General features: G+C 45.0%; 3 protein-coding genes across 7 annotated transcripts; 1 reads left to right on the forward strand and 2 right to left on the reverse strand.

The window, feature by feature from the left end:
- Positions 1–232: 232 nt before the first annotated feature.
- On the reverse strand, positions 233–24,721 carry EXOSC5 (exosome component 5). The gene is made up of 6 exons (XM_075836218.1): positions 24,582–24,721; positions 16,461–16,574; positions 15,377–15,498; positions 13,092–13,232; positions 10,025–10,114; positions 233–785 (listed from the first exon to the last, which is right to left on the reverse strand). The coding sequence occupies exons 1-6, from the start codon at positions 24,685–24,687 to the stop codon at positions 693–695; spliced, it is 666 nt and encodes a 221-aa protein (XP_075692333.1). The 5' UTR covers positions 24,688–24,721; the 3' UTR covers positions 233–692.
- A 6-nt stretch (positions 24,722–24,727) lies between these two features.
- On the forward strand, positions 24,728–37,271 carry BCKDHA (branched chain keto acid dehydrogenase E1 subunit alpha). Its single transcript, XM_075836216.1, has 9 exons — positions 24,728–24,962; positions 30,296–30,472; positions 31,058–31,144; positions 31,308–31,416; positions 31,494–31,655; positions 33,478–33,684; positions 34,201–34,342; positions 34,426–34,597; positions 36,736–37,271. Exons 1-9 carry the CDS (start codon positions 24,894–24,896, stop codon positions 36,904–36,906), a joined length of 1,296 nt encoding a protein of 431 aa, XP_075692331.1. The 5' UTR covers positions 24,728–24,893; the 3' UTR covers positions 36,907–37,271.
- A 2,311-nt stretch (positions 37,272–39,582) lies between these two features.
- LOC142659771 (distal membrane-arm assembly complex protein 2-like) lies at positions 39,583–61,976 on the reverse strand. 5 transcript variants are annotated; one of them, XM_075836225.1, is made up of 7 exons: positions 61,885–61,976; positions 59,176–59,351; positions 57,776–57,856; positions 56,700–56,833; positions 54,006–54,168; positions 52,648–52,843; positions 42,466–42,549 (listed from the first exon to the last, which is right to left on the reverse strand). In XM_075836225.1, the coding sequence occupies exons 1-6, from the start codon at positions 61,900–61,902 to the stop codon at positions 52,678–52,680; spliced, it is 738 nt and encodes a 245-aa protein (XP_075692340.1). In that variant the 5' UTR covers positions 61,903–61,976; the 3' UTR covers positions 42,466–42,549; positions 52,648–52,677. The 5 variants fall into 5 exon arrangements, with proteins under 5 accessions (XP_075692337.1, XP_075692338.1, XP_075692336.1 ...); XM_075836224.1 differs by lacking the exon at positions 42,466–42,549 and adding an exon at positions 42,603–42,691; XM_075836222.1 differs by lacking the exons at positions 54,006–54,168; positions 56,700–56,833; positions 57,776–57,856; positions 59,176–59,351; positions 61,885–61,976 and having other exon boundaries at positions 39,583–42,691; positions 52,648–52,764.
- Between the last annotated feature and the right edge of the window lie 4,338 nt (positions 61,977–66,314).

Genomic DNA, 66,314 nt, shown 5'->3' on the forward strand with positions numbered 1-66,314 from the left:
AATAACATTTTATTTGAGAATTATCCATGAGAAATGCATTGTGGTCAAACGCATGAAATTATTAATTTTTTTTTAATTTTTATGTGTAAAATTACCCGCGATGCAGTTAAAAAAACAAAACGCTACCTCTTTTTGCAATTTATAAAATACATCCACTAGGGGCGCTATTTTGTTAATTTTTGGATCACAAGTAAAACCTATAACTCAGCACAAAGGACACAAATACCGGAAATGATATAAAACAGCGGAAACATTTATTAAACGACAAAATAACGAAAAGTGTCACAATGTAAATGCCGGTAACGCAAGTTTACAAAATTACTATTTACGCTTTTATGCTATTGATTGATTTCAACTTTGTGTATGAACCTTTGGAGCAATTATTTTGTACGCGCTCAGCTAAGGATCGTGGGAAATAGCCAAAGATCTATATGGCGTCCTGGAGACTTCTCCTGAAAAGACCCTTCACAGAACCGGTTAGTGGTGGATTCTATTTGGCGAGCTTATCCGATATCCACATGACTGTCAATCAATTCACAATGCCCTGCTATGAGACACGTTGTGCCTCGCGCCTCATAAGAAAATGCTGGGAAGGGGAAAAAAAAGACACAAGAAATAGAAAAAAATTATTTTTAGTCTGATGTCTCGTCATCCACGGTGCACAATGATTAGATGGAGGTTCACGTCTTCTGTTAGGATTTGGAGTATCGCCTCTTGACAGAGTCCCTGTAGAAGTGGAAGATATTTTGGGCTGAGATCTGGGCGGCTGCTATACACTGCTGGAGCTGCGGAGAGAAGAGACAGCGGTGAGGAGGGAGCGCCAGATATACACGGAGAAGACACATTATTAAACCCCCAGGCGCCCCGCACCCACCACCTCCCCCTCCCATCCTCCATCCGCTCACTTTATGAACTGCCACAGGGAGCCGCAGCTATTTGTTCAATTTTAATGATTCTCTTAACATCATTTTATTAAATTGTCTCTCGCTCTGTCTGCCTGGGGGGCGACTTGTACTAAAAAAGAGAAAATAGACGGGAAATCTTAAGACACCGAAAGCGGAAAACAAGACTAAACGACTGTCCTTCCCACCGCAGGGTGACAAAGACACTGCACATGATAAATAGTGTCTGTCCCTCCCACCGCAGGGTGACAAAGACGCTGCAAATGATAAATAGGGTCTGTCCCTCCCACCGCAGGGTGACAAAGACGCTGCAAATGATAAATAGGGTCTGTCCCTCCCACCGCAGGGTGACACGGAAGGGGGAATAAGACACGAGGGGCCTTCCACCGCAGCGTACACAGAAGCCGTGCCCGCTGACAGGGATGTAAGCGGAGGTGCAGGGTCTGTCCTTTCACCCTATAGGGTAACGGGGATAAATGGGGGCTACAATATGTAACATGCAAGTCGTTCTTACCACTGCCCCTATTAGACAGAAAGAAGGTATGAGACATGAATGTCCCTCCACATATAGGGTAACATAGAGATATGAGATGTGGATGTCCCTCCTACTATAGGGTAACATAGGGATATGAGACGTGGATGCCCCTCCACATATAGGGTAACATAGGGATATAAGACGTGGATGTCCCGCCTACTATAGGGTAACATAGGGATATGAGACGTGGCTGTCCCTCCTAATATAGGGTAAGAAGGATATGAAACGTGGATGTCCTGCCTACTATAGGGTAACATAGGGATATAAGACGTGGATGTCCCTCCTATAGGGTAACATAGGGATATGAGACGTGGATGCCCCTCCACATATAGGGTAACATAGGGATATGAGACGTGGATGTCCCTCCTAATATAGGGTAAGAAGGATATGAGACGTGGATGTCCCGCCTACTATAGGGTAACATAGGGATATGAGACGTGGATGCCCCTCCACATATAGGGTAACATAGGAATATAAGACGTGGATGTCCCTCCTACTATAGGGTAACATAGGGATATGAGACGTGGATGTCCCTCCTAATATAGGGTAAGAAGGATATGAAACGTGGATGTCCTGCCTACTATAGGGTAACATAGGGATATAAGACGTGGATGTCCCTCCTATAGGGTAACATAGGGATATGAGACGTGGATGCCCCTCCACATATAGGGTAACATAGGGATATAAGACGTGGATGTCCCTCCTACTATAGGACCACATAGGGATATAAGACGTGGATGTCCGTCCTACTTTAGGGTCACATAAGGAAGATATGAGACACGGATATTCCACCTTCTCAGGGCCGGCTTTACCTTGGATGTTGCAGAATTTTCTGTTGGCATCACCCTACCCCATATGGTGTTTTGCCATACAGTATACATATAACCATAGTGCCTCATTAGAAGTGCCATATGTAGGACAAGTAACACTTCTATACAGTGCAGCCACCAGCATCGTATAAGGCAAAAAAAGAGACTATACATTGCCTCGCAGTAGTGCCGCACAATGCCACCATACAGTGCTCAAATACCAACATACAGTCACCAAATAACAGCGCCATGTGTAATGTATTATCAGTGCTGTACAATTAATAAGATTACTGATGGTCACAAATACCCCTGAGGTGCCCCTTTCAGCATCGGAGCCAGATGGGGTCTCACACCCATAAGGCCGGCCATGTGTAGGGTGAAATAAGGAAGGTGGGTGATATAGATGCTCCTCTCACTGTAGATCAGCATGAAGCAGCTTATATGGATGTCCCCCCCATTATAGGGCGACAGTAACATCAGTCAGATATCGGAGATAGCGTGCCCGCACCACAGGGTGACATTAATGAGAGCTATGGGACATGGGATGTGCAGTGACAGGCAGGAACACGCTCGTATCATCAGTATTCACCAGAGAGGTGCGATCAGACAAAATACCGGATCCTCTCCAGCTGGGAGAGATCTGTACAGGGAGGGAGCGCAACGGGAGAAAAGGAGAGGAAAAATAACCCACAGAAATAGGAGTTCTCTCCCCACCTGGGACCCGAATATCTGCAGAGGGGACCGGAATGTCATCACCCCAATTTCTGGCGCTGCAGGAGATCAAATCTGAGAAGAGAATTCACAAGGACAGGACGGAGGAGCAGAGTCAGACGTGTGCAGCCAGTACGAGGGTGTAGTGTAGACAGAAAGGAGGAGGCGAGAATGAGCAGGGTGTTCGGTATTGGGGCGATCGGTAGATGCAGGAGGTGTATGTAGAGTCATGACGAGTATATAGCGTATCTATATAGTGCTTGATTCCTCCGCATCGCCACAGGTGAGTGAAAAACTGGTGGGGTCCCTCGCTGACAGCGGTGCCTGTTGGTAGTCAGTCGTCAGGGACTATTCAGCCTACCAAAATGATACTAAGGAGGACCATAAAAGAGGACTCCCTTTGTTTCCCTTTAAAGAGGACTGCCCTCCTCTCCTGACATGTCTGTTTTAGTGTTTTCCTCATAAAATAACAACTCTAGAGCATCTTTTCTTAGAACTCTGTGGTGTACCATTCCTCTCTTATTCCTCCTGGAAATGTATGAATAAACCTACCATTGGACGATACCATTCTATTTGTCCATGGGATGTGTCCCTACACACCCTGCCACTGTCCAATCAGAGCGGTTAGTAGACTGGAAGGGGAATGGTAACTCCTAGCTGTCGATTTATTCATATATTTCCAGGAGGAAAAACAGAGGAATGGCACAATGCAGAGTTTTTAAAAAAAGATGCTCCAGAATTATTATTTTTTATGGGGAATACAAGAATTTATTAAAACACAGGATGAAAGCTGGTAATGATGTTTTATTTACTTAGAGAGATATTGTCGTTATTTCAGGTTGTTTTCTGTGGTCACCATTTTTGTAAAAGTGACAACAGGAAGTGCGGCCATATTTGTTGTCGCCTTTGAAAAATGGCCGCAGTCCTTACAGAGTAGCAGCGCAGGGCGTCATTGGTGTTGTAGTGCTTGTCCCCAGCGCAGGGCATTATTGGTCTTGTAGTGCTTGTCCCCAGTGCAGGGCGTCATTAGTCTTGTAGTGCTTGTCCCCAGCGCAGGGCATTATTGGTCTTGTAGTGCTTGTCCCCAGCGCAGGACATTATTGGTCTTGTAGTGCTTGTCCCCAGCGCAGGGCATTATTGGTCTTGTAGTGCTTGTCCCCAGTTCAGGGCATTATTGGTCTTGTAGTGCTTGTCCCCAGCGCAGGGCATTATTGGTCTTGTAGTGCTTGTCCCCAGCGCAGGACATTATTGGTCTTGTAGTGCTTGTCCCCAGCGCAGGGCATTATTGGTCTTGTAGTGCTTGTCCCCAGTTCAGGGCATTATTGGTCTTGTAGTGCTTGTCCCCAGCGCAGGGCATTATTGGTCTTGTAGTGCTTGTCCCCAGTTCAGGGCATTATTGGTCTTGTAGTGCTTGTCCCCAGCGCAGGGCATTATTGGTCTTGTAGTGCTTGTCCCCAGTTCAGGGCATTATTGGTCTTGTAGTGCTTGTCCCCAGCGCAGGGCATTATTGGTCTTGTAGTGCTTGTCCCCGGCGCAGGACATTATTGGTCTTGTAGTGCTTGTCCCCAGTTCAGGGCATTATTGGTCTTGTAGTGCTTGTCCCCAGTTCAGGGCATTATTGGTCTTGTAGTGCTTGTCCCCAGCGCAGGGCATTATTGGTCTTGTAGCGCTTGTCCCCGGCGCAGGGCATTATTGGTCTTGTAGCGCTTGTCCCCGGCGCAGGACATTATTGGTCTTGTAGCGCTTGTCCCCAGTTCAGGGCATTATTGGTCTTGTAGTGCTTGTCCCCAGTTCAGGGCATTATTGGTCTTGTAGTGCTTGTCCCCAGTTCAGGGCATTATTGGTCTTGTAGTGCTTGTCCCCAGCGCAGGGCATTATTGGTCTTGTAGCGCTTGTCCCCGGCACAGGGCATTATTGGTCTTGTAGTGCTTGTCCCCGGCGCAGGGCATTATTGGTCTTGTAGTGCTTGTCCCCGGCGCAGGACATTATTGGTCTTGTAGCGCTTGTCCCCAGCGCAGGGCATTATTGGTCTTGTAGCGCTTGTCCCCGGCACAGGGCATTATTGGTCTTGTAGTGCTTGTCCCCGGCGCAGGGCATTATTGGTCTTGTAGTGCTTGTCCCCGGCGCAGGACATTATTGGTCTTGTAGCGCTTGTCCCCAGCGCAGGGCATTATTGGTCTTGTAGCGCTTGTCCCCGGCACAGGGCATTATTGGTCTTGTAGTGCTTGTCCCCAGTGCAGGGCGTCATTAGTCTTGTAGTGCTTGTCCCCAGCGCAGGGCATTATTGGTCTTGTAGTGCTTGTCCCCACCGCATGGGATTATTGGTCTTGTAGTGCTTGTCCCCAGCGCAGGGCATTATTGGTCTTGTAGTGCTTGTCCCCAGCGCAGGGCATTATTGGTCTTGTAGCGCTTGTCCCCAGTTGAGGGCATTATTGGTCTTGTAGTGCTTGTCCCCAGCGCAGGGCATTATTGGTCTTGTAGCGCTTGTCCCCGGCGCAGGGCATTATTGGTCTTGTAGCGCTTGTCCCCGGCGCAGGACATTATTGGTCTTGTAGTGCTTGTCCCCAGCGCAGGGCATTATTGGTCATGTAGTGCTTGTCCCCGGCGCAGGGCATTATTGGTGTTGTAGTGCTTGTCCCCGGCGCAGGGCATTATTGGTGTTGTAGTGCTTGTCCCCGATGCAGGGCATTATTGGTCATGTAGTGCTTGTCCCCGGCGCAGGGCATTATGGGTGTTGTAGTTCTTGTCCCCAGCAAGGGGCATTATTGGTCTTGTAGTGCTTGTCCCCAGCGCAGGGCATTATTGGTCTTGTAGTGCTTGTCACCAGCGCAGGGCATTATTGGTCTTGTAGTGCTTGTCCCCAGCGCAGGATATTATTGGTCTTGTAGTGCTTGTCCCCAGCGCAGGACATTATTGGTCTTGTAGTGCTTGTCACCAGCGCAGGGCATTATTGGTCTTGTAGTGCTTGTCCCCAGCGCAGGGCATTATTGGTCTTATAGTGCTTGTCCCCAGCGCAGGTCTTGTACGGTGCAGCTTTCCTCACACCTCACTCACAAGTGCAGGCGGATAATTTAGATAATGGGGGGTGACAGCAGCTTTGATCGGTCTGTATAAACATTTAAGCAGTCAGGGTGGGGGGCAGCCTGCCATTCCCCGTCTCACTGCTCAGACACCTGGTCATTGAGCTGACATCAGGGAGAAGTGTCACATTTGGGGAATTAGATGAAGAGAAAGGCTGGCAGGCAGAGATGCTGCTCCACAGAACCGTGTGCAGCCTGAAAGTGACGAACGCTGAGACACGGGCCAGTCAATTACCCAGAGATGATCTGATGGCCACCTGGAGGGACGACTGCCTGGCAGCGGGTGAGGATTTATAATTAAGTCAGTGCACAGGTTGTCAGAAGAAGTACAAGCATGCTGGCAAAGAGATGAGGGATTATAACCACCATCAGCAACACTGCCCTGATACACCCGTCCTAGAGGTATGAGAGTCACTGCCCTAATACACCCGTCCTAGAGGTATGAGAGTCTCTGCCCTAATACACCAGTCCTAGAGGTATGCAAGTCACTGCCATAATACGCCCGTCCTAGAGGTCTGCGAGTCACTGCCCTAATACACCAGTCCTAGAGGTATGAGAGTCACTGCCATAATACACCAGTCCTAGAGGTATGAGAGTCACTGCCATAATACACCAGTCCTAGAGGTATGCGAGTCACTGCCCTAATACACCCGTCCTAGAGGTATGAGAGTCACTGCCCTAATACACCAGTCCTAGAGGTATGCGAGTCACTGCCGTAATACACCAGTCCTAGAGGTATGAGAGTCACTGCCCTAATACACCCGTCCTGGAGGTATGCGAGTCACTGCCATAATACACCCGTCCTATAGGTATGAGAGTCACTGCCGTAATACACCAGTCCTAGAGGTATGCGAGTCACTGCCATAATACACCCGTCCTATAGGTATGAGAGTCACTGCCGTAATACACCAGTCCTAGAGGTATGAGAGTCACTGCCTAATACACGAGTCCTAGAGGTATGAGAGTCACTGCCATAATACACCAGTCCTAGAGGTATGAGAGTCACTGCCGTAATACACCAGTCCTAGAAGTATGCGAGTCACTGCCATAATACACGAGTCCTAGAGGTATGCGAGTCACTGCCCTAATACACGAGTCCTAGAGGTATGCGAGTCACTGCCCTAATACACCAGTCCTAGAGGTATGCGAGTCACTGGCCTAATACACCAGTCCTAGAGGTATGAGAGTCACTGCCCTAATACACCAGTCCTAGAGGTATGAGAGTCACTGCCCTAATACACCAGTCCTAGAGGTATGAGAGTCACTTCCCTAATACACCAGTCCTAGAGGTTTGAGAGTCACTGCCCTAATACACCAGTCCTAGAGGTCTGCGAGTCACTGCCCTAATACACCAGTCCTAGAGGTATGAGAGTCACTGCCATAATACACCAGTCCTAGAGGTATGAGAGTCACTGCCATAATACACCAGTCCTAGAGGTAGGCGAGTCACTGCCCTAATACACCCGTCCTAGAGGTATGAGAGTCACTGCCGTAATACACCAGTCCTAGAGGTATGAGAGTCACTGCCCTAATACACCAGTCCTAGAGGTATGAGAGTCACTGCCGTAATACACCAGTCCTAGAGGTATGAGAGTCACTGCCCTAATACACCAGTCCTAGAGGTATGCGAGTCACTGCCCTAATACACCAGTCCTAGAGGTATGAGAGTCACTGCCCTAATACACCAGTCCTAGAGGTATGCGAGTCACTGCCCTAATACACCCGTCCTGGAGGTATGAGAGTCACTGCCCTAATACACCCGTCCTGGAGGTATGAGAGTCACTGCCCTAATACACCCGTCCTGGAGGTATGAGAGTCACTGCCCTAATACACCAGTCCTAGAGGTATGAGAGTCACTGCCATAATACACCAGTCCTAGAGGTATGCGAGTCACTGCCCTAATACACCCGTCCTGGAGGTATGCGAGTCACTGCCCTAATACACCAGTCCTAGAGGTATGAGAGTCACTGCCGTAATACACCAGTCCTAGAGGTATGAGAGTCACTGCCCTAATACACCAGTCCTAGAGGTATGCGAGTCACTGCCCTAATACACCAGTCCTAGAGGTATGCGAGTCACTGCCCTAATACACCCGTCCTGGAGGTATGAGAGTCACTGCCCTAATACACCAGTCCTAGAGGTATGAGAGTCACTGCCCTAATGCACCAGTCCTAGAGGTATGAGAGTCACTGCCCTAATACACCAGTCCTAGAGGTATGAGAGTCACTGCCCTAATACACCCGTCCTAGAGGTATGAGAGTCACTGCCCTAATACACCAGTCCTAGAGGTATGAGAGTCACTGCCCTAATACACCAGTCCTAGAGGTATGCGAGTCACTGCCCTAATACACCCGTCCTAGAGGTATGCGAGTCACTGCCCTAATACACCAGTCCTAGAGGTATGAGAGTCACTGCCCTAATACACCCGTCCTAGAGGTATGCGAGTCACTGCCCTAATACACCAGTCCTAGAGGTATGAGAGTCACTGCCGTAATACACCAGTCCTAGAGGTATGAGAGTCACTGCCCTAATACACCAGTCCTAGAGGTATGCGAGTCACTGCCGTAATACACCCGTCCTGGAGGTATGAGAGTCACTGCCGTAATACACCAGTCCTAGAGGTATGAGAGTCACTGCCCTAATACACCCGTCCTAGAGGTATGCGAGTCACTGCCCTAATACACCAGTCCTAGAGGTATGCGAGTCACTGCCCTAATACACCCGTCCTGGAGGTGTCCCTTTTAATCTTCAGTATTTCTGCCCCTTGCAGGGTGTCTACATCTCTTCCCTTACACATTGGTCTTAGTGCAGAGGCAGAAACCTCTAAGTTGTACAGTTGTCTGCGTTCCTCCAGTCCTAGAGGTGTCTTCATTGTCACAGGTTTTCAAGACAGAAAACCACCGAACCTTGCCGTCTCCAAATTGCGTCCCCTTCCCATTGGTCAGTGACAGACGTAGTCTCAGTAGGATGTTTACTCCGAGCCCGAGGACTGTGGCAGACGGCATTACTGTGCAGTCACCGAGCCTGCCAGACCGTCATCACTCACTGGGCCTGGACGCTGCTCAAGACTGCCCAAAAATATTGATATTAACATAATGCAGCAACAGCCCGAGAGCAATCCCACAGTCTCCAAGGATCACACAGTAATGCAGACACCAGCAAAACCCTACAGGTTCAGCCCTACGCAGCATCCCGAGCTACAAAATCTGCAATATCCTAAGTGCAGCAATCTGTAATATCTAGTATATAGCATAACCTATAGAAATCTACATATAATAAACTGCACATATACAACGCAGATAACACAGTCCAGTCCCAGCACTCTAATAGAAATATATACGGGAACCAATCCGGCATATAAGAGCCTGCAGTGCATGTAAAGTGTGCCGGATTATCACACAATCCTGATTATAATAGTATAATTCCCACTGACAACTCTGTAAATAATATTTGTATCAACATTCTGATGTCAGAACCTGACGATTATACAGATATGAGCAGCGTTACAATGGCGCTGCTTATCTCGTCTTGCAGAAAAGACGGATCCTTTTCACAGATCGCTTTTGTAGAAAGTTCCTTCTCCTGTGACATATAGAGCATCCCATGCTTGGAACAAGAGGTTTTTGAGCAGGTGCAGTGAGTATTATACAGTACTGGTTTGTGTCTCAGCTGCTGCAGAACATCTTCATGAAAAGGATGAGGGAGTTTCATATGAATCAAAAAATATATGGTGGACAGTAATCTCCTTCTTTCTTTTCACAAAGAGGTTCTGTAACAGCTGCAGGACCAAAAAATACAGCTGCTGCAGATCTTCTTTATGAAACTTTTTCAAACTGTATGATAAAATACCTGCATGACTATGCGCGCTGTAGGATTGTGATGAAAGTCCTGCGTATGATTGGAGGGGAGCGTGGTCTATACCTGCGAGGTGACCGGAGAAGGCAGTGCCTGGAGGCATGTGTAGAAATGGACAGGACTGACACTTACCTCTGCAGGGGAGTAGACGCCTCGAGTGGAAACGGTTAATATTTTCTTTTCTGTACTCTCAATGGCGAACGTCAAAACAGCGCGGCTCTCCTGACAACATGATACAAAGTGTGATTAGTCATACCAATCCCATGATGACTTTCGGTTGCGCTGCAATATACTCGTCCTTCCCAATGAATTAGAATATCATCAAAAAGTTAATTTATTTCAGAAGTTCAATTCAAAAAGTGTCTCTCATCTAATATATATTTTTGGAATGTTTGTTTGAAGCCCGATTTTTCGTTGGTTTAAAAGCAGTCCATGTGACCGCTGCAGCCTGTGATTGGCTGCAGCGGTCACATGGGATGAAACGTCATCTCGGGAGGCCGGACTGGAGGAAGAAGCAGGAGTTCTAGGTAAGTTAACTTTTAATATTTTTTGAACTCCAGCGGTAGTCACTGTCCCGGGTGCTGAAAGAGTTACTACCGATGAGTTATCTCTTTCAGCACCCTGGACAGTGACTATCCCCTGACGTCGCCTAGCAACACTCCCGTAATTACGGGTGCACACACCTAGCCACCCGTAATTATGGGAGCCCCATAGACTTAGGCCTCATGCACACTTCCATCACCGTTTTCACCGTAGTCAGCGCATGGGGAACCTGCTAGATCACTATGTGCTGTCTTATACAGACACATTAATGTTACTGAAGTGTTTAGACAGTGAATAGACATTCCTTCCAGCCAGGACAGGATGTCTATTCACAATCCCGACACTTCGGTAACGTGTGTGACTTACAGCAGAGCAAGCGTAACCTCGCGAGATTGCGCAGTAAGTGACAGGTTGCAGCGAGATTACGAAGAAATGTTAACGAAGTGCCGGGATTGTGAATAGACATCCCGTCCTGGCTGGAAGGAATGTCTATTCACTGTCTAAATACTTCAGTAACATTAATGTCTCAGTATAAGTCAGCACATAGTGAATAAGGCAGTGTCACTATGCGCTGACTAAATAAATGGAGAGAAGTGCATGACGCCGATTGGTCACTGATTGGTCAGCGTCATACACTCCTCTGTACAATGCCCACTTGGTCTAAAGTAAAAACACGCCCAGCTGGGCATTAAGAAACTAATTTGCATAAAGCAAAAATCGCTCCTAACGTGGTAAAAATAGATCGTTTTTCTAAATAAAAAGCATTACTGTGACCTACATTACAGCGCCGATCTCCATATGTAGGAGACAGGGCACTTATAATGTGGTGACAGAGTCTCTTTAAAGAGGCTCTGTCACCAGATTTTGCAACCCCTATCTGCTATTGCAGCAGATAGGCGCTGCAATGTAGATTACAGTAACGTTTATATTTTAAAAAAACGAGCATTTTTGGCCAAGTTATGACCATTTTTGTATTTATGCAAATGAGGCTTGCAAAAGTCCAAGTGGGCGTGTTTAAAAGTAAAAGTCCAAGTGGGCGTGTATTATGTGCGTACATCGGGGCGTGTTTAATACTTTTACTAGCTGGGCGCTCTGACGAGAAGTATCATCCACTTCTCTTCACAACGCCCAGCTTCTGGCAGTGCAGACACACAGCGTGTTCTCGAGAGATCACGCTGTGTCTGCACTGCCAGAAGCTGGGCGTTCTGAGGAGAAGTGGATGATACTTCTCATCAGAGCGCCCAGCTAGTAAAAGTAGTAAAAACGCCCCGATGTACGCACATAATACACGCCCAGTTGGACTTTTACTTTTAAACACACCCACTTGGACTTTTGCAAGCCTCATTTGCATAACTACAAAAATGGTCATAACTTGGCCAAAAATGCTCATTTTTTAAAAATAAAAACGTTACTGTAATCTACATTGCAGCGCCTATCTGCTGCAATAGCAGATAGGGGTTGCAAAATCTGGTGACAGAGCCTCTTTAACTGATCGGCAGTAACTCTTTCAGCACCCGGGACAGTGACTACCGCTGGAGTTTAAAGTATTAAAAGTTAACTTACCCAGAACTCCTGCTTCTTCCAGTTCTGGCCTCCCGGGATGACGTTTCATCCCATGTGAATGCTGCAGCCAATCACAGGCTGCAGCGGTCACATGGACTGCTTTTAAACCAATGAAAAATCGGGCTTCAAACAAACGTTACAAAATATCTGCTAGAATATGAGTGTTTCACTTTTTGACTTAAATTACTGAAATAAATAAACTTTTTGATGATATTCTAATTCCTTGAGAAGGACGAGTATATTAGAGGTCAGTGAATACAACCTACCAGAAGACTCCAGTGTACATTAAAAAAAAAAAAAAAAAATAAAAGCTTCAGGCCAAAATCCTGTAATGGAGACCTGGTGTGGATCCAAAATCAGAACCAACATCAAGATCTACATCCATCCTGGTTTGATAGTGGTGAATCTCTCAGTAGTGCAACCTCAGGTGTGGGGACTGTAACTTCAAGCGATCATACGTCAGCATAGAAGTGATTAAAAAAGGGTTTGCACATTTTTATCACACATCAAGGATATAAAAATAAAGTCACAGGATTGCTGTGATTAACCGATTGAGCGAGGGCTTAAAAAGAGAGACAACATATGTGCTCAGGGCAGTTGCCAGTCATCAGGTGACAGTCGGAAAGCAACATGCTGCTGAAAAACACCATGCACCGAAATTTTAGGGCCACCAAGTATACTTTTAAAGGGAAATAAAGAAAAACAGGAAGTAGCTATCTGACAACTACCACTGTCAGCCATATTAGCTTTCATGGGTGTACTGTATCTGTCAAATGGTCTTCTCCATCAAACCAGCTTGAATATACATATACCTGTAGTTCGTGAAACAGGATATGGTTTCAGTAAACAACTATTTGTCAATAAGGAACAATGCATGTTGGGAAATTAAGTTAAACGATGATATCAGTGAGAGAGGAAGTAGCTAGCATTACTTTTCCTTTGCATCAGTTTTAATAAATCTCCCCATAGACCTATGTGTCCATGTTGTATGGTGACGCTACATTGTGATACTTGGGGAAGTGCTAAGAGTTTTTACAATGGCAGTGGTGGTAGCACAAAGGGCACTAAAACAATATCTGGGTGAATTACTGACCTTTTGATCTTTAGTAGTAGGGTCAATGGTTAATTGGCCATCATTGTCCAGTGCACAGGTGACACCACAGAACATAGCGCGCATTGGAAGTCCGGCATCCATCATGCCCATACAGGCTGCATTCAGGCAGCAGGCAAGCAACTAGGAGAAGGGTGGTTAAGGCTTAAAACAACAAAACTGATGCAGGAGATAACATATATTATTGTGTGAAAAATAATGTATGAGATAGACCAGCGCCCCCAAACACAAGGGATGTTGCGAAGTGCCGTTTACCGATGATGTCAGTGAGAGAGGAAGTAGCTAACTTCTCCTCCTACTTAGGTTTCAATATAGAAATCTGTATAGCAGGAAGGCAGTGACATAACTTTAAGAGAATAAAGCTAGTTTTACTGTAAACCCTGAGGCACCGGCTCTGAACAGCTTTCTGTGTAAATCTTTGGAAATATACTATAAAGGACAACGTCACCCATGATGTTCTCTAACAACCAGACAAGGAGATGATGAGAGCCGACGCAAGAATCAGCCGGATCCTATTTTAAGCCCTTTTCCCGGCAGTGCAGACATCTTGCTTTCAGGAGTACGACATCTTAATTCCAGCGCTACCTGTACAGCTTTAATTAACGTGATCATTTCTGACAAATTAAAGGGGAAGTGAAGCGCGCTTTACAGTACGAGCGCATTTCTTGTATCCGCAGACACAGCACGTACTCAGGATACAGACTGAAAACTCACAGGCAAAATTGTTCCTTCCCGTTCCCGATAATAACAAAACTGGGGCAATTCTTCTAATGACTCTTATTTGTACACTGCCCTCTGGAGGTCAGAGAAAATAGTGACCGGCTGACGTGAAAATACAAACTCAAGCCCCATGCACACCACCGTATTCTTCATTCGTAATCACGGACCCATTAATTTCTATGGGCTACGGACACCTTTCCGTATTTTTAAGGATGGGTGTCCGTGCCGTAGAGATGATAAAACATGCCATTTTTTTGTCCATAATTACGGCACGGACTCCCCATAGAAGTCTATGAACGCTTCCGTAATTATGGATGGCTACCGATGTGCATCCGTAGCCATCCACAATATACGGAAACGCTGCTACGCGACGGCAGGGATTCTTCCGTTTTTTTGCGGATACGTAAATACGGATGCAATACGGTTCCGTATATGCGGATGTTTTACGGATGACTATAAAAGGCCTACGGATCCGTATTTACGGATGGATGAAATTTCTGGACATGTGCATGGGTCCTTAACCCCTTAACGACCGGGCCTAAAAAGGTCTTAATGACCAGCTACATTTTTCAGTTTTTACCTCTCTGCATTTCAGCAGCCATAACTTTTTTATTTGTTCCTTGACGTGGCCGTATGAGGCCTTGTTTTATGCGGGAGAAAACGGCAGTTTTTCACATCCGAGCTTCACCCTTGCAGGACCCGTTATCTCGGATCCTCCATAGACTAGAGTCTATGGAGGGATGTGTGAAAACGCAGGAAAATAGTACATGTCCTATTTTTTCACAGACCCTTCACACGCTCCGTTGAAGCAACGGCCGTTTGAACGGCTCCATTGAAATACATGAGTCCGTGTGACGGCCGTTGTTTTAACGGCCATCATACGGACGAGTTACACGCTTGCCTGAATGAGCCCTGATGGTTGCCGCTTGAGCCGGTCGGCTCCGGGACTGCTGGTCCATAGTTTGTCTATTGCACCTGTTAATGGGCTGTTGAGAAGCGACATGAACTCGAGGTTGCCCTCTTCTATCTGCAGATCGTTTCTGCTGCAAGCAACTAATGGAAGTAAGCAATTCCCTAATATATTACCCTCTATACCTCCACTCAAATTTCCATCAGCAGCGATTATCCAGCAAATCGAAGCGTGCTCTGATTGGGCGTAAAACAAAAAGTGACATTTCAGTCTATACAGCTCTTTATGGAAGTCCAAATCTGTCCTAGAATTTAATCTCCCTGTTACGCTGCTATCAGGCTGAGCCGACTGTGGCATCAAATCAAACGGCTCTGCACAACGCCTGGCATTCTATCAATGAAAGATAAAGACAAGATAAAACAAGAAAGTAACGGGCAGCAGAAAGAAAACCGTGTACCGATAGCTGAAAACATAAAAAGGAATAAAACATTTGCAGGATTACATTGAGAGGCAGACTGATAAGTAATTGAAAGAATTGCAGGAATTCTCATTTGGAATACTGCCCTCCAGTGGTCAGACATAGGAAGTACAAGTGCGATAAAGTAAAAGACAAAGCTGGTGCATGGGATAAGGATACAGAACCCGCATCATTGATGGCCTGAAGAACAATGGTGATCGATGTGCGTGGGTGCAGAGTGCCCAGGATAACAGACTCACAGGTCTCCCGAATCAACTGTTCTTGGTACTTTTCTTGTATGGCTGATTGGGAGAGAGTATAAAAGAAGGATAGGAGTTAAATACAATTCAGCTCTGCTATATCAGTATGTTAAATGCAGAAATAAGGCTGGGTTCACACTGCCATAAATATCTGATAGATGTGGGTCCCTCCTTTAGGTCCCACACCTATATCCAAACGGGGATCAACCGACCCCATTCCGCCTAGTGAGGCAGCCACTTCCAGGTGGAGAATCCGGGGAGTGATGGATGGGAATTATGTAAATCGCCAAGCTCGCTGTGCTCTGCTGTTTCCGTAATTCCCACCCAGCTCTCCACTAATTTTTTTTTTTTAGAACTCTACATTGTGCCGTTCCTCTGTTAGTCCTCTTGGAAATGTATGAATAAATTGACAAGTCGGTGTTATGATTCCTCTTGTCAGAGGCGTGTCCCTATACAATCTCACTTTCTCAGCACTGATTGGACAATGTCAGTCTGTGTAGGGACAGCCCCCCAACTGATAACACCCAGTTATCAAATTATTCATGCATTTCTAGGAGGAATAACAGAGGAACAGCACAATGTATAGTTCTAAGAAAAGATGTTTTAGAAATTTTATTTCATGGGGAATACAAGTATCTACTAAAACAGACATGTCAGGAGAGGTGACCGGTCCCTGAAATGTTCCAGATCAGCCAGACATAGTTTGCAAAGTTGCTGTTAGCTGAAATTTCTGAGTCCCAGGGGACACTATGGCACCTGCGGGTGATGTGTCGGACAGCCCTGGTCTTGCTGATTTTGACACTTAGCAGAATCCACATTGGCGCCAGTCTGCTTTATTAGATGTATATAATGGATGCAGTATACGGTATAGAAGACTCCGAACACAGATATGCTAATTACAATATGAATAATTCTTTACAGCACGTCCATTGAAAAGCGTGGGGATATGTCAAAGATGTAATATCCACACCCACATATCGACAACCTGGGATCAGGGCACTCACCCGGTAACCCTACTTTGGGTCGGACCATCACTTCAATAGTGGACTTGTCATGCATCTCTCTGCTGAATTTAATCTCCGCTGGGCCGTACACTCCGGCCAGAACTGATGTGTCCCCTGCAGAAACAGTAAGAAGAACAAACGTAACCACGGTCAATGTCTCCTGTGATTTGTCTTAATCATTACACAGTAAAATGTTTTAAATCTGATAATCCAGAAATTCTGAAGGCACATAAACGTAATATAATCTGGAATGTCATAAGAGCAGAAGACGGGGCAGAGATTATGAGATGTATCTACCCTTTAGGCCTCGTTCACACAACAGAATTTGCACACTGAGAATTACGTTGGTAACAAGACTCTTATTAATGTCAATGGGAAACCACCACGTTGTTCAGACAGAGCGGGATTTTCAGCGGACGGAATAGAAAACCGCCCTCCTGGAAAAAAAAAAAGTGACATGTCACTTCCTGGCGCGGTTTCTGTGACGTTTACCCGCCTCAAACAACTACAGAAGCCACAAGCAGATGCTGCCACAGTGCCCTCTGCAGATGCTGCCACACACACCCCAAGTAGATAGCTCCATTGGGGCTCCCTCTAGGAGTGGAATCCCCAGCCAGAGCGTTGCCGATCCTTTGGCTGGGGATTCCTCTACTGTTGGAGCCCCTGATGTCACTGTCCATACACTGTGACGTCAGGGGATCCTCCTGGACGAGAATGTGATATCAGGGGCAACCCCAGAGCCGGTGTCCCGGAGCAGAGCACTAGTATAGGCTCTGCGCTGGAACTCTGGGAAAGCCACTGACATAAGTGTCCATATATGGACAGTGACGTCAGGGGCTTGCCCAGAGCTGGGGTCCCGGAGCAGAGCCACTTCTAGCACTCTGCCTGGGTTTCCAGCTCTGATCCTGACATCACTGTCCATATATGGACATGGATGCCAGGGGCAACTCCAGAGTTGGAGACCCGGGCAGAGCACAAGTAGCACTCTTCCTGGGACTCCAGCTGTGCTCCTGACATCACTGGCTCTCCTGCTCTGGGGAAGCCCGTGACATCACTGTCGATGTATGGACAGCGATGTCAGAGGCTTCTACAGAGTCCAGGAGCAGAGCCTATACTAGCGCTCTGCCCGGGACTCCAGCTCTGGGGAAGCCCCAGACATCGCTGTCCATATGTGGACAGCGATGTCAGGGAATTCCAGAGTCCCGGAGCAGAGCCTGTATTAGCGGCTCTGTGTCCCGCGGGCCGCAGATGACTGCCCCAGGGGCCGCATGCGGCCCGCGTACTTGAGACCCCTGCTATAGATTGACCTGGGATCCACAATACTGAGCCCTGGCAGTACTTTTTAAAAAACGAAACAAAAAAAACCAAAACATACTCCCCCCGCATAGCGACGCGTTCCTGCTCCCCAGATTGGTCTGTGTTGATCCGGCCTCCTGTGATTGATTTCTCATGGGACAATAGTCATCCCAGATGGTCTTGTTTGTTTTTTTTTTTAAACCCCCCCCCCCCCCTGTGCTCCTCTTTCCTGCGGCACATCCGGGCCAAATTCTGAACCAAATTAAATATGATTTGGAGCGATCTTTCTACCGGAATTTCCTGTGAAATCTTAGTCTGAGTTTTTTCTTGCGGAAATGCAGCTATACCGCAGCAAAAACCACATTTGGCAATTGTTGCAGATTTTTAATTCCCCACTGAACTCAATCTGCAACAAATGCGCAGCCATAATGTCAATATATGCTGCGGGTTGAAATATCTGCACCACAGGGCAATTTCTGCACAGAAACTTTACGCAGTGCGTGGATGAGATTTGTTTAGTGCTACTAGAATATGCTGACGATTTTCCGTCCGCAAAACTTAGCTACGTGTTAACTTAGCCGAATGCATCATGAACACGACCGTGTGCGCCGGCCGAGTCCCGTCAGTGATCCGTGGAAAGATAGGACATGTCCTATCTTTCCACGGATCGGAGAATCGGGTCAGTTTTCACAGACTCGATTCACCCGCTAAAGTGAATAGGTCAGTGATGACTACCGGGTGCCACTCGGATTCCATTAAAAAACAAAAAAAAAGTTAATCCTTTAACCCGTTAGTGACCGCCAATACGCCTTTTAACGGCGGCCACTAACGGGCTTTATTCTGATGCATATGCCTTTTTACGGCGCTGCATCAGGATAAAGTAAACAGAGCAGGGAGCGTCAAATCTCCCTGCTCTCAGCTGCTAGTGGCAGCTGAGGGCTGGGAGCGTCCCTGCTCTGCCGGGTGAGATCGATATTAGTATCGATCTCACCTGTTTAACCCTTCAGATGCGGTGCGCAATAGCGAGCACCGCATCTGAGAGGTTTTGGAGAGAGGGAGGGAGCTCCCTCTCTCTCCCACCGACACCCGGCGATACGATCGCCGAGTGTCTGTGTCTCTAATGGCAGCCGGGGGCCTAATAAAGGCCCCCAGGTCTGCCAGTAATGAATGCCTGCTAGATCATGCCGTGGGCATGACCTAGTAGATGCATGTCCGTTTTAAACGGACAGGCAGTAATACACTGCAATACAAAAGTATTGCAGTGTATTATAATAGCGATCGGAGAATCGCATATTATAGTCCCCTAGTGGGACTAGTAAAAAAGTGAAAAAAAAGTTTAATAAAGTTAAAAAAAAAAATGTGAAAAAAATGAAAAACCCAGCTTTTCCCCTTACAAAATGCTTTACTATTAAAAAAAACTAAATAAAGTAAAAAAAGTTACACATATTTGGTATCGCCGCGTCCGTAACGAACCCGACTATAAATCTATTGCATTATTTAACCCGCACGGTGAACGCCGTAAAAAAAATAATAAAAAAACTATGGAAAAATTGCTGCTTTCTGTGAATCCTGACTTAAAAGAAATGTGATAAAAAGTGATCAAAAAGTCGCATCTTCTCCAAAATGGTACCAATAAAAACTACAAGTCTTCCCGCAAAAAAAAAGCCCTCTTACGACCGCATCGGCGAAAAAATAAAAACGTTACGGCTCTTCAAATATGGAGACACAAAAACAAGTCATTTTGAAAAAAAAGCGTTTTCACTGTGTAAAAGTAGTAAAACATACAAAAACTATACAAATTTGATATCGTTGCAATCGTAACAACCCGCTGAATAAACTTATTGTGTTATTTATATCACACGGTAAACGCCGTTGATTTAAGACGCGGAAAAGAGTGGCGAAATTTAAGGTTTTTCTATCCCCCCCCCCCCAAAAAAAAGTTAATAAAAGTTAATCAATAAATAATATGTCCCCCAAAATGGTGCTATTAAAAAGTACAATTTGTCCCGCAAAAAACAAGACCTTATACAGCTATGTCGACGCAAAAATAAAAAAGGTTATAGCTCTTGGAATGCGACGACGGAAAAATGGCTTGGTCATTAAGGTCTAAAATGGGCTGGTCATTAAGGGGTTAACAAAAAACTAAACAAATACAGATGGAAAACTAACAACTTATAAAAAAAAATAACAGAACGATACAGAAACAAAAAAGAAACAAATCGAAAACAAAAAACACCATTACATACAGGTCCTTCTCAATGAATTAGAAGATCATCAAAAGGTTAATTTATTTCAGTTATTCAATTCAAAAAGTGAAACTCCTATCATAAAGATTCATTACACACAGGGGGATCTATCGCCAGCATTTTTTTCTTTTAATGGTGGGATGAAACGTTATGCCAGGAGGCCGGACTGGAGGAAGAAGCAGAGAGTTCTGGGTAAGTATTAACTTTTTTTTTGTTGCAGGTTTTTGATGGAAACATTAGAAATCTATATTGTGATCGCCGCTCATGGTACTCACTGTCCAGCGGTAGTCACTGTCCAGGGTGCTGAAAGAGTTACTGCCGATCAGTGCAGCCCCTTCTCTCTATCCAGCACTGTAATTACGGGCGTTTTTACGTTCGTGTGCATGGGGCATGACATATTGACATGTTTTTTGCTTGTCGCCTCTGCAGATTGAACCTTTTTTTCTCCAGACGGAGGGAGTGCCCCCTTGTTTTTGAGGGGGTTTTACATGGAACAGGATTTCACCATATTTTTTGTATGTGCCATTAATATATTTATATAAATTAATCATGTCCCCCCTTAGTCGTCTGTTTTCAAGTCTAAATAAGTTTAAAGGGAACGTGTCGCTAGAAAATGTATTTATTTATTTTTTTAGTTAAACAGTTAGTATATAAATGATTACACATTGTTCTAATTTTTTCACAAGTCAGGAAATATTATAAATTAGATTCTAATTTATAACATTTCTATGTGCTGGTCACTAGAGGGAGCAATTCCCAAAATTGCAGCATTGGCATGTGGTAAAGCAACCTCATTGCTTTATGCTGCAAAATTGGAGAAGACACACTCGCTCTAGTGTCCTCACACAATCCCCCCTCCTTTATCTTGGCTAGTGCCAGGAGAAAGGAGGGGGTTGAATGTTCAAACCTCCTACACTTACATTTTTTTGAGCGAATGCACAGTGTAGGAGGATTAGATACAGTGGTAATCAGACAGTATAACACGAACATAATACACACATCACATACACGAACATAACTTACCTGCTCCTGCCGCTGTCTCCGCTCCTAGTCCTTGCGTCTGAACATATGGCCGGAAGCCGCGACCGGAAGTAGTCATCTTACTGTCCGGCTGCGGCTTCCGGTCCACATGAAAATGGCGCCGGATGTCCGAAGACCTTCCTTTTGGACTGTGTGGGAGCGGCGCATGCGCCGTTCCCACACAGACAGCGTACGCTATAGTGAATGGAACGGCTCCCGTTCGCATTCTCTATGGGGATGTATGTGCCGTATTCCATCTCTGTATGTGTCGTTAATCGACACATACAGAGATAAAAAAAAAAATGGCAGCCCCCATAGAGAAGTAAAAGTAAGAAAAAAGTACAACACAAATAAATAAAATTTATTTTAATGACATACTAAAAGCAATAACATATATATAAAAAAAAATATTTGTGACACCTTCCCTTTAATTCTTTTAATCTTTCCTCATAACTTAGATTCTCCATGCCCCTTATTAGCTTTGTTGCTCTTCTTTGTATTTTTTCATCCTTTCTATGAACTGGAGCCCAGAACTGAACTGCATATTCTAGATGAGGCCTCACTAATGCTTTGTAAAGTGGCAATATTACATCCCTGTCCCGTGAGTCCATGCCTCTTTTAATACACGACAATATCTTGCTGGCCTTTGAAGCAGCTGATTGACATTGCATGCTGTTATTTAGTTTATGATTTACAAGTACACCCAGATCCTTCTCAACAAGTGAATCCGCCAGTGTAGCGCCCCCTAGGACATATGATGCATGCAGGTTGTTGGTACCCAGATGCATAACTTTACATTTATCTACATTAAACTTCATCTGCCAAGTGGACGCCCAAACACTTAGTTTGTTTAAATCTGCCTGTAATTCATGAACATCTTCCATAGTCTGAACTATATTGCATAGCTTGGTGCCATCTGCAAAAATAGAAATAGTGCTATTAATCCCATCTTCTATATCATTAATAAATAAGTTGAATAATAGGGGTCCCAGCACTGAACCCTGGGGTACACCACTTATTACCGGGGACCATTCAGAGTAGGAATCATTGACCACAACTCTCTGGATACGGTCCTTGAGCCAATTCTCAATCCAATTACAAGCTATACTTTCTAAACCTATAGTCCTTAATTTACCCATTAGATGTCTATGAGGGACAGTGTCAAATGCCTTTGCAAAGTCCAAAAACACTAAATCCACAGCGGCCCCTTTGTCTAGGCTTCTGCTCACCTCTTCATAAAAACAAATCAGGTTGGTTTGACAACTTCTGTCCTTCGTAAAACCATGCTGGCTGTCACTTATAATACTATTTATTGTCACATAATCCTGTATATAGTCCCTCAAACCCCCCCCCCTAAATTTTCTTCCGGGTATATGACGCGCCACTAGTGACGTACAGCAGGGACCGCGCACGCGCATTACCGGCTATACAACAGAACAGCCCATGCCCGGCACGTCAATAGTGACGCATCGTATACTCGGAAGAAAATTGAAGATCAACACAGCGGCCAGAGAGTGACGTCACCCGTCATGTACCCCACGGCAGCATCTGGAAACGGGGCCAATTTGGAAAACGTAAGTACATTACAAATGTATTTACATTCAGAATTTACAAGCATTAACACATACACATTTTAACTCAGAAAACCCCTTTAAGGGGGTTTTATTTTACACTGGGCGATTATCGTGCAGACGAGCGTCCATATAACGCTCGTTGCCCTCTGTCAACAAGGCAGCGATCAGCAGAAGAACGAGCAAACGCGATAATCTGCTGATCGTATAGTTTTAACTCGTTAGTGACCGGCCCATCGTGTTTCTACGTCGGTCACTAACGGGCCTTATTCCGTTGCCATAGACTTTTTACGTCGCGGCATCGGAATAAGTAAACAGAGCAGGGAGCTGTCAAATCTCCCTGCTCTCAGCTGCCAGAGGCAGCTAAGGGCTGGGAGCGTCCCTGCTCTGCCGGGTGAGATCGATATTAGTATCGATCTCACCCGTTTAACCCCTCAGATGCGGTGCACAATAGCGAGCACCGCATCGGAGTGGTTTTGGAGAGAGGGACGGAGCTCCCTCTCTCTCCCACCGACACCCAGCGATACGATCGCCGAGTGTCTGTGTCTCTAATGGCAGCCGGGGGTCTAATAAAGGCCCCCAGGTCTGCCCGGAGTGAATGCCTGCTAGATCATGCCGCAGGCATGACCTAGCAGATGCCTGTTCGTGTTAAACGGACAGGCAGTAATACACTGCAATACAAAAGTATTGCAGTGTATTATAAATGCGATCGCAGAATCGCATATTATAGTCCCCTAGTGGGACTAGTAAAAAAGTGAAAAAAAAGTTTAATAAAGTTAATTTTAAAAAAAATGTGAAAAAAAATGAAAAACCCAGCTTTTCCCCTTACAAACTGCTTTACTATTAAAAAAAACTAAATAAAGTTAAAAAATGACACATATTTGGTATCGCCGCGTCCGTAACGACCCCGACTATAAATCTATTACATTATTTAACCCGCACGGTGAACGCCGTAAAAAAATAAATAAAACAACTATGGAAAAATTGCTGTTTTCTGTGAATCCTGACTTTAAAAAAATGTAATAAAAAGTGATCAAAAAGTCGCATCTACTCCAAAATGGTACCAATAAAAACTACAAGTCATCCCGCAAAAAAAAAGCGCTCATACAACCGCATCGGCGAAAAAATAAAAACGTTACGGCTCTTCAAATATGGAGACACAAAAACAAATAATTTGGAAAAAAAAGCGTTTTTACTGTGTAAAAGTAGTAAAACATACAAAAACGATACAAACTTGGTATCGTTGCAATCATAACAACCCGCTGAATAAAGTTGTTGTGTTATTTATACCACACGGTAAACGGCGTAGATTTAGGACGCAAAAAAGAGTGGCAAAATTTCAGATTTTTTTCTATTCCCCCCCAAAAAAAAGTTAATAAAAGTTAACCAATAAATAATGTCCCCCAAAATGGTGCTATTAAAAAATACAACTTATCCCGCAAAAAACAAGACCTTATACAGCTATGTCGACGCAAAAATAAAAAGGTTATAGCTCTTGGAATGCGACGATTGAAAAACGTAAAAAATAGCTTGGTCATTAGGGTCCAAAATAGGCTGGTCATTAAGGGGTTAAAAAAGTAAACTATTATTGTTGTCGGCAGCGCATCTCCCTGTGTAAACATGGAGATGCGCTGCCGACATGATAATGTATGTGGAGGAGGTAACGAGCAAAAAAATAAAACACAGCATGCACTGCTTTCATCCATTAAAGTCTATGGAGAGTGATTAAAATACATATGTGATGCATATTAGATCCGTACTGCTCCGTTTTTTAAAGAGAAGCAGTTGCCCGTGGCAACCAATCAGATCCCCGCTTTTATTTTCTAACCCGCGCTGCAGAGATGACAGCTGGAACCTGATTGGTTGTTCTGGGCCACGCCCTCACTATGTCTCCGTATTGGTTACACATACATGACGGTCTACAGATGTCAGTTATTCAGAGACGTCATTATTAATAACATATAATCTTTAGTAAATGACCCAATTACCCTGCACGAACGTAGCGGAGCCATCCGGCCTGCTCAGCAGGCTCTGCTCACAGGCGATCTCTCTCAGGCCCGGTTCTAGCGCCTCCATCATTCTCCAAAACAGCATGTGCAAGATACTTCCACTTCCGGGGTCCTGCGCTGGCCTGCACACTGCCGGTCACTATTGTGTCCGGGAGTGAAGGTGTTCTGTGTTCTCTACAGGAAGGAGGTTAAGTGCTAAGATGTTTGCAGAGGCCAGAAGCGAACACGGATCTCGAGTACTGACGGGGACCTGACGTGAAAACAGGCGAGAACCGGGCAGTCCGAGGAAAGATGGCGGCGCTGAGGACGTTGTTGAGGGTCCGAGCTGCAGCTGGATGGAGAGTAACCGGGGGGAGACAGGTGAGAAGATCCTCCGGCCCACCTCCTGTCACCATGATTAGGGGACAGCTGTACAGAAGCTCTGACAGGAGTTACTATTTATTGTATAGAGAGTGCGGCTGGTGTCATATACAGGTAGAGCATGTGCTGTATATAATATATATCATCTCCACACACTTTTTTTTGCAGAGAAAAATGTAAGAAAACGTATAAATCATTCGCTAAGTGCGACGTAAAACCCACGCACGCAATTTCAGAGGAGCCTTGATAAATATGGCGCTGCCATTCTTTAAACCAAAGAGTTAGGATAGGGCTACACAGTGACTTTAACCGCGACAAAGGTGGTGCGTCCAAAGATTGCAGCGTCGCACTGCGGACATCGCAGTAATGTAAGGGAACGTGGCCACGTCGTGACCCGCAAGTTGCTGCGACCATCACAAGAAATCCAAGTTTGTAAGTCCCAATGCGGCCACATTCACTTATGTACGTAGCGCAGCCATCTTTAAACGCAATGTCTGAGTTGCGGCCAACGTCACCGTGTAGCCCTTGCTTAAAACTGGCTTTTTCGTCCATAGCAACCAATCAGAGATCAGCTTACATATTTTTAACTGGTCTGGAAAAATTAAAGTAGCGCTGTGATTGGTTGTTAGGAATAGCAATGCCAGTTTTACTTTTAGGCCAGGACTCCAGCTAGACTTTTTGTAGCGCTACTGGTTGATTTTTAACTCTTGAGTGACAGCTGCAGTCCACAAGATTACCTGCAACTCAATGTATTCACGTGGACTGCAGCTGTAGCTCAATGTCAATCAGTAGCGCTACAAAAAATCTAAGGGTATGTGCGCACACACTAATTACGTCCGTAATTGACGGACGTATTTCGGCTGCAAGTCCCGGACCGAACACACTGCAGGGAGCCGGGCTCCTAGCATCATACTTATATACGATGCTAGGAGTCCCTGCCTCTCTGCAGGACAACTGTCCCGTACTGTAATCATGTTTTCAGTACGGGACAGTAGTTCCACGGAGAGGCAGGGACTCCTAGCGTCGTACATAAGTATGATGCTAGGAGCCCGGCTCCCTGCAGTGTGTTCGGTCCAGGACTTGCGGCCGAAATACGTCCGTCAATTACGGACGTAATTAGTGTGTGTGCACATACCCTAAGTGTAGCCCTGGCCTAAGAGAGTTTTGCTAAATCTGCCCCTTGTACTGAAGGGAAGCCTGTGCAGCTGGTCTAGGCTTTACTACCCCCCCCCCCTCTATTATCCAGACTTTACTACCCCCCCCCTCTATTTTCCAGACTTTACTACCCCCCCTCCCTCTATTTTCCAGACTTTACTACCCCCCCCCCTCCCTCTATTATCCAGACTTTACTACCCCCCCTCCCTCTATTATCCAGACTTTACTACCCCCCCTCTCCTTCTATTATCCAGACTTTACTACCCCCCCTCCCTCTATTATCCAGACTTTACTACCCCCCCCTCTATTATCCAGACTTTACTACCCCCCCTCCCTCTATTATCCAGACTTTACTACTCCCCCTCTATTATCCAGACTTTACTACCCCCCCCCCCTCTCTATTATCCAGACTTTACTACCCCCCCCTCTCTATTATCCAGACTTTACTACCCTCCCCTCTATAATCACCTTCTTTTTTTTTTTCAACCAAGGATCAGTTCACACGTGTAAATACTGCGGATTTTCCGCAACGGAATTCGTTGCGAAAAATCCGCAGCATAATAAAGTAGCAGCAAAGTAGATGAGATAGAACCAATCTCCTCCACACGCTGAGTAAATAATGAGCCAAAAAACGCTAAGAAATTGACCTGCGGTGCAGAATTTTAGTCCGCAGCCTGTCAATTGTATTTGTGTAAACTTTGCTTATTTGTTGCAGGTTTTCCCCATTGAGTCCACTGTGCAGTAAACCCCGCAACAAATAGCAGATGTCACGTTTATTGTGGTGGAATCGCAGCGATTCCGCCACAAAAAAACGCAATTCAGAAGAAAAAAAAATCTTATACTTACCCAGGTGTCTGTTTCTTTCTCCAGGCCGTTCTCCTGGGATGACGCTTCATCCCATGTGATCGCCGCTGCAGCGGTCTCCTGGGATAAAATGTCATGAATGCTCAGCAGTTTTATGCAGCGGACATTCCGGGCGAAAAACTGCACCAAAATTTGGTGCGGTTTTTCACCCAGAATTCCCTGCGGATACCAGATACCGTGGCCCGGTATTGGTCCGCAGCACGGTGGTTGGCGATCACTGCCCTATAATCATCTTCAAACTTGTAACTCTCTAGCTGTTGCAAAACTACAACTCCCAGCATGTCCTGATTAGTCTGCGGATGGAACTTGTAGTTTTGCAACAGCCGGAGAGCCCCAGATTTGGAGACCTCCGTATATCACACGGTCTTCAATTTATTTGCTGCCTGCAGGGACATGTATGGCTCTCCACAAATAAATATACAGTTTTCATACAGACCAGCACTACAAACCTGTACACAAAGTAGTGCAGGACGATGGCGGATACAGGGACAGATATACCATATGTGTAAATAATGTAACGCAGCCCGCTGCCATCTCGAAGGGGGTGTACAGGATTAGAAAAACATGGCCGCCTTCTTCTAGAAACAGCGCCACACTTGTCCATGGGTTGTATCTGGAACAATGTAAGTAAATGAGGCTGAGCTGCAATACCACACACAACCTGTAGAGGTGTGGCGCTGTTTTTGGAAGAAAGCAGCCATGTTTTTCTAATCCTGTATAACCCCTATAAGGAGATGTCTATGAGAGGGCATGCCATCGACTGCGCTAATGATTCCCATCCAGGGCTCGCTATGTGGCTGCCACGTTTGTATGGGCAGTGGTGTAGTAGTAACTACTCCATGGGCACTGCAGTGTGATTGGAACTCTTCTATGGCTACTACTTGCGATTGGCGCACTATTATATGTGATTCTTTGTGGCGGGCACATTGGTATGGGTAGTCCTATGTTTGTGTTATTTCCCTGATGGAACTACCATTTGCCCTTTAGGGTATGTTCACACGGCCAAATTACGGACGAAATTCGGGCGTTTTACGCCTGGAATTACGTCCGAAATTACGGCTTGAAAGCGTTGACAAACATCTGCCCATTGAAAGCAATGGGCTGACGTTTGTCTGTTCACACGAGGCGTATATTTACACGTCGCTGTCAAAAGACGGCGCGTAAATAGACACCCGCGTCAAAGAAGTGTCATGTCACTTCTTCAGACGTAAATGGAGCCGTTTTCCATGGACTCCATGGAAAACCAGCTCCAGTTACGTCCGTAATGGACGCGGCGTTCAAGCGCCTGCACATGCCGTTACGGCTGAAATGACGGGGCTGTTTTCTCCTGGAAACAGCCCCGTCATTTCGGCCGTTACGGACGCTGCCGTGTGAACATACACTTACTTCATGGGCCGGACAGTGGGGAAAGGCTACAAGGTGAGGGGCATTTGTTGCAGCATTTGCTCCACCGCTTGACTCTCCTATACTAACACATATATTGATCAGTTACACCCAGAGGTGGCAGTAAGGCTATGTTCACACCGTGAAAAATACCAGGCTGATTTCAAAAGAAAACATCCTCTGAATCCAGGACCTTTTGCAGCGTATTTACCAAGTGTTTTTTGAATTTCCTGGACCGAACACAGTTCAAGGAGCCGGGCCCCTAGCATCATAGTTATGTACGACGCTAGGGGCCACTGCCTCGCTGCGGGACTAACTGTCCTGACAGGAAGGATGCTCACCCCCACTCTCCCACATCTTACACCATTTTCTCACAAGCTCAGGAGTAGTGATGATGATGAGAGTCGTAGTGATTTGCCGCAGTAAAGGAATGTTAGTCGGACTGCGGGTGAGGATGGTTGTAATGAATTTGCCATGTTGTGGTGCGGCATATCTGCAGGGTGACATTGTGTACATACAGCTGCCGGCCTCCCGATCTCTACAAGGTCAGTGACTATAAGGAGGCTCGTCTGCAGAGCTCAGTCCTGATTGGCTGCTCACAGGGAGGTGTGGAGGCTGGAATTTCTTGATACCCCCTCCCCCGACCTCTATATACAATAACACCGCACATTGTCTGCGTGTCCCAGGAGCGATCACACGACACAACTGTGAGGTTTATTTACACCACCTATTGTGTTCATTTACATTTAGTTATAAGATTTCACTGATTAAATCATAAGACTGAGGGGGGGGGGGGGGGTAAGCGGCGACTTTTGTCAGTGGGCTGTTGGGGCGAGCATGGTGTCGTCTTATAGCCCATTGCAATGCGTTACATTTAGGGCTTATTTAGACGAACGGGATATACGTCCGTGCAACGCGCGTGATTTTCACACGCGTCGCACGGACCTATATTAGTCTATGGGGCCGTGCAGACATGTGTGTGATTTTTACGCAGCGTGAGTCCGCTGAAAAAAAGTCACGACATGTCCATTCTGTGTGCGTATTTCGCGCATCACGCACCCATTGAAGTCAATGGGTGAGTGAAAATCACGCGCACCACACGGAAGCACTTCCGTGGGACTAGTGTGATTCGCGCAACAGCTGTAAAACGATGAATGAAAACAGAAAAGCACCACGCGCTTTTCTGTTTACAAACATCCAAACGGAGTGTCATAATGATGGCGGTTGCGCGAAAATCACACGGAGCTGTTAAGTGCCTTTTGCGCGCGCAAAACGCAGCGTTTTTTGCGTGCGCAAAACGCACATGCTCGTGTGAATCCGGCCTTACGTGAGGGGTTGATCTTATACCGCTGCTGATGTGAGGAAGTGGACGGTGGAAATTTATCAGAAGGAAAGAGCCGCAGCCTTCAGCAGAGCGCTCTGCCCCTCCGTTATAGCAATTGGAGGGGGTCTCGTCACCTGGACCAATGTAAAGTTATGTCAAGGTTTTTAAGAAGTAAATGTAGCCTAAAGTGGTGCCCTAAAAAATACAGACGACTCATCCTGCAAAACAGACCTGGTGAAAAAAATAAAAAAAATATGGCTCCGGATTGCCGGGATTATCAGACGGTCACACTATAAGGGAACCTACTATAAGTGGTAAAGATCTTCAGGAGAAAAGTCCAAAAAATCCTAGACCTGTAGATCGATATGCGCCACTCCGACCCAGTTCTGTATGAGGAATGACCTCACCGCCATGTACAAATGAAGGGATTGGCTGCTGTGGGTGATATGACGAGTATTTCTATTAGACGGATTTGATCAGTAAGGACATGCACATATTCATATAGGACTCGGCCGTGTAGCTGCGCTATATATGTTATCCACTGACTGCGGGGTATGTCATGGTTGACACTTGTGATTGTGACTTTACCTCTGTTTCCATCTGGCAGGCGACCCGCGCCCGCAGCGAGTTCACGTCACTGGAGGAAAAGCCTCAGTTCCCTGGAGCCTCCGCCAACTTTGTGGATTCACTGGAGTTCATCGAGCCCAATGTCCTCTCCGGGATCCCCATCTACAGGGTGATGGACCGTCAGGGGCAGATTATCAACCCCAGTGAAGACCCCAATGTAAGGCCCATCATTTTTTTTTGCCCTGTTTGTAAGGTTTGTATAACTTCCAGTTATGTCCTGCGTGTTCTGACCTTTTATTATAAGATGTCTTATATTATAGTCATTTTACCTCTGGAGACATTTATTTTTTTTCTTTCTTGATTCAATGCAACAATATAAATCATCTTAAATAGTCTTGATCAAAAATCTCCTACCATTTCTATGCGTCTCCACGGTTACAGACCATAAACAAACCCGGAGTAGTCTGATCCTGCAGTCCTGTTATTCCCTCCTATCTGCCCCTACATACAGTCGGTATGTAGGATATAAACAAGATTTTACTTACTGACAGCAAACTGAGATCTTGAAAATGAAGAAGCATTGAGACAAAGCAGATTAGAAGGTTGCATAACTTTTATTATATAATTTTAAAAGGGCTTAACCCACAAATAGCCATAGGATAGGTCGTCATTGTTAACTTTTGGGATCTGACTGCTGGGACTCCAAATTCCTCTTCTTCCTCCAGCGGTGACTTGGTTTGGGCATAGAATATCGATCATATTTTTTTTTTTAGATTTATAGTATTTCTTTTTTTTCTTGCAGATCCCTAAGGTGGAAGTCCTAAAGTTTTACCACACGATGACGCTACTGAACACCATGGATAGAATCCTGTACGAGTCTCAGAGACAAGTAGGTGCATTAGTGTCTGCTCTTGTGTCGGGAGCGCGGCCAGTGTATCTCTTCTTGTGGTGGGGACAAACTACACCCAATGGCCTGCGCCCCCTGCAGTGGGTGTAGCAGACTCCACAAACCCACGGTGGTCTCAGAACTGATCGTTACGCTCCTCTCACAGGGAAGAATATCTTTCTACATGACAAATTACGGAGAGGAGGGGACACATGTGGGCAGCGCCGCCGCCCTTAAAGACACAGACCTTGTATTTGGGCAGTATCGGGAGGCAGGTAAGAGGCTGGGTATAAAAGGATTGTATAATATGTGGATGCTGTATGTGAGCGCCTAATGGCCTATGTTTTTTTAGGAGTCCTGATGTACAGGGGATATCCTCTTGATCTGTTCATGTCGCAGTGCTATGGTAATGCCTCAGATCCTGGCAAAGGACGACAGATGCCCGTACACTATGGCTGTAAAGATCTGAACTTCGTGACTATTTCCTCACCATTAGCAACACAGATACCACAAGGTGAATGTCGGTACAGTGCGACCATAAAACCCTTCCTCCAATCTCCCTTCTAGGTCTCGGTTATGATGTTGTGTTCCACATCACATCCACCTCTACTACACACAGCTTTGTCTCTACACGTCCGTTATCTTCTGCTTTACGGCTCTTTCTGTCATTTCTCTGGTGATCCCCCTGCGTTGGCTTTTGTCACACACGTGATGCATTTTGTCCTCTTGCTGCTATTCCTTTCTTTTTATATTGGGCCTTGTTCAGACAGGTTTATTGTCTCCGTATTTAAAGTGTAACTAAACTTTAATAATGACATGTCAGAAGTTTTGATTGGTGGGGGTCCGTGCATATTGACCCCTACCGATCGTTAAAACGAAGCGGCAGAAGCGCGCGGGTGAGCACTGTGCGGCTTAGTTGCTGATAGGCTTTCCTCGGAAAGCCGAGCGAGAGGTGTGCAGGTTCATAAACTTTCAATTGAGCCTGTACACTGCTACGAGGAAAGCCGATCAGAAACTAAGCGGCACAGCGCTCACCTGAGTTCTGCCGCTTCGTTTTAGCCATCGGTGGGGGTCTCTGTGCTTGGACCCCATCGATTATGAAATGATAAAAGTTTTTACATTTTGTTACATTTAACTGTCCATGTTCTGAATCGAATTTACAGCACTGTATCGATCAATCACCGAGAAACCTGCTCACAGAAACGAGCCATATTTACAAGGGGTTAAAAACCAGTTCCCAGCAGGATGCAACAACCCACAATGCTATATAAGGGGGGTTGCATAGGTGCAAAATACTGATGAGCAGCCACTCACACACCTATCATCCATGAGGCAGGGGCTGCTTAGTATTCGAATTGCACACAGAAGGCTTCTATAAGGTGCCAGTCACACAGTTACATGTAGTGCACCATATTCGTTATGCCCGTACTATAGGATCAGACGGGCTGCCCAGCACCTTCTAAGTGTACCACACACAGTACGGACTCCTCATTCTCCCCAACCTCAGGCCACAGTGTAACCTACAAAAATGATAAACATGAGATATTAGTTGATATTTTGGCCAAAATACTCAAGATGCCAACCCGCCTCATGGACCAGTCCCTACACTAACATTACAAGCAAATCTCAGACAATGGGATCAAATACAGGAGATGTGAGACAATGAGGACCCATTACGTGGGTTGTGAGCTCGTGTATTGTGTGGCCTTGTGATGTTGGAGTGAATGGGGTGTCAGTACTGTGTGTGGTACACTTAGAAGGTGCTCAGCAGCCCACCCAATCTAATCGTATGGCTGTCTAGCCAGCAGGGGGCACTACATGTAACCGTGTGACTGGCGCCCTATCTGTGTGTAATTGTAATACTAAGCAGCCACCCGCTCATGGATGATAGGAGTGTAAGTGGAGGCTTATCAGTATTTTGCATCTGTGTTACCTCCCCCATATAGCATTGTGGCTTGTCTGCATCCTGCTGGGAACTGGTTTTTAACCTAACACTTGTATCAGTAAGGGTCCATTCACATGATGCAGTTGAAGTGTGGCTAGAACCGCCTTGAAAAACCGCATCCGTTTTTACTGCGATATGGTGCGTTTTTTTTTTTTAATGCGGTTGCGTTTTTTAATCAAAAAACGCTCCAGATCTTGGTAAAAAAAAATACTTTTTCCTGTGATTTTTCACTAATGATCTAGTAGAATAGTGGGGGTCCCGTTGTTACATCTGGAATATGGGCAGTTGGACTGGCATTATAATAAGGTTCCTGTTACTCCTGTGCTGGCTGCAGCATATTGGGCTGAACTTCATTGTTTATTATATAATAACCACCATCTTGTTTTCTTAGCGGTTGGTGCGGCCTATGCCATGAAACGAGAAAATGCGGACCGTGCCGTCATCTGCTATTTTGGTGAAGGCGCTGCAAGTGAAGGAGATGCCCACGCTGCTTTTAACTTTTCCGCCACATTGGAGTGTCCGGTGCTTTTCTTCTGCAGGAACAACGGATACGCCATATCTACCCCTACCTCTGAGCAGTACCGTGGGGATGGCATTGGTGAGTGTGACATAACGTTGCATGGTAATGTTAAGGAGATTCTGTCACCAGTTCATCACTTCCCGATCTCCTACCTAATCTAATAGGCGCTTTAACGCTGATAACTCCTGTGATTTTTGTTTAAAAATTATTTTATTATTTCTGAAGTTATGTTCTTTTTTTTATAGTTCTGCTGATTTTCTCTTAATGGCCAATCGGGCGTTTTTGTTTTTTTTTCTCTTTTCACCATGTGGGCGTTGTATAGAAAACTGTGTGACGCCGACCAATCAGCGTCATACACTTCTCTTCAATCCAGCCCAGCGTGATCTCTGCTAGAATCGCGAGATCACGCGGTGACATCACTTACTCCCGCAGGTACTTCACCAGAGGGACAGACCAGGCATCGCCTCCAGCCGTGCCAGGACGATTCTCCTCCTCTGCTTGATAATTGTGTCTTCGCTTTGGTGCTTTAAAATGACATGTAATGGACAAGACCACGATAAAGTTGTAAAAGTTCTGGTTTCTCTGTTCTTACAGCTGCCCGGGGCCCTGGATACGGAATAATGTCAATCCGAGTTGATGGTAATGACGTCTTTGCCGTGTATAATGCTGTCAAAGAGGCAAGACGAAGAGCAGTGGCAGAGAACCAGCCTTTCCTCATAGAAGCCATGACATACAGGTAACCTAGTGCTATAGTCAATGTATGGGGAGCTCTTGTCTACTTTACATAAAGCTTAATAAGTATCAATATGATTATTGTAGGATCGGACACCACAGCACCAGCGATGACAGCTCTGCCTATCGCTCTGTAGATGAGGTCAATTACTGGGACAAACAGGACCATCCTATTTCTCGACTTCGTCACTACATGTTGCATAAAGGCTGGTGGGACGAGGAGCAGGAGAAAATATGGAGGAAGAAGTCACGGAAAATGGTGAGACTTAATACCTTTGCTACGATTTAGTGCTGCACAGCTCTTTCCCAGTTATTCCTTGTGGTTTCAGGATCCATTTACCTGATCCATACTGAACACCTGGAGATGCTTATAGCAAAGTTCATGGGTTTGTACTTCCCAAAATAATACCCATCCCCATTATGTCACTTGACTGTTTGGTACAGACGTCCCATGTGCATGAAAATGCATTGTGGATGGAAAAACTCTGCTGACGAAAGTGAGTGCTCATCTGTGTGTACATTAATACACCTGGGAATATCCTATTTTATGTTCGGACACATTCCGTACCCCATCGAGGTGCGGTACCCATCACTATCAGATACTTATGCCATAACCCGTGAATATGCCATAAATGTCTGAGATGAGAATAACCCTTTAATGAACACTGGACAAAACTGAAACTCTGTTATTCCTGGGTGCAGAGGATTCAAAGCAGAAGAGAATCCTTTGTCATGTATCACTGCTCAGTCCTTGTATTAAAGAGAACCTTTCACCTGCCCATGCGTGAGCCGCTGAGTGCAGCATGTAATGGGCAGGGCTGCACAAACCCTGGGGCACTTTACATATTTTCCCTACCCTCCTTGCCATTCTATTTGGCGCCCGATATTTAAATAACCCCCGTAACGGTCAAATGGGGCGTGTAATGGCAAGGGGGTGTGTTACTATGTGACACTATCCAATCAGCTACAGGCAGAGCTGGAGAGAGGAGAGTGTGTGCACGCGCAGCTCGGAGCTATGTGTGCGGACGCTCTCACTCACTCTTCAGCTCTCGGCAGACCAGGACAAGAGAGATCGCAGTCTTGTCCTTGTCTGCCGAGAGCTGAAGAGTGAGAGCGTCCGCGCACATAGCTCCGAGCTGCGCACGCACACGCTCTCCTCTCTCCAGCGCTTGTGGCACTGTCCGTAGCTGATTGGACTGTGTCACAGCCATAGTAACATGCCCCCATGCCATTCAGGGGGTTATTTAAATATCGGGCGCCAAATAGAACGGCACTGATATCTAAGCAACAGAGGAGGGTAGGGAAAAATGTAAAGTGTCCCAGGGTTTGTGCAGTCCTGCCCATTACATGCTGCACATGTATGGGCAGGTGAAAGGTTCTCTTTCATTTTGGCCAGTGCGTTGCTATAAAGGAGACCAAGTGTGCCTGCTGGGTCAGCACTCCAAGGAGCCATTTCACCTAGTTTTTCTGTAACTTAGAGGGGTTGTACAGGATTAGAAAACACATGGCTGCTTTCCTCAGGTTGTGTGGTATTGCAGCTCTGTCACGCTCACTTTAATGTAGAGAAACTGCAATACCACACACAGCCCATTGATAAGTGTGGCGCTGTTTCTGGAAGAAAGCAGCCATGTTTTTTGTAGTCCAGTAATTGTTTTAAAGCTGTTGTTAATTACTTCTGCAGCAGCTGCTACTGATAAAGGGTCCGTCAGCTTGTAAAACCCCCCTGTAGTCAAAAGTGTATTTGGGTGTTCAGAAAAAATTTCAATCAGGGACACCTACTGGTGCAAGCGATTCCACGCCGTCGCCGTTCAGCTGAATGTCAGCTACATTAAAAGCAATGTACACCTTTTGAATAAATAAATATAATATATTTTTTAAATGAAAGTGCATCAATGTGTTTGGTGCAACGTTGTAAGTACTTTTTATTAAAAATTATTTTTACTTTTTGAGATGCAGCTGCTTTGTATCCTGTATACAGAGCAGCTGTATAGTGCACTGAGACCTAAATCTATCAGGTCAGCGGGACGGACGGACTCCGTGTCGGCAGGATTCACCTGTTATCGATCACTCGATCCACGCAGGACACACAGACACTGAACCAATCGCTGCCGCTGACCTGATGGATTTAGATCTCAGCGCAAGATACAGCTGCTCTGTATACAGGATACTAAGCAGCTGTATCTCAATCATTTTCAAAGGTGTACGTAGCCATTAATGTGACACAGAGTGAAGCTGGACTGCTGACTTATCAATGTTTCTAAGCACTAATAGACCCTCTTTGAAGAGGTCCGGCAAGGTGTCGGATTCCCTTTTAAGAAATGAGAGCGGGAAGAATAAGGACTCTGGGCTTATGGCAGGAGCTGTGAATGTGGGTGACGGGGTCTGTTTCTTCCGCAGGTTATGGAAGCCTTTGAAGAGGCAGAGCGTAAACGCAAGCCCAGTATCAAACACATGTTCACAGATGTCTACTCGGAGATGCCACCACATCTGAAGAAGCAGGAGGAGTCTCTGCAGAAACATCTAAAAGTTTACGGGGAACATTACCCCATGGACAACTTTGAACAATGACCTCAGCCCTGTGCGGCCGATCCATGGCTGTAAAAACGCTGTTACCCCAGGATTCCTGTTACAGGCAGCGCCACACTCCAGCGGTGAATCCTCCTCAGGCTGCTCATTCCGCCTTTTTATTTTTAGGGAATACATTTCTGATTTCTGCGGGGTCTGTAAATAATAGGGAGAGGGAAGTTTTAAAACGAGGAAAGATCTGGAGCTCCTGGACGGTGCCTGAGAGCGGTTTGTGTCTGTGGCATAGTAAGAAATAACAAGTCGCATTATGTAACTTATTCTAGAAGACGAGAACACTAGCTCGAACGAACGGTGGAGGAACTGTACGACATTGCAGTGAATAAAGGTCTCATGGTTTTGGGCATCAACTTGTCTTTTGGTGTATTCTTGGTGTGTGTCAACACAAGAGCCTTCTCCAAAGATGGGGGGCACTAACTTCTTGTGCTCTGCGTAGCCCTATTTGACATGTGTCATGATCTCCTACAACAGTAATGCCGTAACTTCACGTTACATAATGTTGGGCTTTCCATTCGTGCTATTAGGCCGGGTTCCCACGTAGCGTACGGAATTGTGTGCGGGAATTCTGCAGGATTTACTGTAGCAGCAAAGTAAAGGAGATTTGAAGAAATGTAATGCCCACGCTGTATCTGCAGCAAAAACGTTCATAAATTGACCTGCGGTGTGGATTTTAAATCTGCAACGTGTCAATTTATGCTGCAAATTTGTAGCTTTTCTGTTACAGGTTTTCCCCGTTGAATTCAATGGGGATGAAAACCCACAAGAAACAGCCAAGTGATGCGACTTTTGCGGAGGGAACGCTGCGATTCCGCCGCAAAAAACTCAAATATGGGAAAAAATAATTATTATTTTTGTGTAAAATTAATTTAAAAAAAAGACTCATCTGGGCCATTGTCATCGCAACGCTTTCTTCTATTGTCCATCCAGGCTGGCCTCCTGGGATGACGTTTCATCCCATGTGACTGCTGCAGCCAATCACAGGCTGCAGCAGTCACGTGGGATCCAGCATTATCCCAGGAGGCTGGTTTCCACATTAGAGATTCCGCCTGAAAAATTGCTCTACAATGTGGTGGTTTTTCAGACGGAATTTGCTTCAGGTTCTTTTTGTTTTCTGCAATTTTTCAAATCCTATGGGAAAAATACCAGAACGCGACGTTTTTAAAAGGAAAATTGCGATGACCCAAAAAATGCCACAAATTCAAATTCTTTAGACTTCTAATTAATAATTTCTTATAGGCTACAAAAGGGGTTACCCGGGGTTTTAAAATTGATGGCCTATTTTTAGGATAGACCATTAATATTAGATTGGTGGGGGTCTGACTCTCGCCACCCCTGCCAACCAGTTGTATGAAGGGGATAGTGGTACAATACCTTGCACAGCCACTACAAATGTAACAGCGCGTGCAAGTTACAAACGAGAAGGAAACCATGAAGAGGCTGGAATCGCTGCGGACCCTTCATACAATTGCGCGGCGGGGGTGCCGACAGTGAGACCCCCACTGATCTAATATTGATGGTCTATTCTAAGGATATGCCATCAATTTTAAAAACCCAGATAACCCCTTTAAAGTAACATCTGCCCGCAGCGTTTTGACCTAAAAAAAACGCTACACATTGTTGTGTGTGAATCCAGCCAAAGGGCATAAAATACCAATTTACGTGGGTAATATCTGTGGTGTTTTTCTGCTTCAGCGGCTGAATGTGACCGACCGTATGAGTGAATGGGAATTTATATGCACACGCCATAGTGCGCTCTTTAACTCCTGGCAATTCTAGAGTTTTGTCTCCCTCCTGATGATGGGGGGGATGTTTTACAGTCAGATTAAAGTCCTATTACACGGCCTGATATGGGCCATGAAAATGAGCGCCGAACAACATGACAGCTCGTTAACCGGCGCTCGTTTGCTCCTATCACACGGAGCAATGATTGGATATGTATGGGGACGAGCGCTGGTTACTGCGATCGCTCGTCCCTATACATTCTCATCATGTCCGCAGCGTCTCCCTGATTACACAGAGATGCGCTGCCGACAATGATGATTTTTAATTCTGCATAAAAGAGCAGATCAGCTTGTTGATCGGCTGATCCTTGCCCTGATTATACAGAGCAATGATCGGCTACGAGATTTTACATGAATGCTCGTCTGCCTGAATATTGGCCCATGTAATAGGGCCCATAAACTCTGTCTCCAATCTGACTTTCCAGCTGTTGTGGAACTACAACTCCCAGTATGCCCTGGCAGGCTTGTTGTAGCAGCTGGAGAGCTCTTCCATTACTACTCACTCCTTCATTGTTTCAGAGTTATTTGAGCTAAATAATGAGACCATGTGATACAACCTGCACTTACTAGGGGCACACATTGTTCAAAATGAAATTTAAATTTTGGGTGCTAAAGCTCTTTCTCATCAGTGTGCTGTGTGTTTTAACAATGGACAGCACACTGACCCATGCAATTACATAGGGCTATACACGCATCCATTTTTTTTTTTTGTGTAAGAAACTCATAGCATGCCCTATTCCGGTCTGTTTTCGCAGGCCAGGCTTGTCCATCGACCACTATGGGTGCATGAAAAAAAAATTGCTTGCAGAGGAGAAATAAACGGATGACACGTGGATGCAACCCATGGATGAATGTGGTTTTTGAAGATTCTAATGTGCCAATCCTCTGTTATTCCTCCTAGAAATGTATTAATAAACTGACAACTGGGTGTAACCCTTCCTCTTGTAGATGGGGCGCTCATCGCCATCAATCCTCCGCACAGTACTGCAGCATTTTGTGCTTCTCATTCTGTCGTCCCTGCCTATAACAATTTAACCCTCTACTGTTCATAACCATAAAATGAGGCAGACTTTCAGTTGCGTGACTTAAATAATGCAAGCTGCCATTACTTGCGGTATATAATTGCCGTTTTTGATGTATCTTTGAATACGTCAGTTAAAGAGCCGGCTTCCAGTCAATTATCACTCTCCGCTTGTCTTACCATAATTACCCCCAATATTTCCCTATAATTGCTTTCTAATGACTGAGCGCCACATGAGTTAATGGTGCCGAGTACCTGCTAAGGGGCCTGGAGTTCTCTCCGCACTGCTGGGAGTTGAAATGCTTTTAACCCATTATTTCTATACTATACTCATGAATTTTCTTATGTACAATGGTGGCTTAGATATTGGATACTGTAATAGGAAAAAGTGCATCAGTAATGAGAGGATTAGAAGCAACTTTAAAAGGAGAAAATGTGAAGCTGTTATTGATCTGCACTTCTCTTCCCGAACATGTTGTGGTTTTACAATTATAAGTCACTTCCTTCTGCGCTTTACTTTCTCCAGTTTTGGTTGCTTTTCAGGTCATCTCCATTAGCGCACGGCTCTGGTCAGTGACTCCAGCGTAAAGTGCACCTACACTAGTGATCTGCCGCCTGATCTGACATTGGATGCGGAGAGACGGTCCCACACGCTGGGCGGTACCATTTGCCATGTTCCCTGTTTAGTATTGTGCACGGGTCTAATTCTAATAGGACCTGTGCACGATATTCCTTTGGCCACGGCAACTGTACCCCCCAGCGTACAGGAGCGTTTCTCCCCACCCGATGTCCCGTCAGCAGATCACAAGTGCAGGTACACATTAAAGAGATTCCCATCACACAAAGTGATGGCAGATCCTAGCGGTGCGAGTCTGACGACCTGGGACCCAGCACTATTTCAGCGCTGCGTCCCCTTCACTGGTTTTCCCTGCACAGCAGCGCCACAGGCTGTGCAGGGTACTGCAGCACGGCCCCATTCAGATTCCAGGCCCTATAGGAGTTAATTTTCTCTTCCATGAGCAGTACCTTATTCTTGTCCATGTGAAATAAGGTGAGGGCTCCATGTCGATGCCCACGATTCTTGCTAAAATTACGGTATTACTACAACCCGCAGGCGACCTCAATGTTTGCCTATGGGGAAAAGGTTGCAAGGCACGACCACGAGTCAGATTTTTTAGGATTTTTTTTTTTACAAGAAAGCTTGCAAATGTCCTTTCCGTAAGGAACCAATGAAGTTGCCCGCAAATCACAGTAACGTCACAATTATACCACGACGTGGAGTCTTAACCTTTGGGTTTGTTCACGTTTCAACCCTTCCGTCCACAAAGTCTAATGTAAAGTAAGTCTCCGTAGGATATGTCTGGGCATTACACACATCTGGACATATCCTAAAGAAACCCGTTCATTTACCATGTGGGTGAACCACTCCTTTAAATTTACTCTAAAAGCTCCACAAGCTGCATTTATAAAAGGCAAATATTCGGATAATTCAGGATAATGGATCTTTATCCATCTATTTCGGTGAACAGTTACAATAGACAAAACCCTTATAAATAACGTATTGTTTTCCTGACAGTTAAAGCTGGGGATCTTGCATCGAACCATGGCCCAAAATCACATCACATTTACCACGTGCCAAGCCACGGCCATTGCATTTACTTCATACTCCATAACATTTTTGCAGGAACGGGGCAGTAGGGTGGAGGCACAGAAATAACAGGGGTAGTGTTCGGTGTAAAATAAGGCACCGGTATCAGCACTGCTGCGTTGGTGTCTCCTTAAACTCTTCCCCCCACATCTTCAATATCTCTTGGGGGCTTTTTTGATGTACTAAAAGGAGATTTTTCTCAGAGCAGCTTGATGATTTCTCTTTTTTTGGCGCATTGAATGTCTTAAATCCCGGGTGTCCAACTGGTTTCACCCCCAGAACCATAAAACACATTCCAGTATAGACATCATCAATTGGATAGGGGAACACAAAATGGGACACCAAGTAAAGCCATGGGGTGAGAGATCCAGAAAACACATAGCCCCCTCCTCCAGCATAGGGTGGATACATCCCCATATAGAAAGATGCAGGAATATAGTATTTACTGCGAGGGTCTCTGTAAGGTTTGGCTAACTTTACAACATGTCCCATATAGAGTGAGTGACGCCTTTGGCTGCTCAGTAGTGATAAAACGCGGACTATGTTGTGCGTCCGGACAAAGACATCATCATCTCCTTTTAGTATGTAAGAGGCTTTAGCACAATATGTCCTCGCCCACCCCAAAAACAGCTGGTCCTTCAGCGTCAAGTTGAAGAAGGTGTCTGCAAAGTCCCACTGAAGAAGGTCATGTGAACGGCTGTTCTCATACTCCAAGAGGGGAGATAGGTCGAGCACGGTCACTGTGCCCAGAAGGAAGACTAATCTTACATACTTGCCACCATAGTTTTTCTCTGCCCCCCACGTGTCCCTTACCGCCTGTCGTTGTGCAAAGTTCTGTGGAGAAGACTTGATGGCCAGAAGAAGAAAAGTCCTATTGAATGGACATTTGTCCGGCTGATTTATGATCATTCTATGGTTTCGACATTGGTCCTGAGTTAGAAAGGTCAATAAGAGGTCTGGATATGGCTCCGGTGGTTTTACCTGTGCCGTGGATTTGCCGCACATCCATGCCCACGGCCTCTTTAAGTCCAGTAACTGAAGTTGCTCAATATTCCAATAGGCTCCAGCAATGGGCACCAGTTTTCTCAAGTTCTGTGCCAAGATTTGCAGGGCTGCTAAAGTCGACTTCTCGTCATCTTGTAAGGGCTCCAACATGGTCAATGAGCTCCTGTCGGGTTCTGGGGAAATAGATGATGGGTCAGAGATTTTGAGAGGAGCGTAAGTCAAGTCAATGAAAATTTTGATGAAAACCAGAGCGAGAAGGGCGATGACCGAGATACTGAACTTCCGGCATCTCACCATGGCTGAACGCTGCATGGGCTGTAAAAATATCACACATATAAATCATTAGTCCAGGAAGAGGTATACGATCCACCTACAGACACTGTATATAATATAAAAAAAAGTAAAGCGTAGGGTCTTCAATTGTCTAAGACAGTGTTTGCCAACCTGTGGCACTCCATCTGTTGCAAAACTACAACTCTCATCGTAGCATGATGGGGGGGATTGTAATTTTGCGACAGCTGAAGAGCCACAGGTTAGGGAACACTGGTCTAGACAATTTTTAAAGAAGAAATCTGAGCTCACAGACCCCACCGATTTGCTAATGAAGAGCACCGTATAACTATCGCGTTCTAACATTTTTGTTACGGCAATCTCCCATGCGACATTCTAGAGTGAGCGGCACCGAAATCAATATACATCGTTATTATATAAGACTGAATGACGACACATCCAACCATCGGATGTCATTGACAGGAGGACTTTTTTCTCAGTAGATTTGACCTGGAAAAATGTCTGACCTCACCGAGTGTCAGCGACGGGTACTAGATAACAATAATAGAACCCTGCGCACATATTTCTCTTAGTTTATATATTTGCAGTTTTTTTTTGTCCACCGAAGACTTCAATCTAATACAAATCACCGAACAGACAAGCAGCATGACTCCAATTCATCACGCTGATCGTGTCCCATAGTGATGAGGAAGCAGCGGCTCCTCTGATGACTAAACATTCCCGGGGAGAGGAGTTGTAGACGGAGAGCGGACACAGTAAAATCCTACACTGCACGCATGACATGCACTGGAATATTTATCATCCTGTAAGAAAGCAGATAAATGGTCTTTGGTAATCTGCCGTAATGTGGTCCGCTATGGCATGAGCCAAGGGGAAATAGAGCTGGTAATACCATCTGCTCCATGCAGCGGGCAGCATGGCTTACCTTACACAGATGTGGCACAGATAATTCCAGCATTGGCACAATGACTCGTGTCTTCACCACTCTCTGCCTGCCCGCTGCCTCCTCCTGTTTACTTGATTACAGAAGAATACCCAGCAGTCTCCCCCTCCTCCTCCTCCTCCTCCCGTCTCACGAGTGACTTTATTCTCCAGAAGTCTCAGCAGCACTAAATTATTCAGCAAAGGATGAACCTCGGTAATCACTTCCAGAATGTAATGCGCTGGAATACCCAGATCGGTCCTACACAGGGACTGGTACCCAGAGAGCCAGGACCAGAGACTCATTTATAGAGCGTTTCCCACTAAATCGAAAAAAATGGCCTGGAAATGTAAGTTCCTGGGTTATCCTCTCCTATGAAGTATTATAAGGCTCAGCTGGTCTACACAGGTGGGATATCCTGGGTGACAGGCACTAATAGAAACCATTACAGTGCCCAGAGGGGTTGTCACTCAGCTTTCCACAGACCTTGAATGGCATATATCTAAGCACAGACGTTCTTCCCCTGTCCCCTCCTCGCTCCTATGATCTATGTGTGTGAGAATGTAATAATTCTTCTGGCAGTTTTGTAGTTTTTGCAATGTTCATGAACCAGGAGGCTCAGGATGAGCAGTACTATAGATCCCTCTTATACATCATGCACAGGACCGTTTTCGTTTTGCGGACAGATAAACACGGATTCTAGTGGCTTCTGAGTGATGTCCGTTTCTTTGGCAGACCCATATACTAGAATTGGTCAGACGGAGCATATACACGGACAAGAATAGGACCTGTTCATTCATTTGTGTAACGGACCCCGCAAATAAAACGGATGTTTGCATAGCCCTATAGAAAGGAATGGTTCGATATGCTATCCGCAAAAAAAACCCAGATAAGGACACTAAAGATAACAACAGTCGTGTGAATGACCCCTAAGACGGGAATGCTGCAGTGCGTAGAATAAAGGGGCAAACAGTTGTGACCCCATCTGTTAATCAGAGTGGACTGGCAGCTGCTTGAAAAACGCGGTGCGACCATTACATTGTAGCCATTTATTTGCCATGTCATACCACATTTCACCTGCAGTGGCCGCTGCAGGGAAAATGTGTGGCAAACTGCAGGTTTTGGCTGCTGGACCTGCGGCAATCAGCTGATCACTTTGATCAAAGAAGATAAAGGGTGGTCCAGGTGACTTTAGCTGCCCATTGTCTTGGAAAATGTTATTAAGTGGAGATGAGTCTTAGGAGTTTGTCCATCTCTGAATGAGTCTATAAAAAGGAGCTCGGAGGCTTGTTCAATGATGGGGTTGACCAATGATATTCACGTTGCTCAATAGTGTAAGTGAGGTCAGCAAGGCCAGTCAGCGATCACTATGTAAAGAAGGATGCTCTATTACGTATTTTAAGAGGGCTGAACAGGAACGGTACCCATAATTAATATTCATAAGTAGCCATTTTGATTAAAGAGAATTTTCATCCAAAACTGACCACACAATCAGCCGCCATATTTGTTGCGACAGTTGTCAGCGACTGAGTAGTTAATTAAAAATTGACAACCAATATTACGGCAGGTCCAGTTGTCACTTTAGCAAAAAATTAACTGGTATCGTTTCTATGGGAATACGTAAACAGCCGAGAATGCAGAGCTTCGCTGTTTCCATACTCACAGCCACCTCGTAACTCAGTGGCCGGAGCCCAGTGACAGCGGGAGAGTGTAGGACTGATGTCAGGGGTTCCTGTTCTAGGTCCCTGAGGTGGAATCTGCATCTATCGGAAATTTATGGCATACCTGTGGATATGCCATACATTTTTGAGATGGGAATAGCCCTTTAAAAGGAAATGTATCGCCTAGGTTTTGTTTTACTAAATTAAAACCAGATAGTGAAACATAATATTTTTTTTCCCCAATTTGTTTTTATTTTTTGATTGTAGATTTTATTATTCTAATTTATGTGCAGGATTATGGGGCGGCCATCTTGCCTGAGCTGCTGTTAACAGCATTTAGAGATATGCCTTATAGCAGCCACATGGGCCATAGGAATCAATAGTCTGGAGCTGACCTATTAACTTCTATGAAAGTTTTCTAGGCATGCACTGTGACCTGTGCGAGGTCATTGTGCAGGAAGGGGGAGGAGGGGAGCCGTGTCCATCACCTATTGTTAATGGTGGATCCTCTATAATTTATAGATAGAGGTGTTACCTGTCAGTGTAATCCTACCTGTGATGATAATGAGATGATTGCTGAGAAGTGATCTCTACAGAACAGGAAGGGTCAGTCTATTATGAATGGTGGATCCTGTGTTATCTATATATAGGTGTTACCTGTCAGTGTAATCCTACCTGTGATGATAATGAGATGACTGCTGAGAAGTGATCTCTACAGAACAGGAAGGGTCAGTCTATTATGAATGGTGGAGCCTGTGTTATCTATATATAGGTGTTACCTGTCAGTGTAATCCTGCCTGTGATGATAATGAGATGACTGCCAAGTAGTGATCTCTACAGAACACAAAGGGACAAGAGCCTTTTAGACGAGTCGATTCTCGTTCGAATAATCGTTCGATTGAGCAAAAGTGATCAATTAGCCTCGGTGTAAACACTGAAAGAGATCGAACGATTAACGATATATTCTTCGTATATCGACGATCATGTCATTTTGAATAAGTGAATTATCGTTCGTCATCACTAAAGAAAGTTTAAACAGGTATCGTTCGTCTTTCAACAACAAAGCAGGTGCTAATGCACAAAAAGATGCCAGACAAGTGACCTAAACAACGATCACAATAACAACTATTTCAAAGATAATAGATGCAATTAAATAACGATCGTTCGCTACGGAATGACTCGCTAACCGTTACAATTTCTTGGCTCGTCTAAAAGGCCCTTCAGTCTATTATGAATGGTGGATCCTGTGTTATCTATATAGAGGTGTTACCTGTCAGTGTAATCCTGCCTGTGATGATAATGAGATGACTGCTGAGAAGTGATCTCTACAGAAAAGGAAGGATCAGTCTATTATGAATGGTGGATCCTGTGTTATCTATATAGAGGTGTTACCGGTCAGTGTAATCCTGCCTGTGATGATAATGTGATGACTGCTGAGAAGTGATCACTACAGAACAGGAAGGGTCAGTCTATTATGAATGGCGGATCCTGTGTTATCTATATAGAGGTGTTACCTGTCATCGTAATCCTGCCTGTGATGATAACGAGATGACAGTTAAGAAGTGATCTCTACAGAACAGGACGAGTCAGTCTATTGTGAGTCTCAGTGGTCAGAGTGAGAACTGCAAGATTTTAGGGTTATTTTCAATAAAGATAATGTCATAGAAAATATTAAAAAAAATAAAACACCAAATATTCTTAAAAAAATATGTGTCAATAGGTCATTTTCTGCCCCCTTGATTTTTTTTTTGGTCTAATCTTAATTTTTCTGTTTATAAAATATAAATACCGCATATAATATACTCATCAGAAATTTCTACAACAAAAAATATATACCTCATTTCCTCTCCCCCACCCACTGGATCATGAAAGAAAGAGAAAAAAACCTAAACAAATATATTGGACAACAGTAAAAGTAGCGCTTCTGAGGATTGTCCTGACCCCTTAACTTGAAAAAAAACGCTCATAATTATTATGTTTTCCCAATCAAAGCCAAACTTCACACGTTATTAAATGGGCTGAGATCCATTTCCTCGCTTATAAGAAGCTTTGCCAAAAATAACAGTCTTGTGACTAGTTTCTTTTCATGTGTAGAGAGAAAGGACAATTCAGACATATCGCCTAAAAGACAAACAAAAGAATCAAACACCACTATGTATTCATTTTAAGTTGTATATATGCCAAATTTTTGACCAAGTCCAAATCATATGCATGGAAACAGCGTTTAAAGCGCCAAGTAGCTCAATTTTTTTACAAAAAAAATACAATTTAGTAGTCTGTGTATTCACATAAAGTTAACCATTTTGTGGTCAACACAAGGAGAATGCATGTCAATATGTTGTGCCACCTGTCATCCCACAGATCCTAAATCGTGTCCCTAATGTATCCTAGATTTACAAGTAAAAGAGGCATGAGAATTAATTTATACAATACCCACTATATGAAAGGCTAAAATGAGTAACGATTGTGTAATAATAACCAATAGAAGAGGAAACAGAAAGTATCAATAACAGTAAAAATAAATGGGTTAGCTAAAAAAAAAATTGGGCTGACAAACTCTCAAAAAAGGAAACATCAACAGCTGAGACACAAAGATCAGTCCCCTCTTTTTCTAAAATTAAAACATCTCGCTTTCCTGCAAATTCGGAAGATTACAGGTTATTCCATAGAGGACAAATGGACAAAACGTGAGTGATCGAAAACCTCGGTTTCATTTCTTCCCAGACTCTCTGGAACATTATATACAGGGGGGGCCATTTATATGGATACACCTAAATAAAATGGGAATGGTTGGTGATATTAACTTCCTGTTTGTGGCACATTAGTATATGGGAGGGGGGAAACTTTTCAAGCTGGGTGTTGACCATGGCGGCCATTTTGAAGTCAGACATTTTGTATCCAACTTTAGTTTTTTCAATGGGAAGAGGGTCATGTGACACATCAAACTTATCGAGAATTTCACAAGAAAAACAATGGTGTGCTTGGTTTTAACGTTGCTTTATTCTTTCATTAGTTATTTACAAGTTTCTGACCACTTATAAAATGTGTTCAAAGTGCTGCCCATTGTGTTGGATTGTCAATGCAACCCTCTTCTCCCACTCTTCACACACTGATAGCAACACCGCAGAAGAAATGCTAGCACAGGCTTCCAGTATCCGTAGTTTCAGTTGCTGCACATCTCGTATCTTCACAGCATAGACAATTGCCTTCAGATGACCCCAAAGATAAAAGTCTAAGGGGGTCAGATCGGGAGGCATTTCTTCTGCGGTGTTGCTATCAGTGTGTGAAGAGTGTGAGAAGAGGGTTGCATTGACAATCCAACACAATGGGCAGCACTTTGAACACATTTTATAAGTGGTCAGAAACTTGTAAATAACTCATGAAAGAATAAAGTAACGTTAAAACCAAGCACACCATTGTTTTTCTTGTGAAATTCTCGATAAGTTTGATGCGTCAGATGACCCTCTTCCCATTGAAAAAACGAAACTTGGATACAAAATGTCCGACTTCAAAATGGCCGCCATGGTCAACAGCCAGCTTGAAAAGTTTCCCCCCTCCCATATACTAATGTGCCACAAACAGGAAGTTAATATCACCAACCATTCCCATTTTATTTAGGTGTATCCATATAAATGGCCCACCCTGTATATATTAAAAAGAAACATCATTTTTACATTTCGATCCTCCTATGATCCCATAGGCATTGAAACAACAAAAATAGGGAGATGACCCCGATAAGATAAAGTGCCGTAGCTGTAAGGCAAAAATATAAAGCTACAAGTCGGGGATCGAAAATCCACACTCAGTTATAGGTGCAGTAAAATAAAATAAAAAAATACTATTAGCCAATGTATAGATCTTCCTATTCAGCCCAAGCGGTGAAGCGGTGAGTTGCTGAATACAAATAACAATTGCGGAATGAGAAAAGTCCTTATAGCCCTTCAATACGGACCAATGATCGGGCAAAAGAGCGTAAATATGAATGGTCATTGGCGATCAGTGCCCTGTGTAAACAGAGCAACGATCAGCCGACGAATAAGGAAACACAGGTCATCAGGTAATCGGATCTTTTATGCTGCCATAAAAAATGGTCGCTAGTCAGCAGCACATCTCACTGTGTAAAGAGGGAGAGGTGCTGCCGACATGATGCAAATGCATTGGGACGAACGATTGTGGTAACGATCTCTCGTCCCAATACATAATGATCATTGCTCCTTGTGAATGGAGCTTTTATGCCCCCCTTATAATGCAAATTTTCCCAACCCTATTCCTTTTTTAGATCTGGCTCATGGGACAGTCCAGCGAAAATAGGAACGGCTGACAAATATAGGGCATAGTCTATCAAAATCGTATAACAGACAACCTGGCCTTGTTGCCCAGAGCAACCAATCACAGCGAAGCTTAATTTTTCCAGAGAGGTATAAGGAATAAAAGCGGAGCTCTGATTGGTTGCTACAGGCAACAAGGCTAGTTTTGCTGAATGACAGTTTGAATAAACCAGGCCCTGTAATGTGAATCCGTCTATCCTCTCAGTCCATAGACTGTCACCTGTGGTTGTCTTAGGATACGAACTTACACCTTACTTTAATTTTCTCTTTTTCTCCTGATCTGATGACTACAACAGTAATGTAAACATTGGATATTCCCTGGGGTTGCCATGGTAGCATCAACAGTCTAACCCTTCTGTGCGTAGACTTCCTGTCATGTGACCTCCACTCTTATGGAGGTGTTCATTATATGTAAAGGGAGACTCCGGTGAAAGCCATAGTTTCTCATGTGAACTTTTCCCCAATCATGACGTTTAATCTCCTATAGGTTTCTAAATAATAAAATATGAGGCAGAATGTGCCTGGCCTGTTGCATAGCAACAATGCAACGGGTGACCACCAAAAATCTGGTTTGCCCGATGTATTCAGCCGTGTTTTGTGTTGCCATATTCTGAGACCCATAACTTTTAATTTTCCATTAATGGAGCAGTCTAAGGGGTTGTTTTTCGGGCGAGTTGTAGTTTTCATTTTTTACAAACGACTTTTTAGGGCCTGTTCACATCACCGTTCGCTTTCCGTTCAGGGTTTCCGTCGTGGAACCCCGCAACGGAAAATCAAACGGAAACCACAGCTTCCGTTTGCATCGCCATCGATATCAATGGTGACGGAAACATTGCTAATGGCCACCGTTCCGGCAGGTTTCCGTCAGTCGACTGCGCTATTGATTCCGTCGGAATAACGGAAACCTGCCAGGATGGTGACAAACGGAAACCATTAGCAGTGTTTCCGACACCATTGATATCAATGGTGATGCAAACGGAAGCTGTGGTTTCCGTTTGACTTTCCGTTGCGGGGTTCACCCGACGGAAACCTCAGACGGAACCCCTGAACGGAAAGCCAACGCTGATGTGAACAGGCCCCAATTCCAATTTTTTGGGGGACGTGAGGTGACCGTAAAAACATCAATTCTGCCATGGTGAATTTTTTTTCCATACAGCGTTCTCGGTGCGGGTTAAATAACGTGATATTGTAATAGTTTTGGACTTTCAAGAAGAGCGCAGTGATACCAATTATCTTATTCTTTTATTGTTTTCATTTTTTTAAATGGGAAGTTGCTTTTTGGGTTTTTTTTTCCCACCTACGGCACTTTACTATGCAACCGATGGATCGCTCATGCAATACACATGTATTGCAATGTACGGCCTTTTTTTGTGCTCTCCTATTGAACTTTTCCTCTGGCAGGGCACTGAGGCCTCCGGCTGTCATGGCAACTACTCAGAACCCCACGATTTTGTCGCAAGGGGGCCAAAGGGTGTCCCCTCCCACGGTCTAACAGCTTAGATGCCATAATCCTGGCCATTGCAAGCGGGTGTCAGATGTGTAAAACAGAGAGAACCCACTGCATATGGCGGGGGCTTAGCTCCTGAGCCCGCACCATATTGTTAGAACGCACATCTGCGTACATGAACGGTGATGTCGTTAAGGGGTTGAGTCCTGTAAGTTGTGAGGTGCGGCCTCCATGGATCGGTCAGACTTGTTTTTCCAGCACATCCCAGAGATGCTTGATCAGATTAAGATCTGGGTAATTTTTAGGCCGTCAACACCTTGAACTTTTCGGATTTTTTTTTGCAGTGTGGCAGGGCACATTATCCTGCTGAAAGTGGCCACTGCCATTACGGATTACTTTTGCCATGAGGACGTGCACTTGGTGCATGTCAAAGTAATATCCATATGAAGGCCAGGACCCAAGGTTTCCCAGCAGAACATTGCCCGAGCATCACACTGCCTCCGCTGGCTCGTCTTCTTCCCACAGTGCATCCTGGAGCCATCTGCTCCATGCTCCAGCTCACATGCGATGCACTGTCTGTCCTCACACCTGTCTATCTTCACCAGCAGTAACTTTCTCAGCAATTTGTTGTACAGTGGCTCTTCTGTGGGATCGGACCCGACGGGCTAGCCTTCGCTTCCCACATGCATCAATGAGCCTTGGACACTCATGACCCTGTCGCCAGCTCACCGGTTGTCCTTCCTTGGATCACTTTTGGTAGGTACTAACCCCTGCATACCGGAAACACCCCATAAGACCTGCCGTTCTGGAGATTCTCTGACCTCTAGTCATCACCATTTTGCCCTTGTCAAAGTCGCTCAGATCCTTACACTGGACCATTTTTCCTGCTTCCAACACATCAACTTCAAGAACCGACTGTTCACTTGCTGCCTAATATATCCCACCTCTTGTCAGGCTCCACCGTAACCAGATAGTCAATGTGAGTCACTTCACCTGTCAGTGGTTTTAATACGATCACTGAACAGTGTATGTCCACCATTTTACAGTTTGAACACAGATATAACCTACACATAAAGTTGAGTAAATACATTGCATTACACATCTTGTACCGATCCTGAGTTACAGCCTGTATTATACTCCAGAGCTGCATTCATAGTTCTGCTGTTTGTCAGTTAACATCTTGCCACCAGACCCTAACAGCTTGGTGGAGCTCATATAATGCAACGGGAAAGCTTGTTGTGTCCTACATCAGATTATTATATGGTGTCTAGTGTAAGGCAAACTCTTCCCAGAATGCAAATTACCTGAACATCCACTGTGTAATCATTGTGCCAGTAGGAATGCTGGAGTATTTCAGCTGGGAAGAATTGTGAATGCAGCTCTGGACTATAATATAGGCTGTGAGATAAGTTAAGAAGTCGAGAAGGTTTGTAAGTGCATTGCTTAAGTAAATTATACCTATACACAAACTGCAAAAAGGGTTTCAAAGGTAAACATAAAGATTTCTTAAATGTCAAAGCAGTCATGGCATATTGGGCATCAGTGCTCCGAACAAGGTGAATACAAGCCACGGAGATGTATACAGACTCACAACTTCAAGACTTTGACATAACTCGGCTCACCTTAGCAGCCGGGCTCTCCATGAGCCGGGTTTATTTCATGCGCTCTGAGCTGGCCGCGATCTCCTCTGTATACAGCCCATCTGTATAATCAAACCCCACAATCTCGCAGGCTGGCAACATCTCCTCCAAGAGGATCAGCGTTAACCCCTTATTTTTGACGGCGGGGAGGTCAGACAAATCCAAATGCTTCAGATTCCTGAGAAAAGAACTGCAGGTTAGGCCACACCCATAATAAGACGTAAGCGGACTGCGAACATGGAGATTATTGTTAAAGGGGTTGTCCGCTTGTACAATAAGTTTTTGTTAGAAGGGCCCCCTGTAATGTTAAAGGGGTATTTCCATCTTAGACATAAATGTCTGATAGATTCGGGTACCAGCTCTCTTATCTCCCCCGACCCTGTCCAGCCTAGTGAGGCGACCACTGCATCCGGGTGGAAAATGGTGGCTGGGATTACATAAACAGTGGAGAACAGCTGGCAAGGCTCTTTTCGCAATTCTTGCCACCTCTTCATTCATTCTCCATCTGGATGCGGCACAGGTGACCTGTTCTGGAGACCGTGGAGATCCCATAGGTGGGACCCACATCTATTAGACCTTTATGGCATATCCTGTAGATTTTCCATAAATGTCTAAGATGGGAATACCCCTTTAAGCTGCTTATAGTGTTTCCCACTGTTAGGACCTCCAGTGATCAACTAATCTGTGGAGGAACCTGGCAGTAAGCATTCAATTTCTCTGCAGCGCCACCACAGGAGAAAAGAAGCATTGCACAGTTTCCATTTAAATCAATAAGATGTCTTGCCTGGACGTGCTAGGTGCTCCAGGGTGCGAGACGCACTTTATAGTCTCGGTCTTCTCTGGCTGATACATGAGGGTTATGAAAGAGGGAAACAAGGTTCGAGTTGAACTCAATCATTTGTCACTTCAACATAGAGATAAGCGGTGCTAGATGTGCCTGGATCTGCTTATCCTTATTTCACTTTGGTAAAAAAAAACATGCATGCTCAGCCACCGAATATTTTGGGGCATCAGTGCTCCAAACAAGGCGAATACAGCTCCGACCCTTATTACTATGTATTGGTAAAAGCTGCGTAGTCACTTCTTGCCACAAATAAAACGGTTATATTGTTGGAGGTACAAGTAAAAACTTTCCAAACGCTTATGTCTTACTGCTGGATGTGTCTGGAAAGTGCTGGAGAGAACTGGGATATGAAGGCCGCTAAGGAGGTGGACAAATGCCCATATTGCCCACCCTATAGTTCAGACCAACGATAATTGTCTGTCTTCTACACAAATATACCAAATTTATAGTTTGACAATCACATGGGAAAATCTTGGTAAAAAGGGGGAGCACTCACTGTAGGTGGTGTAGGGTGGCCAACCCTCGTTCAGTCACTTGATGACATCCAGCTAATGACAGGACTTGTAAGGAATCCTTAAATACATGCAGTCGACTTAAAGCCCAGTCATCTATGTACCGGCAGCGGCTGAGGTTCAGTTCCCGCAACTCCTGCAATCCGACTGTACAGTAGAAAGTAAACGATGTTAAAAAAATATACAAAGAACGGATTGCAAGGTTTATAGTTTGTGTTTGTCCCATAATCCCGTCTACTCCTCCCAGTTCCCTTCTGTCTACAATGGCGTTTCTGGCCACAAAAGGCAGATGCCACAAACAAAGAAACGGATAACAAAACCCTGTTTGCTCATGGACTTTATTCCCGTACTAGACCCAGTCAGGTGTGCTTATAATATATTTACAGGAGTTATTACAATAAAGTTTAAAGGGGATGTCCAGTCGTAGGAAATCGGTGGCCTATTCTCAAAATAGGCCGTCAACAACTGATCGGTGGGGGTTCGTCTCTCGGCACCCCTGGCGATCAGCTGTTTTTAAGGGGCAGCGGCTCTCGTATCGTGAATCACTGACACGCTCGTAGCGGCAGTTGACAGTAGTCACTTGAATGGGAGAAGGCTGTAAGGCTGCATTCACACGACGCGACAGATTTACGCACGTAAAAAACGCACGTTAAATCTGTCCATGCGCGTTGCGTTTTGCATCAGTGTGCTTTGCGCGTGGTCTGTTTTTGTAATTGATGCGTAAAACATGGACAGCACGCGGTTGCGTGAAACACAATGCGTGTGTGAATAGCCCCGCTGAAGTCAATGGGGCCGTATGCTGCGCGTTGTTTCAACGAACAGCACACGTACGAGAATCACGCTCGTGTGAACGAGCCTTAAGGCTGGGTTCACACGAGCATGTTACGTCCGTAAAGGACGGAACGTATTTCGGCCGCAAGACCCGGACCGAACACATTGCAGGGAGCCGGGCTCCTAGCATCATAGTTATGTACGACGCTAGGAGTCCCTGCCTCGCTGCGGGACAACTGTCCCGTACTGTAATCATGTTTTCAGTACGGGACAGTAGTTCCACGGAGAGGCAGGGACTCCTAGCGTCGTACATAACTATGATGCTAGGAGCCCGGCTCCCTGCAGTGTGTTCGGTCCAGGATTTGCGGCCGAAATACGTTCCGTCCTTTACGGACGTAACATGCTCGTGTGAACCCAGCCTTATAATGTGAACCGCCGCTACAAGTGTGACGGCAATTCACAGTACGAGCAGATAAGGAATGAAGGGGGAGCAGCGCACATACGATCGCCGCGCCCCCTTCACACCAGATGATCAGCGGAGGTGCCGAGAGTCAGACCCCCATCGATGAGAGATTGATGGTCTATCCTGAGGAAAGGCCATCAATTTTTTATGACTGGACAACCCTTTTAAAGGGGAAATCCAGTGAAAATGATCTGATATGTTGTAGATACACCGGAGAAGATCACATTGGTGAAGTCTGATCTCGGGCCACCACTGATTTCCAGAATGAAAGGTCTCTATTTATATAGTTTTTTTTATGTCTTACTACATTTGCATACCGAAATCACTTTTATTAAAAATAAATATTTTTTTAGTCGCCGTTTTCTAAGACCCAAAACATTTTTATTTTCCCGTCACATGTATGAGGGTTCGTTTCTTGCAGGACATCCGGTAGTTTTCCTTGGTAAAATTTTGGGGTACACACAACTTTTTTTTTTGATCACTTTTTATTCTGTCTTTTGGGAGACAGGATGAAAAAAAAACCAAAAACAGCAACTCTGCAATTGCTTTTCAATTTTTTTATAGCATCATTTTATGGTACGGATTGTTACGGATGCGCCAATACCAACTTTGTATAGTCCCGTTTCCGCCCCCCCATAATAAAGCATTTTTCCCTAAAAAAAAAAAAAGACTTAAAAACACTTTTTTTTGCAAGATTTATTATATTGTATTAAAAAAAAGGGGTGGGGCTTGGACATGCGATCATTTGATTGCTTACATAATACGCTGCACTACTTATGTATTCTGCAGACAGGCAGCCTATTGCCATTTGTTAGGCTCCCCTGGCACCAATAGGCTGACAGTGGGAACCCCCTCCCTCTGTCAAACTCCTTAGATGCTGCAGTTGCTATTGATCGCGGCATCTAGGGGGGGTTGACCGGATGGGATCGTAGCTAGCTTCAATCCTGATCGTTACAGCGGACACCCACTGCTGATGACATAGACGCAGCTTCTGAGCCTGTGTCATCACCGCGCTGCACATTTATGTTGCTGTGCGAGTAGCAGCACCAGCGGTACAGGAGTTAGGTCTATCACATCTCACTCTTGTAAAGAGCAGTGTCCTTTGCGCGGTTTTCAGCTTCTCAATGTAAACAACATTGTTCCCATGCACAGACAGCAAGCAGAGATCTAGAAAGCTTAAAGGGCAAAATCCTGTTAAAATGAATGATCTTCTGCTATGTCAGATCTTAGGGAAGTATGTGATCTTGGAATGCTCTCATTCACTGACAGCAATCAGAGTTCTTGAAAATGGCACTGAATTGAAAAATAAGGTTTATTTCAGTCACATGATTAATATGATATTTCACTTTCTTGTTACTATACAGCTCTCTGTCTGTTCACACCCTAAAAATTAGAACTATAGAACAGGAGACGGATCCGCTTTAAAGCTCATTTGCTCTCTTACCTATGTTGCTCAGGCCCATGTAGGTCACCATGCTTCCACTTAAGTCCACACATTCTACAGGTACGTCCTTGTACTGCTGAAAATGATAACGTCCCTTATGGTTTGGCGGAAGCCACTCAGCGTGACCTTTGAACCTGAAGGAAAGAGTTGGTGACGCTCATTGTCAAGGATGTCATTATGTTAACGTTCTTTCTGGGCAAGCTGGGCGGCAACCAATATGGCTGTCACTTCAGCCCCCTAAGGGGTTGTCACCCATCCTTCACAGATTGCAAAAGCAACTTTACCGAATTATGCTATATCCCCAATCTCTGTCGAACAAGGCAGATATTAAGTTCAGGGCACTGGGAAAGCTGGTGACGTGGTCCGTGGAAACTATAAGAGCTGGTGCTTGGATGTCTGCAAGTTCAGATAAATGCAACGGATTTTAAGTCAAAGAAATTTAGACCCAAAAAATTCTGTCGCGTGTGACTGCACCTTTAGGCCCGAGTTTTTTTGCAGACAGAAAAATCTGCCCCAAAATTCCTTCAGGAATTTTGAAGCAAGTTTTGACCTGCCTGCACGCTGTTTTCACTGCGTTTTACGGCATTGAGCGCCGCGGGGGAAAAACGCAGCGAAAACCGCTTTCATGTCAATGGGAGGTCAGAGACGTAAATGCCCGAAGATAGGGCATGCGGAAAAAAAAAAATGCCTCCACCTCCCATTGAAATCAATGGGAGGCGATTTCGGGCGTGGTTTCCGCGTCAAAAACAGCGACAAAATACTACAGGTGAACACCCCCCCCCCCCTTAGACATGTCAGCACGCAGCCTAGAAATGGGACCCACAACACATATTGCCATAACTTTGCACATAGCCTGCTGACGAGGCAGAGGCGCTGCCAGGCACTTGTTTTCTTGGCATCTCTGCAATTTATTCCCTTTATTCCTGCAGGTAACACAAGCAAGTCCCGTAATATTATATCGGGCAATCGCTATTTAGGCAATTTTCGAACAATGTGAACTTTTATTTTAAATTGCTTTAATTGTTCCCCAAGTATTTATTTCCGGGCGAGAGACATGATTTCAGCAGGTACCGCACCTCACACCTCCCTTCTGCTCCAGCGTGTAGTATGCGGCGGCAGCATTTTTTCCATACATTGATTCTATTAAATAAAAGCGTCTAAAAAAAATAGAGACAAACAGGAAATTAATATAATTAACAATGTAAAAGTCAGTTTGATTTCCGTATTTATTTCTTCTTTGCATCAATCCTTATAACATCAGCCCAGTTGACCATTAGTTATGTTCTCCTACAGCGTAAACATTGCAGAATTTCTAGCCAAATTTTCTGCACGGAAATTCTGAAGTGTTAACGTATCCAAAAAGTGCAGTACAAGGGACTTGTCGGAAAGTCGCCTACCCATAATGCCATGCAAAATGTTAAAAAAATGCAGTAGCGGAATCTCCACTCCCAATGTCAGGACGGCAGGAGAAAATTACTGGAGGGAACAACTTAAAAAAACATCCCCCTCTGTTCTTTTAGTTACAATCCATGTTATATCACAATATGCAACTGGAAGCATTCAGTTTAAATAGTAGACATTGATGACAAATTGATATGATATGCCATTAATTAACATCTCTTACTTTGGATCCTTATTTTAACATTTTTTACTTAGTAGTGAATGAGTCTAATTGGGTTTCACTTTCTCTGAATGAGTCTAAAAGCCAGAGCTTTATTGAGGGCTTTGACCAATCTCTTTGCTCAGCAGTAAGGTCACATGGCAGGCCAATCAGCTCTCATCTTGTAGAGGAAGTTGCTAAATGATGCATTCTATGAGGGCTGAACAGGGGCGTAACCCATAATGCATATTCATGAACAGCCAATTTGCATACCTCGCAACGTTTGAGCACCAAACAGAATATTTTAAAAGGGGTTTTCCCAAAATCGTAAATTATCCCCTATCCACAGGATAGGCAATAATTTTCTGGTCGCTGGGGAAACCACCGCTGGGACCCCCACCGATCGTGAGAACGGGGGTCCCAAGCGACGGTCGAGCGTGCACGCTGCCACTTCATTCAATGCCTATGGGAATGATGAAAACAGCAGAGTACAGAGCTTGGCTGTTTTCATCATTCTCATAGACAGTGAATGGAGCGGTGGGCGCATGCTCGAACGCTGCTCCATTCAAGCTCCTCCTTGCTCCAGGAGTTCGGGTGGATAGGTGATCATTTCGGATTGTTTAAAAAAACTCCTTTAAGCCCCACCCCAGTTCCACAGAGAATGCCCAAAATTGGCTAGAAATGCCCATTTTATGCAAACCTGCACAAGGCCGGCTTCTTTGCAGTCTTTGTTGGTGAACTGTTGGGAGGTATGCATCTTGAAGTTCTGTGTATGGACCGGTTGGCTGGCACGGTCAGGGTCCGAGAAGAGTTAACCTGCTCTATAAGATAATGCCGCACCATCACTTGATGCGATTTATGTTCCAGAATACGTACTTATTCCTCGTCTTCAGTCGCCAGAACTTGAAGTCGTTGTTCCACTTCATTATAGTCTGAACTGAGGTGAAGTTATTCATAAGATATTGCAGGACCTTCTCTTTGGTTTCAGAAGACGATGAACCGTAACGAAGGATCCCATGACTGATGGCGGGCAGCACTCTGACACTCTGCATCTGAGACAAGACAAGAAAAAAGTTTGTTTTTGCCCCAATAAGACGGACATCCTGATCATCAAAGAGTGCATGAAACATACCACATCTGGAATCAGAGGCACGGGGATGTTCACTACCAGTGATTTCTATGGGCGACATATCATGGATCCGTAAACAGATCTGTAACAAGGTCGTGGGCATGACGCCGGCCTAATCCTGACATGACGCAGCTTTCCACAGAACACGGAGACCACTGGTGCGGGAACGAGGGAGAACTGGCGGTGTAAGTATATTACAACCTTTATTGTTTTCATATTTTAAGCCCATAGAAACCTTTTATATCTTGGGGAAAATGTTGAAAGGACATGTACACCTTTTTATTAAAAATTATTTTTAGAGATACAGCTGCTTTGTATCCTGTACTTAGAGCAGCTGTATCGTGCGCTAAATCCTGTTCCTGTCAGGTGCGCAGGACTGACGGGTTTAGTGTCAGCGGGTCCTGCATGTCGATCCACCGGTCATCGATCATATGTAAGTTATGAACTTAGATGTGATAGATTACAGCTGGATCCGCTATCACTGAACCCGTCAGTGCCACTGACCTGATGGATTCAGGTTTCAGCGCTAGATACAGCTGCTCTGCATACAGGATACAAAGCAGCTGTATCTGAAAAAGTACAAATTATTTTTTAATAAAAAGCATTTTGAAAGTTGCACCAAACACACTGATACTCTGTTTGGCTGCAGTTTGATTTAAAAAGCCGTTCCAGGAAATGTTCTTAGGCCCCGTTTACTATGTGTAGACGTTAACCCCTTAAGGACACGGATATTTTTTTTGTTTCATTTTCGTTTTTCACTTCCTATCTTCCAAGAGCCATAACGTTTTTATTTTTCCGTCAATAGAGCGGTGTGAGGGTTTATTTTTTGCGGGAGGAGTTGTAGTTTCTATTGCTAGCATTTAAAGTACCATATGATATACTGGAAAAAATATATTTGCGGGCTGAAATTTGGAAAAAACTCCTCCAAATTCCTCGGTTTAGTTTTTACTGTTTTCACCGTGTGGTAAAAATGACAACTTAACTTTATTCTGTGGCTCAAAACGATTACGGTGATATCAAATCTATATAGATTGTATTTATATTTTACTACTTTTAGTTTACTTAAATTTTACTTACGTTCTGTTTCACCACATTCTGAGCCATAACTTTTTTTCTGTAGATTGAGCGGTGCGAGGGCTTATTATTTGCAGGACGAGCTGTAGTTTTTATTGGTACCATTTGTTGGTACATACGACTTTTTGATCACTTTTTATTAAAAAATATCGAGGAGCTAAGTTGACCACATCGGAGGCGATGTCTGGTCTGTTTTACGTCGCTCTGGTGTAGGACCTGCGGGAGTGACGTCACAGCGTGATCTCTCGATTCTAGCCGTGAATCACGCTGGGCTGGACTGAAGAGAAGTGCATGATGCTGATTGGTCGGCGTCCTACAGTTTTTTTTATACAACACCCACACGGTGAAAAGAAAAAAAATGCCCAGTTGGCCATGAAGACAAAATTAGCATAAGTGTAAAAAAGAACAGAACTTTGGAAATAATAAACGGTTTTATTAACAAAAAACACTGGCGTTATCAGCATTAAAGCGCCTATTAGATTAGGTGGGAGATAGGGAAGTGATGAGCTGGTGACAGAGCCGCCTGAATGTAAAATATGGCTGAACCAAAAAAACACATTAACATTTTTTGTTTAAAAAAGCATGAAAAATTATGCAAAATGCTGTGCCAGCCATGAAAGGGTTATTCCCATCTCTGACATTTATGGCATATCCACAGGATGATAGACGCGGGCAAATTTGGTATCATCGGAATCGTACTGACCTGCAGAATAAAGTTATCCTGCTATTTATACCGCATGGTGAACGGCATAAAAACAAAAACCCCAAAAACTATTGCTTTTCTTTTTTTTACCCCACCCAAAAAAAAATGTATAAAAAGTTTTGGAATACATTATATGTATCCTAAAATGCTGCCAATAGAAAATACAACTTGTCCCGCAAAAGAACTCAAGCCCTTTGCTACATTTACGGAGAAATGAAAAATAGTTATAGATTTCGGAACGCAGTGATATATAAACTCAAGGGGTTAAACAGCCTCATGTAAAATAAAAAACTGGCGCACTTTCCCATACCAACCAATCAAATTCCAGCTTTCATTATTCCAATGCAATTTAGAAAATAAAAGCAGCGCAATGATTGGTTGCTATGGGCAACTGCTCCCTTTTTGCCTTTATGAAGTTCATTACAGGAAGTCTTCAAACTGCGAGCAGCTTATACCGTACTACACCTAATATCCGCGCGCCTGTCGCTCATGACTGAAGAGCCAGGTTACGTATTGGGTAGTACTGACATTTAGAATCTACATCTCATCTCAAGTATCTAATAAAACATGACAGACCGGTGTAAAACACAGCGCACACATACACCGCTGTCCACACACGTATATACGCAGCCGCCCTCCTCCTACACGTAATACAAACATTTCTCTAACATTGACCTACCAGCCTGGGCGCCGCCATGTTGAACGCTGACCACGTGACCAGAGTTCCCTTCGCCGGAACAGCTGATTGGTGAACATTTTTTGCAGGCGGGTGTGGCCTATATCCAACATTGGGATGGGGGTTATAATATTGACGCCGTAAATTGTCGCCTCTTGCGAGTTATGGCGGGAATGTCCATGTATGTTATATACACAGTCTAGTGACGCAGTTACCTCAGCAAGTGCTGTATAATGAGAGCAGGGTACACAGTGATATTAGGGGGTGTCTAGTTACCTCAGAGTGGGGCAAGTAAACGGACAGCTCCTTGTCATGTGCCCTGTCAGGACGTTTTTACGTTCAGGATCAGCTGAAGGGCATATTTATTTATGGGATTTCTCAGTAATCAGTGGGGTATGGCTCATAACATATATAGTTGGGGTCTAAATGCTGGGGCCCTCAATCCTCGTCTGTAGAGCAGGATGAGCTTGTGCCGTCCTTCACGTTCCCATCTTGGACATTTAGGGTCTGGACATTGCGTTTCGGTTAAAACCACATTCATAAACCACATGCGTTTTTACCTCATGCACCGATTGCAGTAGAAATAATTTGCTTCCAGATGCATTTTTTTTTCAATGCGGTTTTAACCGCACCTCCACCGCAACGTCTGAATGGACCATTCGGTGCGTGTCTTATGGATATGCCATATTTCTAGAACGGGGTCCCCTGATCCCCATCCCACCTGTGCTGCCTGGCCTCCAGCCACTGAATTACGAGGTGGCTGGGTTTTTCGGAAACAGACTAGCGTATTTTGCTACACTAGACGCGCTCGTCTATTTTCAGAAAACCCAGCCACCTCTTAACTTAGCAGCCGGAAAGCAGCAGCAGAAGATAGGATGGGGGTCAGGGGGCCTTGTTCTTGAGATAGGTGCAGGTCCCGGAGGTGGGACCCGCATCTAGCGGGCATTTATGCCACATTCTGTGAATAGGCCATAAATGTCAGAGATAGGCAACCCCTTTAATGAGTGCGTTCAACAGTTTCTGACACTTCCTCTCGATGAAGAGGGGAGGCGCCTGCTCGTCCTGTTCTCCAGAGAAGAATGGAGATTGGACCCCGGTGGTGGTCCCAGAGGTTGGACCCGGACTTATTCTTCTTATATAACCTGTCTGACAACCTCCTTCCTGGAGAGTGACCGTGCGCATTCACTCTCAAGATTGGTAGAGGTCCCAGCAGTCAGACATATGAATATATGCGCTACATAGAGCGGACAAGCCCTTCCATAATGCATCTAGAATATCAGCCATAGTGCCCATATACCAACCATACCAGGCATATTGGCCATAGCCAAAATGTAGACAGAAAGGGGTCTTATAGCCCAATAATACCAGTCATAGTGTCCAAAAATAGCGTTGATGGTTTCTTCAGCCTTAGTGCCCACGTACCGCAACATAAAGTGCCCTCTGTCAGTTTCCAAAAAATACCACATTGTACCCACATACCAGCCAGAGCCTTAAAAGCATCTACCTGATCCACGCTCCAGCCAATCAGCAGCGGCTCTCTTGTGACTTCCTTTTGCTTCTTGTTCCTGTCTAGCAGGACTAGTCTTCACTGACCGCTGCACTGCTACTTTAGGGTATGTGGACACGACCTATTTTCAGACATAATGGAGGCGTTTTACGCCTCGAATTACGCCTGAAAGGACGGCTCCAATACGTCGGCAAACATCTGCCCGTTGCTTGCAATGGGTTTTACAATGTTCTGTTTAGATGAGGTGCAATTTTACGCATTTTTGGAGCAGTTTTCCATTGACTCCAATGAAGAACAGCTCCAATTACGTCCGTAAAAGACGCCGCGAAAAACGCGAGTACATGCAAAACCGTCAGAAATTCAGGAGCGGTTTTCGCCTGAAAACAGCTCCGTAATTTCAGACGTATTTTGCGTTGTCGTGTGAACATGCACTTATTCTAAAGCCTTGTCTTTTGCAATTTTTCCACATCAAAATGGGTATTTTGAGTTATTACCCATGTAGTAAGAGGTTGTCTGTTCACCTTTAGGACACATGTAATAAAACTTGGTGAAATTATATATGTTAGGCACTGGTAGGTTACAGGAGGTACAAAAGGGGTAATGCCACCATTTTTTTTTCTTTTGTTAAAGAGCACCAGTGCTCGCAATAATGCGGTCCAACGCAAACCCTCTAAAAAGGAAGACAGACCCCTGGCCTATTCCCAACCCTTGGAACCAGAAGGCCCTGCAATGGTCAGAGAGAATTGGCCTCACTCCGCTAAAGCAGAACAGAGAGGATCGGATTCCGCCACAAATGGTGACCGGTCCAGTTAGGCCCCACGCACACCACCGTATATTTCATCCGTAATTACGGATCCATTTATTTCTATTGGCCACAGACACCTTTTCGTATATTTGGGTGTCCGTGCTGAAAAAATGATAGAACCTGTCCTATTCTTGTTTATAATTACGGCATAGACTCTCCCATAGAAGCCTAAGGCCTCATTTACACAAACGTAATATACGCGCGTGCGACGCGCGTGCTTTGCACGCATGTCGTACGCACCTATATTAGTCAATGGGGCAGTTTAGACGATGCGTGAATTGCGCTCAGCGCGTGTGCGCAGAAAAAAACTCACGACATGTTCTATAATCGTGCGTTTTTCGCGCACTCACGCACCCATTGAAGTCAATGGGTGCGTGAAAACCACGCATGCCGCACGGAAGCACTTCCGTGCGAACTGCGTGATTCGCGCAAGAGCTGTCAAACTCCTGAATGTAAACAGAAAAGCACCACGTGCTTTTCTGTTTACAAACATCCAAACAGAGTGTCAAATTCGAGATGAGCGCACCGAACTTCACCGGGTTCGGCCAAACTCGTTTTGACCGAAACCGGTAAAAAATGTTCGGGTACGCGACGTCAGGAGACAGTCACTGTCCACGGTGCTGAAAGCGTTAAACTGGTTCAGCACCATGGACAGTGCCTTCCGCTCCGAAAATCCATGAACCTGTAAAAAAAAAAAAAAGACGTTCTGACTTACCGATAACTCCGGTCCGACCTCCCGTGATGACAGTTAAGTCCAAGTGACAGCTGCAGCCAATCACAGGCCAAGCACAGGCTGCAGCCAATCACAGGCTGCAGCGGTCTCATGGACTGCGGCGTCATCCTGGGAGGTGGGGCCGGATGACAAGAGTGGGACGCGTCACCAAGGCAACGGCCGGGAGCCCGGACTGGGGGAAGCAGGAAGTTCTTGGTAAGTATGAAAGTCTTTTTTTATTCACAGGTTGGTGTATATTGTGTTCGGCATTCACTGTCGAGGGTGCTGAAAGAGTTACTGCCGATCAGTTAGCTCTTTCAGCACCTTGGACAGTGACGGCCGTCGACTAGCCTCATCTCTATGATGGCGGCTGCGCGAAAATCACGCAGCCGCGCATCATACACGGATGACACACGGAGCTGCCAAGTGCCTTTTGCGCGCGCAAAACGCAGCGTTTTTTGCGCGCGCAAAACGCACACGCTCGTGTAAATCAGGCCTAACAGTCTGTATTTACGGGATCTTTGCAACATGTTGGTGACATCATTTGCAGCCTCCCACTTTTCACGGATCCGTCTATACAGATCAAATACGGATGCACTATGGACCGAAATTACTGTCGTGTGCATGAGGCCTTAGTCCTGAACTATCCAGACTCTTTTCCAATCACTTACCAACTTTAGGTGCAGTGGGGACCACGTGGGACAACGAAGAGGAAAGGGCACCTCAGTAGGAGCTGGTGGAGGGAGTGCTGTGACTGCTGATGGAGATAGATGCCATCATTATTACTGGGTGCTGTGTGGCACTGGGGTGGTATTATTTTGGGACAGCGGGGGAATTTAACAATGTTTCTACACCAACTTTCTGCACTGGAGCTGCTCTTTGCAATGGCTTTCTGATCTAGTAGAGGGGGGGGGGGGTCCCACCTCTATAACGTATATATTCACTTATAGCATATGGGAACTTTGTTTTTCCAGATTGGACAACTCGTTTAAAGAGGACCTGTCCCCTCATCTGACATGACTGTTGTAGTAAATAATTGTATTCCCCATAAAACAATAATTCTGAAACATCTTTACTTAGAACTCTGTTGTACTATTCCTCTGTTATTCCTCCTAGAAATGTATGAGTAAATTGCCGACTGGGTGTTACCAGTTGTGTGGGGGGGGGGGGGTGTCCCTACACAGACTGTCAGCCCTGATTGAACAGTGTCAGTCTGTGTAGGGACAACCCCCCCAACTGGTAACACCCAGTCATCAATTTATTCATACATTTATAGGAGGAATAACAGAGGAACGGTACAACGTGGAGCTCTAAGAAAAGTTGCTCCGTAATTGTTATTTCATGGGCCATACAAGTATTTACTAAACCACACATGTAGGAGAGGTGTCAGGTCCCCTTTCATACTAGAA

Source organism: Rhinoderma darwinii, chromosome 8, assembly GCF_050947455.1.
Source record: "Rhinoderma darwinii isolate aRhiDar2 chromosome 8, aRhiDar2.hap1, whole genome shotgun sequence".
Taxonomy (NCBI): Eukaryota; Metazoa; Chordata; class Amphibia; order Anura; family Rhinodermatidae; genus Rhinoderma; species Rhinoderma darwinii.

Bases quoted from the DNA above. Each gene is read 5' to 3' on its own strand.
- EXOSC5 (XM_075836218.1), bottom strand. From the start codon at position 24,687: ATGCTGTTTTGGAGAATGATGGAGGCGCTAGAACCGGGCCTGAGAGAG. The intron at 13,233-15,376 runs GTATCCTTATCC...CCCTTCTCCTAG, and splicing joins CCATCAATGATGCGGGTTCT to TTGCTTGCCTGCTGCCTGAA. The intron at 10,115-13,091 runs GTCAGTAATTCA...TCATGTTGTCAG, and splicing joins CTACTACTAAAGATCAAAAG to GAGAGCCGCGCTGTTTTGAC.
- BCKDHA (XM_075836216.1), top strand. From the start codon at position 24,894: ATGGCGGCGCTGAGGACGTTGTTGAGGGTCCGAGCTGCAGCTGGATGG. The intron at 30,473-31,057 runs GTAAGGCCCATC...TTTTTCTTGCAG, and splicing joins ACCCCAGTGAAGACCCCAAT to ATCCCTAAGGTGGAAGTCCT. The intron at 34,343-34,425 runs GTAACCTAGTGC...TGATTATTGTAG, and splicing joins ATAGAAGCCATGACATACAG to GATCGGACACCACAGCACCA.
- LOC142659771 (XM_075836221.1), bottom strand. From the start codon at position 43,625: ATGCTGGAATTATCTGTGCCACATCTGTGTAAG. The intron at 42,692-43,592 runs GTAAGCCATGCT...ATATTTTTACAG, and splicing joins CTGTGCCACATCTGTGTAAG to CCCATGCAGCGTTCAGCCAT.